The 72,089-nt window shown below is 35.3% G+C and overlaps 1 long non-coding RNA gene across 6 annotated transcripts; it reads right to left on the bottom strand.

The window, feature by feature from the left end:
• Positions 1–21,030: 21,030 nt before the first annotated feature.
• On the bottom strand, positions 21,031–48,446 carry LOC149784209 (uncharacterized). Of its 6 annotated transcripts, none has more exons than XR_016413802.1 (8): positions 47,875–48,446; positions 47,244–47,365; positions 42,235–42,349; positions 25,325–25,450; positions 23,841–24,979; positions 23,183–23,340; positions 22,881–22,987; positions 21,031–22,428 (listed from the first exon to the last, which is right to left on the bottom strand). It is a non-coding gene; the product is annotated as an uncharacterized LOC149784209 (long non-coding RNA). The 6 variants fall into 6 exon arrangements; XR_016413805.1 differs by lacking the exon at positions 21,031–22,428 and having other exon boundaries at positions 22,495–22,987; positions 23,841–24,037; positions 24,890–25,006; positions 47,875–48,441; XR_016413804.1 differs by lacking the exon at positions 21,031–22,428 and having other exon boundaries at positions 22,495–22,987; positions 23,841–24,037; positions 24,890–24,979; positions 47,875–48,440.
• Positions 48,447–72,089: the final 23,643 nt, after the last annotated feature.

Raw genomic sequence — 72,089 nt, 5'->3', positions numbered from 1 at the left:
TATTTGGTAATATATAGTGCATGACAGAAAATAATTAAAGAAATGTAATCACTTGTAATGCTGCGTAGCAACAAAGCCATATGCACATAATAGAAAGCTATGAATGATTTGTTTCTAAAAAAATAGATGTCTAAGTATTTTATGAAGTATGGTGTGTCTATGATAGCAAATCAAAATGCACTTGATTTAAATGTCATTATTTAAGTCACGAGTCAAGTACAGTCATATTATGTGTCTGACGATTAATTGGTCTTCTTTACTTTATTCTTTTTTTTCCTTGGTTATATCACGCAGTATAAACGTAAACCTATTACTTATAACAAGGTGATACTGAGATAGCCGACACTGGCTGGCCTTGACTGTTAGCTTACCAACGACTCTTGAACGAATAGCCTACAAACATAGATCTTGTTCAAGATGATGGAGCTATTTAAGAATGAACATAAACAAGATGTGGCTCCGAGATAGGCCCTTAGACTGCTCTGATCTAATGATTGCGTTTACATTACCAAAATATGTTAAAGGATGCTCCCAACAATAAAATAAACTACTCCATATGTAGCCAACCTGGCTTAGAATAGTTAACTGTTTTAAAATGTATTTCTAGGACTATAGCAAATCGAATAAGAAAATATACTTTAATAGTTTATCCTTTCTCTAATTTTATTCACATGAAAATGGGAGGTAATTGTAAACTCTTAACATTGTACAGGATCCAATTAGCTGAAATTATGTAAAATGCACGAGAGAGATAATTATCTTAACTAAATGATTAATACTGGAATGCTGACTGAGCGTCAAACAGGGAGAGAGCGAAAGAGGGAGAGAAACTTCAAACACTTTGATACTAAAGAGTGATCTTGTTTGGTTAAATGAAAATATAGCGTCAGATACATTTCAGACTACGCATGCCAGCGAGATTACCTTTAGACCATCTCGTCAACAAGTCATAATACGTTTTTGCAATAATAAGGAAAACATATCTTCCTTTTCTTCAACAAGGCAGGGTCCGATGCAGTCTTTTTACATAGCTACACTGAACAAATATTTGGTGACAACAAATCAATCTTTGATCTCAAATTGATCGCTTAGTTTAAATTTGATCTGGGTTATATGTGAGTAAATATATGCATATTCCTAAATGCAGGAGAGTGTGTGTATATAAAAATAGTATACGTGCATGGGTGCATGCATACATACGTACATACATACATACATACATACATATGCCAGTAAGTTTAAACGGACATATATAGAACAATATTATCTAATTTGACAAACAATATATGTTCAAGTTTACATATCTCTGGACACAGAGAACTAAACTTTTGTTATTAGGTGTCACGTTTGCCTGCCCGCGTTTACGTAAGTCAGGAACAAAGGAATGGGTTAGCGCAATTAGTATGTCGACCCTACACTGTTACGGCGATTTTGTTTGTACAAGAACCCTCCGTTAGGTGTTAACTCTAGCATATAGATGTTAAAAGCTTTGTTTTAAGAACAAAGGACCCTCAACGCTATTGTAAATCTCTCCACTTGACAAATGGCCTGAGACTCGTTTGTTAATCTGAACCGACTGGGGGTAGAATTGATATCAAATCAGAACTGAGGAAGGGTGGAGCCATCAATTCGAATCAGAATTTGACAGTCATTTGAACTGATAACGAGTTAGTGATTCGTAAGCCGTCGTACAGGTAAAGCAGACTATACTCATTCCGAGGGAGCCACTCGTGATTTGGCCGGAAAACTCTTAGTACATTCTAAGGACAGAAAGCTTCGTAAAGGTCAGTGAGTTTTTTGCTCGATTGTTGCAGAATGATACGGCATTGTAATTGTAATTAAGTGCAGTATGTATATTCACTTGCTAGAATCGTTAGCACGTATAATTACTCTTGTGTTGTTTAATTTACATGCGTGCTTGAGAAATGAGCTATGATTATGTAGATTGCTCGCTCGTCAGAATTAGTATTGTATTTCACTATTTAGTTACTTCGTAGTAAACTAGTGTATTTATTCATGTGATATTCTAGATTTTGCCATTGTGAATTAAATGGTAGCTTGTAAAATGGTTGCAGTGTGTAAATTTAAATAATATGGATATTTGAATATTTGTGTACACTTGTGGGAGTGTAATGTACAGACATTCGTCGGATGTTTGTGATATTTTTGAGAATAATGAGATTAAGAAAAAATATACATTGATGTGACGCAATTTAGTGATTTCTGTATGATAAGTAGGATACCGCTCTTACTGCAACGTTGTTTCTATAAGAACGTGTGTGTTTTTCGATGTGCATGAATGCGTGACCAAAGATGTAGATAACCTTGATCTGATGATTGATTGATTGTTGATTTAGTGTTAGCGAGATGGCTAACACAAATGCTAACGTCCTTGTGTTTTTCGTAGGAAGCTTTTGGGGACAGAGTAGTGAAGTCCCGAGTCTCAGAGAGACAGGATAGAAATAGGCGGAGAACGCCGGAAGGAGAAATAGAGAATAGAATTAGGCGGGGAACAAGCCTCGTTGAAGGAAAGAGAGAAAGAAAAGGAGGAGGAGAAAGGAAGACAAAAAGGGGAGGAGGACAGGAAGAATCGGAGAACGCTAGAAGTAGGAAAGCAATTGGCGTAGTAAACTCAGATGAGTAGCAACCAAGTACAGGGGAAAGCCATCTGACACTAAAATCACGTGATGAAATAGGTTGTCACATGGTCGAGAGGAAGCAGATTGGTTGAGAACTTAATATCGTTTAATTTGTATTATGTATTAAATTGTTATTATTTTGGATTTCACCCTTGTGTTCTTAATAATGTAATTGACGGTATTGCTGACTGGGGGCTCGGAGCTTTACCTCGCTCTATCACTAATTTCACTTCCTACAAAAACGAGCCAGGGTGGGAATTCCTCAGCAATTCAAATACATATTGGGAGCATCCCACCCCAATGACTAACAGGGAGTCACATACAACTTCACATTAGGTATTTACATTGGTTGACGTTGCGGTATAAATTAATTATATTTACCCAACGTATCTGAATATGAACTTTGATTTTGTAATCGTGTTCTTGAACTATCTTTTATATGCTCTTAATGCATCATCATTATCTGCTTGTGTGTGTGATTATATGCAGCAACTTTGATTTGATCACTTTTTCAATCGTGATGTTCTTTTGATGGTTAACATGTTGCTTTCAGACGGAAACCATCCATCTCTGGCCATGTGATACATTTCCATAATTATAATGACACAACTCATGCGAAACACTATGTTGAATCATCTGCATGCGGTAACATAGATGGCAGCGCGCTGGACCTGCCAACTAATGTTTAATGGATCTTTACCAGCCTGTGAAGCCCAGATTGGCTCCATCAGGAATACGCTGGACAGTTACTTAGTTTACATTGCCTCTGCAATGGTTCGTGAATTTCATGAACAAATTGGAACTTCTTCATACATTACTCAAGTTAGGAATTACATTGGAGAATAAACGATGTCAACGCGGGTTAAAAAAATTGACGGAAAGTGTGACAAATCATTGTATTACATTGTCCAAAAAAATATCGAGTCGCGGAAGTTATCTCCGTCGCAATGAGTGAATACAGCGAAGATATTGAAATTGGCAGTGTTGACACCAGTAACTGCGAAGATAGCGAAGATCACCACAATCATATTTTCAGAAATATTATACAGATGGCAGCTACACATACTAACCAGATGGATGGATGTTATGAATGCCTTTCGGTACCCATATGAACATAGTAGCTAAATAAATAGCTCAGATATAGAAATAGCTCAGATATAGAAATAAAAAAACATTTAGTGGTAATAGATTAAATGCTGCAATCGATAGCATGCGCAACGGAAGAATACCCAATGATAACTCATTTAAGCTCAATTGGGCTGACTTCGACTTAAGAGGTATCTTACATGAGTAAGCGGATGTATTTGTTGCTGTTTTTCAGATTACATGCACGTTTATTTACATGAACTTCACCAAAAAATATTATGATAACCATAAATGAAGATCTAACTCTACGATATAAAATTTACATGGTACTGTGTTCATTCTCAATTAACTATATATAAAAGATTCAGGTCTAAAGTGTATGCCTTGAAAAACGTAAACTCCATGGCATAATAAGTAATTACAATCAGTTTTGAAAGCATTAAGTGATGACCTCAACGCTCGACTGTGGATAAAATGTGGTATCTGATTATCATCGCATAATCAGCTTTGCTGTTCATGCCGATCTGTTCGCGAGTGCTATCGGCTCGCAAATGTAACGAATATATAACATATCATCGTGGGAAAAAATAAAACGCTATATTGACACAGACGTTAGTTAAGTAATAAAAATGATTTAAGTTTCATTATGCCGCTTAACATTGGGAAGTATGTGTTAAAATTACGCCCACGTTGATTCAGAGTGATGCCCGTGTAGTTGTAAATCGTAAATACTTTCAGAATAGCAAACTTTGGAAACATACGCCAACCAACGATCAAGGTTGATTGTGAACATAAATTCAGCAATTCGCATGCGTATTTCCTCGTTTAAAGCCTTTCCGCCAGTGAATTATACTTAAATGTCAGCGTGTATTAGGCAGCGAGCAGTGATCAATAACAAATGCAAGGATAATCGATGCTTTCAATGCGTGATCATGTCCGCTTTGCATACCGAATAGTTTACTTCATGAGACTAAACTTCATGTATTGTATATATTAGATGATGACAATCAATATTGAAGGAGACCCTCATTTACAGCAGGCAAAGGAGGCAAATGATGTTGATTTATTCCTACAGATATTTCCCTTCCATTCTGTGTCATTTTTCCATATTCAAATACGGTTAGGTTCTCTAAATTGTATTGACAGTAATATTGAGATATTTTAAATTAAACGAATGCTTATAAACTATACGTTTCCTTCTATAGTTGGTACATTATATATTCAAGGATAACATACTGTACAATCTGTATTTCATAATAAAATACACGTATTCTTTACTAATATGTAACTCAACATTGTTGCTTCATCAGTGATACTGAAATAAAACGAGAAATAAATCAATATTTATCAAATGAACATGCTATCTAAAAGAATAACAACAATGTAAACACCAATACCTACAATTATGCAGCAACAACATACATAACAACAACAAATAATAATTCTGCTAATAATAATAATACCAATACAATTAAGTAATAATGATGTTTATTGTGGTCATAATAACTTTGCTTACAACTAAACTTTTATATAGCCTTTGCCAGATATTTGTTGTATAACTCTGGTATCATTTCCGTATATATGTTTATGTATGCGTACTTAATTACACACAATAGTGACAAGTTACATCAAACTCTACTTTGAAAGATTGTCAAGCAAAATAAATACAACATTCTTCGGGCTATGTATGTAATATAAGTTCCTTAAAGAATGATCTGTATAATGGGGACCTTTCGTATACGTAGGTATTGTAAGTATTGTGTCTAAAAACGTGTATTAGTCAGCTACGTTTATTAAATAGGTTGTTTCAACGCAATATAGAATTATCGGACTTCTGTGTTTTGATCAATACAACTTGTTCGCGTAACATATTCTGTGTGAGGCTCCAACGCTTGGCCAGCAGTTACTTAAATAAAACATACACTGTAATGGAATTCGTTGACTTAAGACAAATGCAAGATTAGCGGCACAACATAGACTATTTTGGGCTTAGGGGTGAGGAACAATACCAGTTTTTCAACAGAGCACAGACTCAAGGAAATGTCAGTGAATGTTGATGTTGCATCAGTGCAAACTTACGTCATAATTATAGGAAATCACATGGTATAACGAATGTTATTGTGTGATGCAGATTTTTAACGTAGCTTTAATAACTGTACAGTTATTTCGCTGTGATATCTGCAGTGTGGCAGTTTAAAGTGATGTCTAGCACTGGGGCATCATGCAGCAGACATGTAGCATGATGTCCCAATGGGCATAATGCCGCAGACATGTAGCATGATGTCCCAAGGGGCATCATGCCGCATACATGTGTCTTGAAGACCCAGCCAGTCCTAACACTAACCTCTTAATGTTGTGCGCCAAGCGAGGCAGCTGTTAGTACAATGTTTAGAAGTATTTGCTATGACTCGACCGGGGTTAGAACGTACCACCTCCCGCATCCGGAACGGACGCAATCTATATGGAGAGAGAGAGATATTTTCAATTAACATATGATATATATATATATATATATATATATATATATATATATATATATATATATATATATATATATATATATATATATTAGTGAATCAAGATGTGTTATGTTAACTTCTCTTTTATATACACAAATAGCTTTAAATGCAAAATGCCATCAATGATACTGAAGTTAAATTGGTTTCCTTTAAAAGACATCTATACTTAGCGACGGGTTTAAAATCGCGATTGCACTCACGTCACGCCAAACAATAAGGCACTGAGGATGCGGCGCTAAAACATGAATAAATGATTTTATTTCAGTCAATATATAGCATCAATTATCTAATTTGAAGTCATCGTTAATTTATCATCTTGATAATATATCATATGTCAATTGGACGAGGTTGATATCCATGATACAATACCATTTCTAATGCTAAAATATTTTCTTATTCTTTATAAACGTAAATAATCTAATAATTCAATGCATATATAACCTGTCTACCAGTATTTTTAGATATCATGGATGCTTTATACAATACCAAACTTAAACCCTGACACAAATCATGCCAATGTTATCTTGTTCTAGTTTGGTTCTCATTTCTTTTAATGTGACCCCTACATATGGCAAGGTTTCATCATTACAATTGAAATGGCTAGTGATGTGCGGCTATTGACATTAAAATATATCACACAACCTTGGCGCTAATGCTTACCAGTTTATATATATATATATATATATATATATATATATATATATATATATATATATATATATATAATAGTAATAGCCACATAATCATCTTAGAAACAAGAATGTGAGGTATACATATGTATGCCAAGCCGTGTGTAGCTGTGATTGTATAACAATCTAAAATCAAGCACATACCTGTTTTAAAGGTCATTGTTTAAGTCAACAAGCACGGTAGTCTATATAATGTTGCTGCATTGTAATTGGTCATCTTTGTTCTATTTTTTTCATCCTACGCTATGTTATGGCGTGGATATATTAGGTAATCTCCTGTCCCAAGGTCATATTGAAACAGTTAAAAGGGAATGGCCTTGACCAGTGTAAAACAAACCACCTTTTTATTAGGAGGCACTCGAAGAGATAATGGTGTAGAGTTTCTTAAGCATGATCTAACGTGAAAGCGTTGATGTACCTTGAAACACGAACGTTAAATCAAACCTTGAACTCTGCTGAAAGACGTCAATGGCTATTTGTCCTAATATTTATTTCTAATATCGCTATCTGATTGTCCTAGGACTCGAACGATTGAGTTTCAAGATGAAATTAAAGTATCAAAATCGCGATGAGTGAAATTAAAATAAATTTTGAACATAAAGGTACTTAAAGTCTACTTTTAAATTATGATGTGACCGCTCTCACTTATTGTGTTATATGGTAGTTCAGGGTAGTGGGTAAACTGAGCGGATACTTATTTATGTATATGCTGCGTAGATTGGATTAGAGAAAGAAAAAAGCACAGGTAATGATTTCTTACTGCATACATTTTGCTTCAGTAAGCATCGTGTTAAGGTGTAAATAAGGTGAAGGCAATACCTTTATTAAAAGAAGCACAATACACCGACTGCAAATTGCACAGACACAAATCTATCGTTACATAATGTTCCGGTATAACTGAGGTTATGTTGTTTGTTAGGAGTAATATGTATATCAAATACTACAGACCCATACCTGCTGGCGCACTAGGTGGCGGTTGATCGTGGTCTGTGGGAATTGTTGCCGTTCAACATGACTTGACAAGAATATATCGTTAATTTCTTGAGTGACACATACAAACATTTTCCATTTTAACTTATAGCTAGCCCTGCATTAGTGTCACGACTCCGTGATTATCTTCTGTCAAAAGTTTTTCTTAATGATGGTTCAGTTGTTGTATTAGCTACCTTGATACATAATGTTATCATGATGCAGACTCTTTCATATAACGTATGCTATGTTTGCCAAATATGTACACCAGCGTCATTTACCTTAATACATAATGTTATCATGGTAAGACTCTTACATATAACGTATGCTATGTTTGCCAAATATGTACACATACACTTACCTTAATAGACTAACATTTCCTGATAACATTTTGTAGTCTTACTACCAATAATGTAAATAAGTGATATCTACCTTATAACCTATGATTTCGTTATACTGCAAATTAACGCCAATAACTAGTTCATTTCATAACACCTTTATATTTCACAAGCCATCCTTATTACAATACTTACTAATGCGAAAATCGAGCATACACCGTTATTATGAGCTTGCCCTTTAACGAAGTATATATATATATATATATATATATGTGTGTGTGTGTGTGTGTGTGTGTATTTATTTATACTACAGACGTACAAACATGGCTTTTAATGTGTTTGTATTAAGCAAATAGATATACCAATAATATTGGTACATCAAATTGTGACTTGCCCATGGAGCAATAATGCGTACATATAATTCTCATTCTAGAGATCGTCTGCAGCTGGCTCTAGATCCATGATTAATGTCCACACATTATTTATTAGTGATATGTGAAAATAAGGATAACAAGTAGTAATAATCCCCGTTTTCTAAATGAATTTAATATTGTACACATTTTCTTCGCCATCCTTTCTCCATTTAGAGCCTCCTTCCCCTGCATGCATAACGGACAACTATGCAGACATGTGGAGTGAGAGAGAAAATGAATTCGGATTGGATTGAAACGATGATATAAATATTACATCAAATAACCTACATTAAAATGGTTCGTCGTAATGATATGTGTGCACTTTCATTACGATGTATCAACAGTGTTTACCAGTGAGACAAAGCTGCAAAGCATGTCGACATTACTGTTCCGCTTACACATACTGTGATTTAATTAAAGTTTTATTATTGGTTTTGTTTCTTAAGCATGTTTAATTTTCTAAAAATTGTTTATTATTAATTAAATATGAAAATATTCAAAATGCACCTCTCTCTCTCCCTCTCCCTCTCTCTCTGGACCATCATACAAGATAAGGGCTCAAGCCTATCAATTGACGATCGTAGAGTATTTCGTTTGTGTTATTCCATACTATCTCTGGACTTAAGAATGGTGAAAACATTTAAGTCGAACCGACCAAAGGACGAGAGAGAGAGACAGAGGGATTGTTATGGTCAATGGTACTGTTAATCAAGCAGATTAATGACTTAGATCATCTGTAAATATATTAAAATATTTTAATGACCTCTTGTTAGTTCGTCACTTCGCTTAGTTTCTATTCCACACTAATTTCCATGTGCCGGTACATGATGGCTAAGCATTCATATGAATGACGTAGATAATCAAGGATTTGTAATCTCCACTTTCATCATTAAAACCAACTTTAATGCTTAAATCATAAGTATTTATTATATTGATTCAATCAATGTAGAAACTAAAAAAACAAAAAAAAAAAACAATCACCTTATCAATATGCAAAGGTGATTGTGAATAGCCCAAAAAGACATATAATTACATTTCATAGCGGACACACTCGGGGATGTGAGGAGTTCATTTACAATACATAGCTGTAATAAATCTTAACTCTTTTCAAACGGCAAATAAAGTATGTGCACTATATCAACTATATACCACTCGTTTTATAACTTTTACATTAAAAACATGCATTGTTTCATTTTAATGAAATTTTTATACATATCTTTAATGCAGCGTACTCTGTCTGTCTGTCTGTCTGTCTGTCTGTCTCTCTCTCTCTCTCTCTCTCTCTCTCTCTCTCTCTCTCTATATATATATATATATATATATATATATATATATATATATATATATATATATATATATATATTGTGAGAGAGAGATTTGAGAAACAAACCCAAAAAGAACCTGCTAACGTCTTTATATTTTAAAACAACAGCTACGCCAATTACGCAAATCTTTTGCTGTATTCAACAGTTGTATTGCTTCTTCTGTAGCGTACACATTTATTTCTTCTCTATCCTGCAATTATTTAAATTTAAGAAAACAGCTCTCGACACAAATTTGAAGATATATAAGATTTGATTTTTATAAAAATATGAACTAAATATAAAATACATTTAATTTATAATATTACATAATTTCTTCATTTTTTTAAAGTTATAAACGATACACATAAACCAGGTGGCTTGAGCGAAATGAACGTAAGGAGCGGTAAGGTAAAGGACGACCTTAACAAAACTAAAAAAGAATTAGTTTAAAAGTATATATCATCCACGCTTGACGTGGAGTGAACGTTTCTTAACCTTTGATTAGTCGTCCTTAAATGTTACAAGATCTTATCACAGACTGAATGAAATATCCAGGTAAATTACAAGGATTGACATCCGCACTGTATACCCGAGAGCTTCATTGTCGCGACAGGAGAATATTAATCGTTAGCAAACAGAGCGTAACAGGAATCGACTGGGTTTTATTGTAATCTGAGTAAGTTACATCGGATTTTCAAACGAACGAACATAATGTGAGGGTATGCTATATAGGTACATAATAACTCATATGTATTGGGATCTTGTTAGTAGCACAAATATGACCGTATATAATGTCAAATAATCATTTCGGCTCATCTTCATCAGACCTTCATTAAAGTCAAGCTTCATTTGCATACGTGATAGCAAACATTTTAATCCGATTGGCCTCATTTGGTTCGGTTATATTTCTTTAAAAATCCAGTTGGCTTGTCATCTTGCAATGGATGAGTACTACCCAACAAGTATAGTCCCACTGGACACAAGTTAGCTTATTCTTATCTTTTTAAAAGCCAGCTCATTTCAAATTATTTAATGCCTGTAAACTGTTTATCATTAGTTTTAACCATTGTATTGTCTTGTATATTGCGTAAACGCTATTTTACAGTTTGGTTAATCAATCTAGATCACTAAAAGGTTATTAAGTACATCAAACGGTTGTTTTCATGACAATGGGTGACACCGATGTGTGGTTTTTTATAAGAGAAACATGGGATTGAAGTCAATATTGTAACTGTCTATATTTATGCAGGTACAAAACGCATACACAAAACGTAAAGAAGACTGATAACCTAATATACCTAATTAGCTTGTTACCTATCGAATTCATGAACACCACAAGACCCTATATAATCATTGAAAAAATAGGATAATCTAAGAAATGTCATGAAATGATTTAACGGCTTTACTTTTCATAAATAGTCAAATAACTTAGCGTTTCCAATCGTAGTTTCTGTGTAGATTATTGATGTATGGTTAGAAATGGAATATCAGACACTAAGTACAGCTAAAATTAGTACCACATTTTCCTATTGGACCCTACTTCTATGTATTAAAATATGATGCGAATATTCATCAATGTACGAAGAGTAGAAAAGTCATCTTACCTTTTTTCTTTTCTTAGGTATTTATTGACAGCAACTACTCATATTCAAGCCACATTGAAAACACTGAATACAATTGTAAAAATCTGAGCATATGACATCATATCGGTCTTGATTCAACGAAATATTAAACGCAGGCGTTATTTTCCTTGTTTTGCTACGACTATATTGTATTTAACTAAGTAACAAAAAAGAGTGAGAACCATCACCTTTTTGTAAATTTAAAAATATAATGTGTATTTACTTTGATATACAAAAAAAGTTGAGAAGGAACTCCTATCGTGGACTAACACTATCTGAGGACCAAGAACACAACACTTGCATTTATAAAATGAAACCTCAGAACATTGTCAACGGAAATGTAGACGAACTGCCTACCTAGCACTAGATAAATCCGTGTTATAGCATGGTTATAGTATCTGGGATCCCTGCTACGTTATTGATATTGACAGAATCGAGAAGGTTCAACACCAGGCATCAAGATGTATACCTGTTGACTACAAAACCAGATAATCAGGATGAATCACCAAAACGTCAACTGACCTGTGTCTACCAACACTCAGACACACTCATATTAGGAATCGTTTGACTTATCTCTATAAAGTGTTCGAGGGATTATTTTCAGCTCTCTCACCAAATATATTTTATGACCATTAAGACAAAAAAGCCAGATTAAAACCAAATATTTTGCAAACTAGTATCAAATAGTAGCAGAATGATTGGTGGTTGAGCAATATAGAACAGAACAATTTAAAACTTCTTTCTTCGTAAAAACAATTTCGATCTGGTCTCATCTGAGTGACATTGTTGTGTGTGCGCAATCAGTGGAGAGCTTCAAGACAGCTCTTGAAATATACTACTAATTTACTACTAATTTTCTAGTTGGCTCTCTCTTTATGTGCATATTTATGCCGTAACTGCCCCTGCACTGTATACATTCAGATTCAGATACCGACAGGGTGTGTATTGAAAACCTTTGAAGTCCTATTCATTTGCTCACGGATGCAGGTGCTACACCAGGTGTGTATTCAAAACGTTTGAAGTCCTATACTTCGCTCACGGATGCATGTGCCACGTCAGATTCCGAGAAACACTTTCATCACTATAAGGAGCTGAGCATTTGAAACATTTATAACAAAGTCAAAACACTGACACCACAATTGGACTTTTTACCAATATTTTTCAGAATATAAAGAACGATGGGAAAAGAAAATGTATATTTGTTCTTGATCAGTAAAGAAATGTTAAATAAGAAATCGCAAAGGACAATTCTAGTTTAATCGAAAAACAGGGACATGAGAATTTAGTTTATTGTGTGGTTTTCAATTACTGAATCAAAGGAGCATGATCTTTCTGCACAAATATATGATATGTGATTTTGGAATTGTAACATATCTTAAACAACATTTTCCAGAAAAATCGCAACGATCTCTTCAGTATGGTAATTTATCGTAATGACTTTCACTGGGGCATCATGCTGCAGACACATGGCATCATGTCCCACCCAGTCACTTTACCCTCACATCAGGTTGACCAGTGCTAACACTCACCTAATAATACTGAAAGCCAAGCTAGGCAGATGCTAGTTCCATTTGTATAAGTATATGGCATGACTCTACTGGGGCTCAAATTAACGCTATTCCGCGTCTGAGGCGGACGCTTAAACATTTAGGCCATTGGAGGGGTATTCTGAACAATTATCTGGCGTCAGCTTAAAAAAGGGTATCATATTTCGTCTTCTTGATTCAAAATAAAAGTGTGATTCCACATTTCTCATAGCAATGTCGTGCATATGTTTTATAGAACTTGGCAAACGTTCAAGCGCCACACATGATGATGCGGCTATCCTGGAAGTGCTACGAAATGCAATCAGGAGACAAAGAGAAACCCCAATGAGCAAGTTTGTGTAAATAATATAGTCTTCTGTTTCAGCATTTGCTACTTCTGTCGTACTCCGCGGAGAGGAAATAATTCCTTGGTTCTGCTCCAAAGAATATAAAAACTTGCGCTATGTATACCTTTCCTTTCATCTGGTAAATGTTTGTAGAACTTTACCTAATTAAATTAATTTCATCGTACAATAACTTTAGTGTTGGTAGTATATATATGTTGGTAGATACAAATAAAATAATAATTTTAAGTTATAATAATATACACATACATAAATACATGCATACATACATACATACATACATACACCCACACCCACGTGCATACGTACATACTATCATACATGCATACATGCATACGTACGTACGAACAAATTTACATACATACATACATAAATACCACCCACACGTACGTACCTACGTACATACATACATGCATGCATACATACATACATACATACATACATACATACATACTATAAAATAGCATTATCATGGTCACATTCCTTTTTGGACCGAACAATGTATTTTTCTTGTTTACACTTTTCTGGACACGGACACCGCTGTTGCCAATCGCAGGGTGGTAAATGTTCAGACTTTCAATTCCCTATCCTTTCTGAAATTGGAATCGCGACACAAATCATCTAATAATGTTATTGTACACACTTTTTGTCATAATCAAATTTATATCGATTTTGACTCTTGTTAACAACTCGCTATCTAACAGCCACCCACATCCTTGTGTAGGAGCTTGCTATGGACTACAGAGCCTTACTAATGGTATTTAACGTTTCTAAAATTAATATGATATATACATGTAATAAAGTCAAATAAATACGTTATGATTGTTCTTGGTTTTGTAAATAAATATATATATATCTATTGATATATATATTGGTCTATCTATATATCTATCTGTCTATCTAAATATTGATATGTCTAGTGTGTGTGCAATGTATGATTGTAAGTATGGCTTATATAATTTTGTATCGTACTACTTCATTTGAACATGCGGTGAAGAGCTAATTAGAATATATATATATATATATATATATATATATATATATATATATATATATATATATATATATATATACACGTTTTAGGTGCGTTGTGGGCAGTCATCCCGAAAGTGGGTTTACGGGAAGGACATGATATAGTTTACATTTCAAATCAAAATACATATACATAGGTTGTATTTCTTACATAGTAATTATGTATATGTTGAAAATAAGTATATACACTTATGTTATAGTCCTATTCATGTTTTCGGTTCGTGGGCAGATATATACATTTCATGGGCAGTTTTGACCTTTAGGTTGAAGATGACAAAGTAACTGCCCAAAAATACGTTCACGAAGAACAAACATATAGCATTCTGCCCGCGAATACGGCCCCGGGAACAATATATAGCGTACTGCCCACGAATACGTTCACAAGTAACAAATATATAGCATGACTTTCCGGTGTGCGCGCGCAAAATGGTTGTCAAGACACGACGATAAACATTAATCTATTAAAGCATCCTTTGCAATGGCCAGCGTACATATAGCGGACGTGAGGTTCGTTTTTCACAGCTTGTTTGAAATAAATGGATGATTATATATCCAGTGTAACAACTTGTCTTGACAGCTTATGGATGCTAATGTTTGACATTTATTGTGAAGATGATTGTTCACTGCTTGTTGATGAATTCGTAGCTTCTGTTAATCGATGTTATAGCTCAATTTAACTGTCATACACTGATATGTTTAAGTCTGCTTGCACAGTTAACTATGCAGAGTTATGGAAATATAACAAATTGGTTTTAATAACTTTCAGAGTTTGTTTTACTATTAATCAATATTTGTTTCAAGTACTATAAAGGCTGTGATAGGTTGGGTGGCTTAGATTACAAATCAGGCCCTTCTCACTTGGGGGGTGGGGGGTGGGTACTGCCCATTATGAATATTACTGGTCCTAGATGTCCAACCTGATATTTATGACATATAGGTTCAACATCTTACTGCCAGCAGAAATGGTGTTCTGTAGTATTTTTCCCAGTCAATAGTTTATGGATATATTATGTCATGTACTATGCTTGTTTAATTCTCTCATCTCAGTTCTGACGTTACTATTGAATGCTATAATGTTCCCAGACATCCGGTATTCTTGGTTATTAAAATTATATATATACACAGATAACTGAAGGTGAGTTCTCATTATTCCCTAACAATTGTAATTAGTGGGGCTGTAGCAATTGATGGTCTGAGAATTCAAGTTAACTGGTTCAAAACTTGGGTAAACAACAAACTGTTTTCTTCCTTTGACAGGCATCATAAAGTTTTGCATCTTTGTCACTCTGATGACTGTGGTACACAAGTTACAGACTTTGCCTTAGAATGAGCCTGATTTTTGATACTTGTTACTGAATGGGGTGGGGTAGGGAAGTAACAAAATTATTAAAGGTGGAATGTATGCAAACCATGCTGGAAATAGATATGTGCCAGCAACTGCAACATGTAAGCTTCAATCAATTTGGAAACTATAAGCTTTATCCTGTAAATATTAACAGTTCACACCCTGTATAAAAGATGATTTTGTGTTTGATTAACTGGAACTGTTAATTTATTATGTTAAGGAATTTATTGTTTTAACCCTAGTAAATGTAATATAATTAGGTCAAAAGTTCCAGTTTGTTTATTGTTTCCAGAGTTGATTATTGTAACTTGAAGAACCTGTTTCTAAGTGTTAAATGAAATGAAAGAGATATTGTTTACTCAAGTGATATAAAATAAAAGTTTAAAATGAACTGAAAGAAATATTGTTTATTCAAGTGATACAAAATAAATGTAAAAGTGTATATTCATTAAGAAGTGTATTGTCAATTGCAAATAAATGAAGATTTATCTTATTTTGTTCTTTACTTGTGTACAAAATTATACCTGGATTGGGCAATAATTACTTGGACTCCATTTGGAAAAGAAAAATCTATATGTTCTAAATACCTAATGTTCATATCATAATGCTCTTTTAATGGATGATTATGCTTTTCAGCTGACGTTACCATATTGCCAAGTGAACTAATAGTATGGCCTTCGGTGTGGCCCACTAATCACATTTGTAAATGAATTATGCATACAATAGAGAAATAGCTCTTAAAATATCTTAGGAGTTGAACAATGTGTGTACACAAATAAACATAAAGCAAATCTTTGAACTTGTATGCCACACATGCAAGTGAATTGGTGGTTTTCATATGTAACTTGTGTACTCTTATGGCTTTTGTCTATATTACTTTTAGCCATTTCTATTCACACACCAGAACACAACCTTTTTTGTCTGATTCAGGTACTAATGCAAAACTTATTTCAGCTGTAACTGAAGTATACAGAATTTTTCCTGATACTGAGGTCTACTGTGTAGACAGTATAGCTGTAAGTCATCAAATCAAATGGAAGACAACAGTGTGCAGTTGAAGAAAATGATATATACCCAGTACCATTTAGAGTTATCTTAAAGAAAAGTCACAATGCACACTGATACAAGTAGTTTTAGAAAATGCATTTGTTCCACATACATTTTAACTTAACCCAAAAGTTCAGTCTCTTGCCTAAAATTCAATCAGATGTATGCATTTATTCCATAAAACACAAAGATATAATGAACCAAATCATTTTCATTATTGAGTTAGGTAGTAGGCTATGTTAAAGAGTGCAATCACTTTATCGATTTTTTTTTTCCATTACATTTTTATTTATTATAAAATGACATTTCTTAGTGGAGTGCTAGCAACTGTAACTTGAGGAATATTTTGTACATGCTGGCCTAAGTGTCATGAATATACTGTGCTACATTTTGCTTTATTAGGTATAATACTATCATGAGACTTGCTTGATTAAATCCTGAATTTGTCAGTTACACTTACAAGTCCACTGGTAGAATTTAAAATCTGTGACAGTTTGGGAACTTTTTTTGCAGTAACTGCAAATCACTTTGCCTTCACAGTCAATGAATTCAAGCCATTGATAATTGTCAAACCATTGTGACTGAAAATGTGATTGTCTCTTAGTTGTGTCCTATTTGATAATTTTGCTGCCACAGAGTCTGGATTGTGTCTCTGAAGAAATAGTTCATCTAGACTCTGTTGCAGTATTACATTTTATATGTTCAATTTAATGAATTTTCTTTCTTTGAATCATTCTTATGTCATAACTTGCGAAAATAGTTTAGTTAACAATATTTATTCAAACAGAAAAGATAACCTCACTTGACAAATCATCCTACTAAAGTGATCATGGCATACACTTTTATCTTTGAAATTCAAATATTGCCCACTCGTTAATTAACATAACTAATATTGCACATTGAAGGTGATCATATGTATCATCAGTTTTAAAAAAATAAAGACATAATACTATCATTTAATCACTGCATACAGGAAACAGACACTTGTATCTGTAAAATGCCTTTCATTGGATTACTTTGGTTTATTAAAACCAAACAGCGATACACTCAGGATTTTCTAGGGTAGATACAGAGAATATATTATGGTCATTCAGAACGCTATCAATACATCAGACCAGATTGTTTTTATTATTATTTAGGCAAAATAACTTAGTAAGTCAGATGGCAAACATGAGGATGGTGATAGATTATGTGGAATTTGCATTGAATCATCTGATCCCAGAAGATCTGATACAATGTCACTGGTTGTGGTAATCATCAAGTGCAGTTGCACGGCACCATAAGACTTATCAAGATACCATAAGCTAGAAAGATGAAGAAAAAGAAAAACGATGACCCAAAGACAAATCCTGCAAACTGTGTGCAAAAACGATTCCACAGATTATAGATGAAAACTTTACTATATTTAGCTTCAAGATATTAATAAATTCGGATTACTTCCTCCAGTCTGCTACAGTAATTCATGCCCATTGCACTCATAAATTGATTATAGTCCTTGCAGTATTTTGTATGGGCCACAATATTTTAATTGATGCAACTGATGCTCCATTCTTCAGTTCAGTGTTGATTCAAACATAGCAATGTCCCTTTGGGATGTGTGCATAAATAAAGAATGCCTGTTCCTTCATTACCACACTTGTTGAATTTATCGTGTCTCTCTGAAAACTGTACCATGTGAGAAAGAATTTTATAAAGAAACTGGACATAAGTATTGCTAGACATATACTCAGACCTGAGACTTCATAAAAGACTGCTTACTTGTGAGGCATTATTAGTGCTAGGGTTTGAGGTAATAACTTGCTATATGTTTGGTAAGGCAAAATAAGGGGCCTTATGACTTAAATTGAAACTGTGAAAAAACAAAAGGTTCAAATGCAATAAACTTTTGTTTTTCCTCATTTGTTATATTACAGTGCCATGAAAGGTCATTTCTTTTATCTTTTTAATCCCTTGCCAATTTTAAGTCATCATCACTAACCAAGTCTCTAAATCAATTCTTGGCATATTTAGCTAAAATGGTGTCTACTGTTCCATTATATCATTGATTGTTTAGCTTGCTTGTATGGAGCTTAACACCATTTTTCAGGACATCATAGACTTTACATGGCAGCCAACATATTTATTGGAAGAAATCAACACACATAACGCTACTGGCAAACTTTCCCATATACACACATTGGTTGGACTAGAGAGAGTTGATTAGTGATGTGTATGCCTAGACCATTCTATAATCCAGGGCCCCATGATTGAATACAGCTTAAAGAAATTAACCCTAATTCAATTTCCTTGTTGCATTTAAATCATAACACCCACCATGCAAAGTGACACGTCTCAAGATTTTCAAATTTGTATATGTTTTGCAACTTTTAATTCTGAGTTGATGCATGTGGATGTGGAAATTCAGTTACTGAATACTTAGCTACTTATATAAGGAGCTCTCACACTGGTAAAAGCATGCAGTTGGAATTTTATTTGCAAGAGGGCAATTAATTGTTCAAAATACTGTTTTAGCTAACTACATATGCGAAGGGTTGATGTATAAAAAAGAGGATCAAGAAATCCTAGCTAGTAAAGATAATTGTATCCAACTTGATAGAAAGTCAGAAGGCCTTTTAATTTTGTACAGCAGTTTCATTAAGGAACCAACTATAATACCATTAGAAGTTTATGAGCAGCAAAAACCACATTAAGGACCAACTAGACATCAAAACCATATGCACAGTTCCATTTACGGCCAACCAGACATCAAATAGGTCATCTAGTGAAAGCACAATGTCAAAATGACCAGCCATCTAGGAGAAGTAGCAAGGAAGGGGTTTGCCAGATGCCCATTAAAACAGCCATATTGGAGGTTAGATTGGCACTATTTTCATTTACGTCCAACTAGACATAAGAAGTCTTTCACTGATATGACGATTCATTCAGGAGAAGTAGTTATAACAGGACTTTCAGGATGGCCACATTGGTGGCCTTATAGGATGTCTGTACAGCACCATAATTCTCATTCAGGACCTGCTAGACATCAACATAAGTATTTTGTACACATGTTGACACGCTGACACAATTATCCATTCAGAAGTAGCGATAAAAAGTTTCTTAATATGGCTACTGTGGCAACCACATTGTATGTGTGAGTGGCACCATCTTGTTTTTTCTTCCAGATATTTTCACACAAATATCATATTTAAAGATAACATGAATTCATACAAGATCTTGTCGGTTTATTTCATAACAGATTTTTCCCTCATATTAATATAATCTTTTGAAAACATTTATACATTATAGTTCTAGAAATTTTTCATGCTCTCAGAAACTATTAAAATCACAGCAGAAAGTGTTATGTTATATCTTTATTCAGCACTGAAAAATATTTATGAACTCTTAAAGTTTTTTCCCCTATATTAACTTAATTTAATGAAGATGTTCAGACTATAACCTTTCCATTGGATTTATTTTTTCAAACATGGCGTAAAAAGTATGTTATAGTAACCAATTTTTACATTGCCTTCACCATCGCAGAAATCTCTATAATCAATTTCCTAGTAAAGAAAAGCCAAGAAAATAAATGGACAGTTAATATTCACTTCAGGATCACAGACCTGAGGCAAATATGTCATTGTTAAATCAAACATTTTTATTGTGTTTCCTTAGACCTAAATATATATATATATATATACTTGCTGTTACTCTAAACGAAGGCTGGTGATCCAGTTGATAACCTTTTGGGGGTTTTAAGGATGTCTTTAAAATTAAGGCCTTAAAAATGTTGAGATCTTATATTAAAAATGACAATTTGAGCCTTGCAGATTCATGTCCACAGGTGCCCAAATAAAAAAAAAGGGGGGGGGGGGTGCAAGGGGCAAGCTTGTTGGTGTGTTATAAAATAACTGACTTATCATCGGTGTGCTGACAGGTAATGTGTAATTAAATCACTGTTGTAATATTAATAATGAGCGAGTCTGCACAAAGGAATTTCATACAGCTAAACTAACTCAACAACTAGAGGCAATTAAGAAATATATCCACATTCGTGATTCTGTCAAATGGCAGATACAACAGCATCAGGAAGCTCAAGTGGCATTTACAGAAGGTAAAGAGCTGCTATACTTGTTATCTTTTTAGGGATGTGCTTGGATTTTGCCCTCAAGCTGGAGCAGTCATAGGATATATAATAAATCGCCACGGTCGGAATTTATCCCCAAGCTGGGGTAATCGATGGGTAAAGTCTTATCCACAGTCGGGGATTTATTCAAGCTTCAGGTGCAAGTTTTTGTGCATCTCCATGCCCTTGCATAAAACACAGTTACACGTTTTTTTATATAGATATTTTTCAGTTGTAGACAGGGATAATATGTATTTGCGAGTGTTTGAAATGAATGGGTTCATTATGAATTGAGTGGCACTACATTTCAAAAGCAAAATTGGATTGAAATGCAAGAACTGTAGTACGGAATTAGTGTTGGTTCTGGATCGTAGAATGGAATTGTGTGTGTGTGATTGGATTTTTAACGTAGCTTGAATAATTTTTCAGTCATATTGCTACGATGTCTGCAGTGTGGCAGTTTATAGTGATGTATAGCACTGGGGCATCATGCTGCAAACATGTAGTATGATGTTGCACCCAGTCACATTATCCTGACACCAGGCCGATCAGTCCTAACACTAACCTCTTAATGCTGAGCGTCTAGCGAGGTAGCTGTTAATACCATTTTTGTAAGTCTTTGGTATGACTTGGCTGGGGTTTGAACCCATGACCTCCCGCTTCTGAGGCGGACACTCTAACCACTAGGACACTGGAGTGGTCAGAATGGAATTGTAACAATTACAATGGAAGCAATTTGTATTATGCTTGTTGGGGCATTCCTCACTGATGGCTGTCAGTGACATCATCATGGGAATGTGTAACAGCCACATTTTGTAAGAACAAGGTGTAGTTGGTGAACAATACAGACACTTTTCTGCCATTTCCACTGGCATCATCTCATATGATGTTATTTAAAAAAACTTCCTACAACATACTCACAACATATAAAACCTTTATGCAAATCTGATGAAAGCTGCTTGTGTTTCTGAAACACATATTCCATACTGGTAGCAAGAATGTCCAAATCTACATTACAAAAATGAAAACATTACCATCCACCTAGGAGTTGCAAATGTATGAAATCCTCTTGTTGGGTAGTTTTACTAACAGGCTTTACAGCAGGGCCTTCCATTAGATTTAAATGTGGCAGGTAAGTTGACAAAGTAGGGTGGGGGGGTTGGGGGGACCTACCCCAATGGGGATAATTCATTTTTTTTTTAAAGTAGCATGGTGTAAAGTAAAAGTAGATAGGCTGATAAGGAATCCACTGAATTTACAGACTAAAGGTTCAGACATTTGTTTTTAAGAGAAAAATGAAAGAAGGAAACAATACAACAGATATTTTAATATGACTTTAATGTTTATTTTCTAGATTTAATTAAGATTATGAATCAGAATCAGTCTCCAACTCCACTGTAAAGTTTATCTATTACTTCTTCTGCTCAGGCACCTGCAAATTAAAACAAAATTGTAATGCTTAAATAAAGTCATATCATCTCAGCACTAGTTACATATGCAGAAGTCATGTTAATCAGCATTATAAAAATGTATGAAATTTTCTTCACTGCACTTGTGCTTCCCTTACTATCGTTAAGCCATGATACAAGATAACTTTGCACTTACTTATCATTTCTGGCAAGTGGATGGTGCAATCAATTTGCACAAAGATGAATTTATTTCATCCAAATATTTCATGTGAATAAAAATTCCAAATGGAGGCACTTGTCCGATCAGACAAGATATATGCATATTGTAGTTAGCTGGACTCTAGCTTTGATAGTCCTGGGCAATAGGATAAGCTGATTTTGTTATCAGTTTAGAAATGCATCCGCTTTGCAAATACTATGCTTTAAAAGACGAAACTGAATCCAATATTGATGAAATAAGAGTCATTTGGATTACCTTGTTTTTTATCATTCTGCGTTGGTTGGGTGCATATTTGAGGGTCTCTGATATGGTCTCTTCCATTCCATTTGCCTTTGCTTTGCCATTAGTTTTCAAGCAGGCTTCTGCAAGAGTAATACAATGTTTTAAAAAAGTTTCACAACAAAGGATGCATTGCATTTTTCTAAATGCCAGCAATAATCAATGGAATATTTTTAAAACATGTACTTTGAAATGTGGTCTCAAGTTACTTTATCAATTCATTTAAAAATCTCTGGCAAGTCACATGAAAAACACAATTTAAATCAAGCCATACTTACTTATCAAAACCTGACATATCACAAGCTCTTGAAATGCTTTTTTCCCTTTACGTCCCTTTGGACTATACTCTGGCCAGTCTTTTTGTTTTAAGCTTTTTCATCATCCTGCAGACACTATCCCCAATTGTAAACCTGCCAAGGGAGCTCAAGTAGCATATCTGAAAATAATAATAATAATAATATTACTATTTTTTGATTTTGATATTATTATTAGTAGTAGTATTTCATGATCGATGTGACAAAATATGCTTGTATATAGTTATTTTTTGCCATGGTTTTGCAAGCAAATTTAATTTCTCTAACTTGAAAAAAATTTGATAACATTAACTATGCAACACAATGTACTAATAGCAATTATAAACCAAATTAACCACCGTGAATCTATTAACTTCATAAATGACATTCACTCAAGGATTGAATTAAAGTAGCCACATAATATGTAATAGTGTATATGTAGTAAAATACCTGTTACATGTTCATCTCTAAACATGTTTTGGCCTACATCCGTAAGACAAAACAGCCGACCACTACATGTTCACCCCACCCCCAAAAATAATTATACAGGCACTGCAGAACTTGCATAAATTATTTTGAGGTTCACAACAGCAAATAAAGGTTATAACAGTTTTTTTAAATAGAAAATAAAGCCCCAATTTACCATCTTCTTGGAGAGTTTGGGATTCTCCTCCAACCTCTGGCAAAGGCCCTCTAGTTCCTCCACTGAATCACATGGCATTGCAAGAATTTCTTCTCTATATTCTGTGTCTGGGCCTTGTGTATGAACTTGGAGGGCCAGCTGCTCCAACAAATTCTCAATATTTGTGTCCAGTTTCATAAGTACATTGAACTGGAAATCTGTAACAGATTTGTGATGAAATTAGTTTTGAAAGATCAAGATCATTATTATAAACTCCTTAAAAAGATCTGTACAGTGAACATGGGTTTAACAATGAAATATATTTATGGAATGAAATACATGGTTTTTGTACAGTTTATATGAAAACTTTTCCCATAATCCTTTATTTTTTTATTCCCTGGATATGTTGTTTCACTGCTGGTGTCTGTAAAGTCTGCATTCAATGTAGATGGTTTAGGCGTCTGACTTACACAAGACAATGGTATACATCAGAAAGAAAAATAAAAAAAACCAATGGAATGATGAACAGTCGACACATCAATGAAAAACAATTCATTGTTTATTTGCACAAATAAGTCTTGAACAGTATGTTTTATGACCTATAATTTAATTAATTAACATCTCACAATGTTCTGAAATAACAGTATCTAAGCTACAAGAGCTTGTGCTTTCATGTCATAATCTTCCATTTTGCAAACAAATTTTGATGTTGAATCAATGTATATGACCTTAGCATTGAACAATAACATTCAAAATGTCTACAAGATGACAAGACTATTATCAACTGAAGTGACAACAAACCAATGAGTTTTACGTGCATTGAACATAAGCATTTTTAAATGCTATAAAATGTGTTTTTAGTGTATGGCCACAAATTACCCAACATTTTGTCAAACATAAAACAGTTCTACTACCTTAGATGAGAATTAAATTCATAAATACAGTGTATAATTGACCTACTCGTATTTAGAGAGCTGTAAATGAAATAAGAGATTATATAAAAGTCAACACCTGTAGTATTTGTTTCATTATTCTATAATGTACATTTTTTTTCCATCCTCAATACTTACTACTTGCAGAGGAACTGGCAGAGAGAAATCTTTATATTCTCCACTCCAGAGTGGATGGGGATGGTGATGGTGTTGTCCTTCTGGATGCAGCTAAGAGTATAAAGATTATCACTACTCCTTAATTGCAGTAAAAAAGAAACAAAGAAATCAGACTGGATTTTTTGGCATGTAAACAAAATGCATACTGGTTGCAATGACCACTGTATATAAAGCAGTGATACAATATATCACAAAATGCATTCTTTTTTAACAAAACATCTAATCTCATATATACAGCATCATGAGTAAGTAAGTACTCTTAAACACATCTTATTAAACAGACAGAAAAATGATGAAATTTATACATACTTTTGATAAAGAATTTCCAATTGTGGCATGGTATAAAAGCAATTGATAAAAAATAAAAAGAGACCAGATAAACTAAATAGAACATACCAGCAGGATAAGAGGAAATCTTGGAGTCTGCAAAATACTCTCCATTTCAGGAGGTTTTGGATGAGATGGCTGACCAGAAAGGTTTCCACTTGAGATTTTCATCTTTTTTCAGTTCTTCATTTTCATCTGAAATGTCAATGAGAACTTGTAAATACTGTATGAGTCCTTGAATACACTGACTCCTTGTGACATACAGGGTTTGCAGAACAATCGCTAGCAATATTCACCACTTTTAAATCCAGCTGGTGAATTTTCACCATGAAATGCATCCGAATGCAGTGAATAATCCTGGATTAAAGACAAAATAGTGTACAGAAATGTGCAATAAATTAGTCAAGCTCCAGACAAAACAAAGATATGATTTATCTCTGATTCATAATGACTTTTCTTGTGCTACACATTTTACCAATGCAAATTACATTGAATTTTGTAAATTAAACGGTACAATTAAGATATGTATGTCAAAAGATTACTAATCTTCAGCTTTCCAATTAATGCTAAACACAAGTATCAAGTCATGTATTTAGTCTCTCACCACCAATAAATGCATTTTTAAGTAATCATCCTAGAGTGCACCAAAGTCATGTGAACTTGATCCAATTCCAACATTACTGCTGCTTGAGTGCTTAGATCCAGTATTGCCTTCACTAACTGATGTTATTAATACCTCTCTCTCATCAGCATAATTTCCATCATTTTTCAAAACTCCCATTGTAAAACCTCTGCTGAAGAAACTAACACTACACCATAAGGATTTAAAGAACTACTGCCCGGTTTCTAATCTCCAATTCATATAAAAAATCTTACAAAAGGTTGTTCAATCCCAGCTTGCATCTTGTCTGAATTCAAACAGTCTTTTTAGCAATGTACAATCTGCATATCGCCCTTGCCACAGGACACAAATTGTGTCTGCAAATAGATTACTCTCCAGCCCAGTTGATCTATGTTGTGGTGTTGCACAGGGGTCTGTTCTTGGACCTGTTCTCTACACTCTATACACTCAGCTGCTCTCAAGTGTCATAGATCATCATCCAGTGTCTCACCAGTTGTACACTGATGACACCCAAATATACAAATCTAGCCACCCAACTGAAGTTGATGCTACCATCCAAGGTGTAGAGATGTGCATTTCTGATGTGAAATCATGGATGACTTGTAACAAGCTGCAGATGAATGATGATAAAACTGAGGCCATTCTGATTACAACACAAAGACTTTCTCATTCACGTCCTTTACCTCACACAATAAATATCAGCAACACCAACATTAAATTCACACAATCAGTACAAAACCTAGGTGTTACTCTGGACAGTACTCTCACATTGCACCAACATGTCATGAACATATGCAAGGCTGCATATCTTGAGCTGAGACGCATCAGCTCCATTCTCAGATATCTTTCAGTTGATGCCACTAAAACACTTGTGTGTTCATTACTACTTTCAAGACTGGACTATGGTAACTCAATTCTGTCTGGTTCATCTTAATATCTACTGCAGAGACTTCAAAAAGTTCAAAACATAGCTGCTTGGATCATACTCAGAGTACCACAATCAGAGCACACCTCCCCGCTGCTCTGTACCCAACACTGGCTATCCATTCGATCCAGAATCAAACACAACATTAGTTCTCTGTGCTACGTTTCACTGACAGACTCTAGTCCAACATACCTATCCGACCTCACCTATGTGTACACACAAGCAAGATACTTACACTCCTCTTCCGACAATCATATACTCATTATTCTCACTATGAAAACAGAGTCACATGGACAGCATTCTTTTGCATACCAGGGCCCAGCAACATGGAATGAATTGCCCACTGAACTTAGACACAAAGACGCAGTGATCCCATTCAAGAGTGCTCTCAAAACTACTTATTCTGACTGCAAAAACAAACTTAATGACTTAATAATGTTAACTACCTTAAATATTCTCAGCATGTTTTTTATGTTTTCTAATTTCATGGTGTTTGTTTTTGTAATCATATCATTGTGTATGTTTTTATGTTGTCTAATGTTGCAAAGCGCTTAGAGCTTCTAAAGATTAGGCGCTATACAAAGTCCTCATTATTATTATTATTATATTTAGCTTGGATGAATATTTTTTAAATCAGTGGCCATAACTAAAACAATGGGATTTTGTTTTATGATCATAAAAGTATGTTGGACACCATCCATGATGTACAATGCTGTCTGACATTTCTATGCACCTAAGGTTTCCATCTCAAATATTAAAGCAAAATGCATACCAAATTTGACAGATTGACGAAAATAAAAAAAAGCAATGCTTACCATTTGAAAAGAGGCAATTGTCACTAGAATATTCTATTCAAAATGATATTAATTTTGGACACAGGGGATACCACCCCCATGTTTTCCTGACTCGTGATATGTCGGCCTATTCTGTGCACAGCTTTAAAAGATGTAATGTTTATCCATCGAGCTATAGAAATGAAATACATTTACTGTAGACTGTTTCTGTCAGCAGTTAAGTTGAGTAATTAGGTCAGGTTTATAGCTAGTTTACAAAATTCAATGTAGAATGCCAATAAATGACAAGATATATTTTTGCAAACTAAAGTGATCTTGAAAAAAGATTAGTAAAGTTTAACATTTTATAAAAAATAAGCTATTATGTGGAAGAGAAACAACAATGAAATAGGATGCAATGTGTTTGCGTCTTGTTGATGGGGGAAAATTACTAAAGAATTTAGAAACAGACTATACGCTGGGGAATTTTTTGAGAATTTATGTTCTGGCGACAAGTTTACATATTGGGTAGCAGATGATTTTGCATGTGCGGGACAACTTCTTGCAAAATTGGAAACTTGGATTAAAATGCAGTATTGTTTTAAGGTATACATTACCATATTTTATATAATGTATTGTATGATTCTAAAAGATGCATAGTTAATCGGAATTTCTGGGTTACAGATTCAAGAAGGTCATGGAGTGAGTCTACATGTTGACTAATAAATTACTATTTGATCCCCTAGGTGATATTTCAATTCTAAATTAAAACTAATAATACTTAATGTATAACCAAAAATGCGACAACCTGGTGGAGAGGCGAAAATGGATATAAAAAACTTCCATATAGCCTCAGCAAATTTAAACTGAATAAATAGGGAAAAAATAATTAAACTAAAAAACAAGACAAATTATGATATGATTTTCATACAAGAAACACATAATAAGTTGACTAAAGAACTAATAACTTCATATGAGGAAAAATTAAATGGGGTTATAATTGTGAATGATTATAAGGAGATGTAAGGGGAGGGGTAGCTACTTTTATCAAGAATAACATGGGAGTAACTTGGGAGCAAAAAAACAAGGGAAACTTTTTTGCAGGAAGATTGATACATATTGTGATACAGGACACTCATTTTATAAATGTATAAATACCTGCTAATAAAAACAAAAAGCAACAATTCATTGAAAACCTGTTTAAATATGTAGAAACAATTTCAAAGGCCCCCCTCCAATCTGTGTTGATATTGATGGAAATATTGTGGATCTGATGTGCAATCTTACTGCATGCAAATCTTTCCAGAAAGCACCTATGTACTGTTTAGACACCGGTATTTGGTAACAGCCATATCTAGCGCAAAATTCAAAATGGTCATAGGACAGAAGGTTGAGTAGCTACAATGTCATAGCCTCAATGTCTCCACGAAGTAGGGATAGTAATATTTGTGCTAGGGTTGTGCTATTCCATGTCGATTTACAAGTAACCAAACAGGATTTGATTTGGAAATATTTTTCGCAAAAAGATCTCTTCTGCCAATGGTAGCTCAATGGCTGGGAGAAATACTGGCAAGTCAGATGTGTATAAAATGTACAGCAATGTGTGCAGATAAAATTGTCAAAAATGTTTGCAGGTTTTAATGAAAGGGCTATATCAGCCTTGAAAGTGCCAGAAATTATCATTATAGATGTGGCTTGAGTCTACATGTTTTCAGTCAACAAAAACAGAGTATCAAAGCTAGTAACTGGCATCCTTGTTAATTTGACTAATAACTATTTTTAATTAACCATTTCAGATTTATAAATATATACTCAATAGTAGTGAAGTGGGATGATATAGCATCAATGGGACTTACCATTAAAAACCACCCTGGGACGATATAGCGTCAATGGGAAATTTAACATTATGGAAACCCTTGGGACGATATAGCGTCAAGGGGAATTTAACATGGGAATATGGGACTGTTTAGCGTCAAGGGGAATTGAACAGGGTGGGACTGTACAGCGTCAAAGGGAATTTAACATGGGCAAAAAAAAAAAAAAAAAAAAATCTTGGGCCTGTTGAGCATCAAGGGGAAATGGAACAGGGTCAGGACCCTATTTTAATAAGGTCCCGACCTGATGGGTCTATGGAAATGGAACAGGCGAATATTGAAACAGGGAGGGGTCTCTATTTTTTATTTTTTTTAAAACAAAAAAAAAAAGAAAAAAAAAAGGGTAGGCAATGAAAGTCAAGATCTTTTCGAGACCTATGAGTGGCCCTGAAAAGGGCCTTTGGGTTTCTTCTTCTTCTAACTCTTCCACTTCTTCAACCATCTTCTAACTTTTACCAATATTCCTGTCATCTTCTTCTTTATTTCTGACTCAGGCATCCAGTCAGGATGACCTATCACTCGGAATTTCTCCTGTATTCTTATCCAGTTATTGTTGAGTTTCTCAAAGCTTTTTTTTTCTCTTTCTATTTTCTTCTTCTTTTCTTTCCTTAGACCACTTTTCTTTGATGTTCTTTACCTCTTCCGTCAACACTTTCCTCATTACTTCTTCCATTTTTGTCAACTGGTCGAACCCCCATTTTACGTATCACCACTCCATCCAATACAATACTTTTTCCAGGAAGCACCCGACTTGGATGACATGGTCCAGTGCTTCCTTCAAACTTCCCACTCTGACATAAGGTGGGTCAGTAAATCCGCTTGACTTGTTGACTTCTTCTTCTATCATCCCTGCGATGAGATCTCCGGCCACCTTTAGTCCTTTGACTTGAATAGTTAACAAGTCTTGCCTATTTCCATCACTCCATTCCTTTTCTATTCTTCCTACAACATATTCAACATCCATTATCCAAAAATAGATATCTCTTAATAGATTGAATAATTTTGTCACCTCCATCTTCTTTGTTTATTCCGTGGAATGGTCTGAACGATTGTTGTTGTTGTTGAGTTGAATTATAGTGGCGTGCGCTTCGCATTGAGCATGTACCACTGGTTTATGATGCCACAGGCACCTAACTGATTACTCCTTGGAGGAAGGAATGGAGCCACTTCCTCCAGGCATATCTGTGTTCACAGAACACTAATTGATTGGGCCGTCAGGTCAAGGTACTTTTGTGTACACATCGATCTGATTGTAAGGCCTATGTTTTGTTTGAGTGGGATTGGACCCAGCACACACTCTGTCATTCATTTGCATTGATTAGCGACTAGTGGGATTGGACCCGATCTAGTCCGTATTTTTAATTTATGATGCGTGCACTGCACGTATGTGTTTTGATGTCTGTCCGTCGCAAAGGGCGAAAGTGGTCAGGCTCGGGCGGAGTTGTCTTGCCACAGGTTAGCAGGGTTTTTCCGATCCAGGGTATTTTTGTTCTAAATTTCCGTCTTTGGAATTTTGAATCATAAAAACTCTGTGCTGTTTTTTAAGAGAGATAGAGTCTATTGAGGTCGATGTTAGCTTTTAGGTGACAGTATTTGTCGATTGGTTTTGCAGCCTTGTGCTGCTGGCCCTGGATGGAGTTGGTGTTTTTTCCATCTTACTGAGTAATTGTTTTTGGGTCCTAATTATCTAGTTGTAAATTTTGGTTGCAGCCTTGTGCTGCTGGCCCTATAGTCACTGGTTTTTTTTGACTACCTTATACAAGTAATTTTTGGGGTGGTATTCTATATATTTGTTATATTTGCAGCATTGTGCCGCCGGGCCCGATAGTCGTTGGGTTTTTTTGACTACCTTATATGTGTAAGTTTAGGGTCTTAATACGGGGGATCCCTGATGGTCTATTCTTGCGACCACCTTTTACGTTCTATTTTGGGACTATATGGTTATACCTAGTTTTTGTCTTAGCTGTCACCTATGTAGAAGATAGACTTTTGGAGCTGTTAGTTAGGGTGTTAGGTGAGTATTAAGTTAGGAGAAGTGGAGAAGGTTTGTTTTGTTTTTCCCACCACCCACCCCCTGTATATTTCTTCCTGGTATTTGAACTAGGTGTTTTTTAATTTAATGATATTTGTTTGTAGAGTTTTATCAGTCAGTGGGCTAGTTTTGATAAAATGAGTTTTTCTATTGTTCAGAATTTGGTACTTGTTTTGTGAGTGTATTTATTTTGTAATACTTTTGGCTAGATTCGGATTAGATTCCCTCGTCGATCACACTCGCCTCTCATAAATGGAGAGTTCGGGGAGACCGAATCCTTGTCTTCGCCATTGGTCCAAATTTGATATATATATATTTTATGTAAGTATTTATTAGTGTAATTTAGATAATTTCATTGCTTAGCCGGTTTGGGATTAGATTCTCTCGTCGATCACACGGTCTGAATGACGAATACTGTAGGTTCTTATAGTTAAAGCGCAGACCTGAAGGAAAACATCCCCCTAAGACTAAAATCTTATATTACCAAGATCATCACTTAAAACGTACAATTCACAATCTTCTCCTAGAGCAAAAGTAATCCACATAGTAAGTAATTTCAGACCACTGCCATTCAGGGTAACGTTCAAGAATCTCATTGAACACTTTTGATGTAAACGGTCTAAAGCGATATAATAGTATGAATGCACCCTTGACCCAGAGAAATCTAACACACTGGTTGACTTTTTTCACTTATCTCTTGTGAATTTCTCGGAATAAAAGTTCTACAGTTATCCATTGAGATTTCACTCTGGCAAGCCCCTGCCAAACTTCCTTGTAAATCTTCTCTTGCAGTTCTTTAGGTAATGATTCAATATCATTTTTGAAATGAAGTTTAAATACTGGTCTCGATGATGTCCAACATTTGACTCCTAACCAATCTGGTTTCTTCTTTAACGACATGGTAAGTTACTTCAATTTCTCGGTCCCACTAAGGGTAAGTAATGACAATTCGGTGACCAACGAGCATGTTCTAGATAGGCCGAATCTTGTGGTTCCCAGTGGTGAAGTGACACACCGCAACTGAAGCACTTGACTTTATCCCCTTCGTGCAAGTAGAAAAATCTGGCTCTGGCTAATTCTTTGGGGATCGGTCCTCCCAGATACTTAGGCCATTTTCCTTTGAATGATTGAAGACGATTTTCAAAGTCGCAGTATTCCGACAAACACACAGGGAACGAATATTCGTCTTTCACAGGTTCGTTTCGATGAGGGCTGGGTGACATGGACAGGAGTTTGCTCAAGTCTGGATGACATCCGTAGGGGGGTAGACGTGAAGGTGAACATCCACATTTAAAATGAAACCCAGTAAAGTGTCCAAGAGGACGAGCAGCATCGCTTTCGCATCCCTCAGGTTTGACACGCACAGCATCACTTTCCATGAGAGGGGTGGTGAGAACAAAGTTCTCATGATGCTTTACGGCATCGCTAAGGTCACAGCGTACAGCATCGTTCCCATCGCAAGGCTCACAATCACATTCCACTTCAGAAGCCCCAAACTTGAATTGTGCCTTTCTGAACTTGTTTTGTGTTTCTCTGAAAGGATTCATCTTGTTCGCTTGGTCTTGGTAGTCACAATGAACTATCGATCTTGACCATAGCCCCTTTTTATACTAGTCACAATGCAGTCTCAAGCTTGTACATCGTTCCTTTTTTATATCTAGTTTTTGAAGGTACTGTCTCTAAGGTACCGTCATAATTGTACCGTAGTGTAATGGGTGGAAAGGCCATAGAAAGGTAAGGGCAGTGCAAAGACCATCGAGTGTGTTCCAGAATAGCTGAACCTTTATAGATACATAGATCCATTAGTAACTTCAGTCCACAAGCGAAACACTGTACTTCGTATCCCAATCGTGACTCAGGTCCCAAGTAGACAAATCCTGTTCTAGCTAAAACATGCGAAGAAGGTAATCCTTCCCTATCCGTAAACTATTTCTGAAATGTGTCCAATCGACGGGCACAATCACAATAGTCAGGTAAGAAGACTGGAAAATGGTAGGGTTTGAACTTGGAGTTCTCATCAGGTTTCTCACTTGATTCTTGCTGTGGCGTAGTCATGCTTCTGGTGAGTGGCTATCCACTTACAACCAATGTTTTATACCGACATGTCCATATGGCAATATATAGTGATTGGGAAGCCGCACTCGCTTCTGATACACGATTTGACAGACTTTTTCCAAGGGTCGACTGACGATGTGGTGAGTGGGTAAACGTACAATCTTGTTCGGTTGATAGGTGGTCACTTTAAAGTGTTCATCTTCTCTAGACTGCAAAGCTTCTTTCAATACGCCAAAGTTCACCACTCGACTGGTACGATAATTCAGAGTCAATCCTTTCACTTTACACTTCGTGTGCACTTCTCCTTGTTTGTCCCAGTATTCGTAGCCGTAATTTTTAAGACCGCCACTGGCGAAACTTAGAATCTTGTCGTCAGAATGCTCGTCTGTCCAGGCTCCTAAACGGTCTCCTTCGATGTTAGAGTGCTGTTGACTCGGGTGATCGATGTAGATGCAACTATCCGTGTCAAAGTACAGGACGCGTTCCCCTAACAGTTCTAAAGCTTCGTACAGTTTTAAGCGAGCATGAGCTGTCACGTAAGCTGCAATGATGACATTTCCAAAAGGATCGGCTTCTACAAAGTCCAGATCTTCTTCGTAATTGACTAAGATCAAATCTTCGCGAACGACGTCCACGTGTTTGATGAATTTAGTTTTGTTGTGAATCATCTGGAAGTAGCAGGAAGGTTCTGTCAAATATTCTTGGGTAAACACGGTCGTTGTGCCATTTTACCCCACAAGCAATTTAACATCACTTTGGCAAACGATCGCCTGCCTTTGTTTTTCTCGATGTGATCTAAAGTAATGCCTTCTTGTGCCCAGTATTTCTCTTTGAATGTCTTTTGGTCTTCGGGAGTGTGATACCAGGACGGATAACCACTGGCTTCTTGCTTTAGTTTCAAAAAGGCATCCACGTAGTCTGCCAAAATGCCTTTCTGAGTGGGGTCACCCTTGTTGTATTGTTCTGTCTTGGGAAAGTGACAAATTTCATACACTTCTAACAGTTGGTATCCCATGTCCAGAGCTTTGAACAATTCTACGCTGACCCACGTCCCCGTCAAGGCCCGTTCTTCCTGGGTGTGCTGACAAGGCTGGTCTTGGTTGCACGTTTCAGCACAAGTACGGCACAAAGGAAACATCAGTTTGTCTTGACAATGGTGAGGTAGAACGGGATGGTACAAGTCAGTGGGAGCCAAAACTTTACATCTGATCAAGCCTTCATATTGTCGAATGTTTTTCAAATCGATGTGTTCCGTCAACAATTGTGGGTGCCCTGCAGGAAAGCGACAATATTTGCACACGTAGGGATACAGTGAACACACGTCCAAGTATTTGATTTCTTCTCCTTTCTCTTCGCCGGCTTGGTACAGCAAACTGGTGGCATTGGTCCTTCCTCCGTACAAACTATCCCTCGTGTTCAGGGGGTCCATGAACTGGTAACTTTCCACGAGGTGTTTAAACTCTGGATCGGTTTTCAAACGGTGATGGTACTCGTGTTCCCACATTTCCACCACTTAGTATCCTTCCTGTTCTAACTTTAGGCGTTGCTGACATGTGGCCTGGTACAAGTCTTCCATGGTTCATTGTAAAAACTGATTTTTAGTGCCACGGTCAGGGTAACAGACGGGGCATCCGTGAAATAAGCAACCTTTAAACTCGTACACAATCTTGGGGTTTTCTAAGTCCCAACCATCGACCGAATGCATTCTGATGGTCTTTTCACCCCCTCCGTTGCGGGCATGCTGAATCCATTTGTCTTCCTTGTCACACAAGTAATGTAACCAGCGTTGGGCTTTGACCGAGTATTGACGTTTGACATAGTTGGTCATTTGAGGACTGATGACAGCCACGGTGTTTTCAGGCATGAATCATTGCCGGTACACTAAGGAACATGCTTTGGCAATGGTGCAAGCTTCTTTGAAAGGATCGACCCCTCCGTGTTCCATGAACAGTTCTCGAAATTCTCCACAGCAACACCGTAAAATGTCCACGTCGGAACGACAATACTTTAGCATTTCTTCCTGAAAGTCGAAAGGGTCAGAGGCGTGAGCCTGGTACCAAGCGTAGAAAGCTTCTCGTTGTTCGGTACGCATGTTGTCAGGGTCGTAATAGTGAGCCTCAGGCAAATGGGGTAGAACGGTGTGTTGATTGGCTTCCGTATTGAAAAAGTGTGGAAAGCACCCTTTAGCCATTTCTGTCATTCCAAACGTTTTAGGCATTCGACTCAAAGGCATGGCTAAGTAACTCATCGAATCTTTAAACTGTACTTGTCCCACTTGCATGAAAATGATTTTGGCTCCATTCAAAGTGACTTTAGGACGTTCGATGCCATGTTCTGTATAGTATCTGTGAAGAAACTGTCCATCGTATCCGGAGAAATTGTGAGCCATCACTGTGGCATGACGATGACAATCTCCGTAACGTTCGATGTCCTCTTGGATCCACGTCTTGTCGATGGGGTGTAAGACCCATCGAGCGAAATCAGCTAGCGTGTTCGGTCCTCGAAAGATTTTTTCACGTCCTCCAGAAATCTTGCTGCAGTGAAGGCAATGACTGAAAATAGGTTCTTGAATGCACTTCTCGCACGCTCGATGAGCCACGCAGAAATTAGGAATGTGAATACCAGTCTCTTGCATGCATTCAAAATCGAAAAAGATGAAATTGCCTTTCTTCTTGTGACCGATCTCTTTCTCTGGTTGGGGTTGGTATTTTTGCACATAGCATTCGTGTTCCAAGTCCACGATGTGGCAGCAAATGTGACATTTTTTCTTTCCTCGACACAGGTGTGCCTTGGCATTATTGGTAAGTATGCCTTGTCCACAGGTAGGGCACAATCTCAGCAGCTGACAAGCACATTTCTTCTGTGAACCTTGCATCTTCAAATGTTGTTGGTAACAGGCAGGGCTGACAAACGTGCGCAGACCAGTTGAACAATGCACTCGTTCTTGTCCTTCGCTCAGACAGGGTGGAGAGGCCAAACATGCTGAGCATTTCAATCCACATCTCGGTGATGAACCCTTCTGCTTTCTCTAACAGTACTTCGGACTTGAAATCTTTAAACTTCACCGTGTATTTGTAAGCTGTAGTTCTAAATTTTCTAGAGGGATGCTCTTCCGTCTCTTGAATGGAATAGTACTTTTCACGGTTGACTAAGGGTGGTGAACTTTGTTTAGAGGGTTTGGATTCTGGTTCACTCATGTCCTCTTCAAAATCACTGGCATGAATTTGTGCCAAGACTTCAGCCCTGGTACGAGGCGATAAAGCACGTTTCTGCCTCTTACTTTCTTCTTCCTTCTTCTCAAATGAATTGGATCGTTTCATCTTGATAGCAAAAAGTCAAATGACTAAAGTTTAAACACCATGGACTAATTTATAGTCATAGCAGACCAGCGTATATAAAAGGGTATGTGTCTTGTCCTTTCACTATTCATTTCACTCTCAAACCGAGCACAACGATGGAAGAGACTACCCAGATCGAACGTTTCATCAGAGCTTTGCGAGGGGTCATCCAAAAATTCTCTTCAGACCAGCCGAGGGACTACTCTCCTTCCTTTCAAGATAAAAGTCAAGATACTTGCTATATCTGTCAGAAGAAAGGGCATTGGTCTTCAGAGTGTCCAGACCGTCAAAAAAGAAAAAAAAGGGCTAGAAAAGACAAAAGTCAAGATACCTGTTATTATTGTCAAGAAAAAGGACACTGGTCTCCAGATTGCCCAAAAAAGAAACAAGGAGTCAGAAGAAGAGAGGGATTCTTCAGAGGAAGAAGAGGAAGAAAACAGGTGAAGAAAAAGAAACAGGAGAAGAAAAGAAGAAGAGAAGAAAGTGAGGAGGAATAGGAGGAAAAGACTGTGGTGGTGAAGAAATTCAAAAAACTCAGAGAGTGAACAATGAGACAGAAGAAGTTTATGAACTTTTTAAAGTGCTCTGTTGTGAATTGTGAATTGGATTGTAAATATTTATAAAAGAATAAATTAGGTATTAAAAGGTAAGTGTCTTTGGGTTTTGATTTTAAAATAAGAACCTACACTCACACACTCATACACACGTACTACAGAGGTAAAATGTTTTTTTTTTTATAGTTTGAATGGATGTTGGCAATTGAAAGTCTATCTCTTTTCGACAGACGTGGGTGGCCCTGAAAAGGGCCTTTTTTGGTGTAGGGGTGAGTTTAAGCAATCAACTTTAACTGCCTTAAGCCTTTGCCACGGCCAAGGCCTACTTCTGGACTGCGTAGTGTTGATGATGATGATTTGGTTGAAATCACTAAGGGTGGCACGGGAGGCTTAGTCACAGGGTTGGAGTGTTTAGCTCGGGAAGGTTGTATTCTCTTTGGTCGTAATAAAGAAGTCTGATAACATTTGTTTCAGACTTCTTAACTCCGCTAAAATGTCTAACAGTACCGTGACCATTTGATTTTCACACCCTTGTTTCTTTGCTGCTGCTTCTTCTTCTTCTTGTTTTTTTCTTACCTCTTCTTTTTGCTGCTGTTGCTGTAGGAGAAAAGCTTGTTCCGCTTCCTTTTGCTGTTGTATAAATTTCTCCAATTCTTCTTTCTGTCTCTGTCTAAATTTCTCCACGTGTGGTAATGAAGGAGAAGGTGACGAAGGTTCCGGAACAAATTCTTGCGAGGTAAGAAAATCCACAAAATCCCAATTCACCTCTTCTGAAAGTAAGTCCGGTTTCCCTTGGGTAGTCTCCACAGCTGGTGCACCCCAATTTATCGTTTTCTGAGTTTCCGTCATGTTGAAAAACTGTCGCATGAATTGACTGCACACAGGTGCTAGCAAATCTATATAGACCACATGACGTCACAGACTGCTCTCTTCGGATTGGATGTGGGCGTGTTTGGATTGGTCAGTGAACTCCGTTTCAATCCTTCCTCTCCCTATAAATAAGTGTAGTTCACTGCATTCCTTCACCTGTTCTCGGCGCCTCAACATGTGGACCAACGTTCAATCTTCTATGCTTGTGTCTTCGATGATGTTCAGGACAGACATACCGATGTACGTCTGATCCAAGTGGACAGTTGTCCATAGGACAGATACCAGCCTATGGATACGTAGGATCTATGTGGAGAGGCAAGGATGTCTCAAAAGAGTTTTAGTCTATGGTCCTGCAGTCAGGCGAAGCCTAAGGGCAAGAAGAAGTCACAGATGCCCTTTATGTTAAGGGCATATTAACATAAACCCAAAGGCCCTTTTCAGGGCCACTCATAGGTCTCGAAAAGATCTTGACTTTCACTGCCTACCCTTTTTTTATTTTTTTTTTGTTTTAAAAAAAATAAAAAATAGAGACCCCTCCCTGTTTCAATTTTCGCCTGTTCCATTTCCATAGACCCATCAGGTCGGGACCTTATTAAAATAGGGTCCCGACCCTGCTCCATTTCCCCTTGACGCTCAACAGGCCCAAGATTTTTTTTTTTTTTTGCCCATGTTAAATTCCCCTTGACGCTATACAGTCCCACCCTGTTCAATTCCCCTTGACGCTAAACAGTCCCATATTCCCATGTTAAATTCCCCTTGATGCTATATCATCCCAGGGGTTTCCACAATGTTAAATTTCCCATTGACGCTATATCGTCCCAGGGTGGTTTTTAATGGTAAGTCCCATTGACGCTATATCGTCCCACTTCACCACTCTCAATGTGTTTATACCAATATTAAGTTTCTGTATGTCACTGTGTTTAAGTTTTGATTTTCTCTGTTTTATTTCACTTGATACAAACACATGCTGACTAATCTTGTCATGTGGTGTATCTCGATCATACTGTAAAAGTGCATAGCTTAACACAGGTTTCGAACTCTTGCTATGAGCAGCAGCAGTAAACATGGCATGTACCACTAGAAATCAACTTTTTTTCTTCTTGGCTATAAAATCATTAGGTACTAATGTGTAAACTATTAAGTTGGTAATTTTTTAAATATAATTATTGTGCAGATTTACTAAATGTACTTTTGCGATACTAAGTCCCATGTTTGTTTAAAGGTTCTAACAAGCTGGGGTTTTTATGCAATATGTCATAAGTATATAAGGTGTTGTGGGCTGCATGTATGAAGACAGCTCAGCAGCTTTCTAACTAATATTGCAATTACTATGAGCTTTTTTAAAAGTTATTTATTTTTTTTAAGTTGTTTCTTACTGTTCTGTATATAGTTTAGAAACTTTAAGCAATATTTTGGACTAGTCCGATAACATAAGACACATCACCCAATATATTTGTTGGGGGGCTGATGGGTCTTACTGCCTAACGAAGGGTGCTGTGTGGAGCGTTTTGATGTCGACTAACAGTGTAATGAAAGTCAAATTTTCTGAAATATCACACACAACTGGTAACCAATAACAATGCATTTCTACAAACTAAAGTTATAATGTTTTTGTCAGACTTCACTTATCCTGATGTCTTTTCTCTAATAAATTCAAATTCTCACAAAAGAACCGGACCTGTTTTCAAGTTTTGTTGGCCCACATTTCAGTTGGCTGGAAAGCGATGAAAGTCAGGAATGCCAAAATCGGGTTAAGCTGAAACATTATTCTTTAAGGAAACAAATAAAAATATGTTTTGCCTATTGGAACTGTAAGCAATGTTTTGTTTCATTCAAGAAACATATTCCCCACATGAACCTACTTAAACAAACTTTGGCGTACCTCGACTACCATTGCATTGCAACAAATTCAAATGTATGTCAATGGAACATGAAAATGTGTCCATTTGCTAGTGTCATATTTTCACTCCACCAGGATAAAGACAGCACTGCAAGTATATTAATTACACATAAATTAGTGGAAGAGTGTCGATATAGGCTGCCAAGTGTGTGAGCTATTCCTGAAACTTGGACTACTCATTCCGATGACAATTGACATTGGAACACATATACATGGCCGTTATTTGGGTAGTAAGACATAGCACTAAAACAAAATATTTTGGACTTGTACATTTTTGTTTAAGATTTTATTTAAGCACAAAATATTTATTGATGGAATTTAATGTGCTTTTCTCTATTCTAAATTATATAATTAATATTCATTCCTAACTTATTTTACAAGCAAACTACATATAGTTATATCATTTGTTATAAGAACTTGGCTATATTGTCAAGTGAGTGTTATCTTCACATACCAACACGTGTATGTACTGATTTTCTGTATTTAAGACTCTAATTCCATGCCTGAGAAATTTTTCTTATGCTGCAATACATGATTCAATTTCTTATACAGTATAGGTCCAAAAATGTTCTTAGGGATATAGAATACCCAAGTCATTGTGAGTGTTATCCTTGCTGATTTGATCTTTGCAATACAATTTAATCATTACTTAATCTATGATATGATTGAGGTTTTTTTAAACTAGTAATTTTTTAAATTACATTACATTTTTTTGTAATGTAACAAATCCAAATCACACACACACACTTAATCTAGCACTTCACACACATAATTCCAATGTCTTCACAAAAAGCTCAAAATGTCAAAGTCACTGTGAGTGTTATCTTCACTGACATAATATTCTAACTTCAAGTCAACAATAACTTATTAATCTAGCAATCCAGAAAAGCATAATTTAATGACATTTTTCTTTCATAATTTACTAGTTGTCTAAGTCTGAGGTGGGCAAACTATTTTTCAATGTAGCCACAGGTGTGGCGAATGAGAAGTGAAAAACATCATACGATGCCACAACTGAGCCAAACTTACATGGCCAATTTGCCACTTGTGGCAATTGGTCACAAGGTTGCCCACCCTGGGTCTAAGTCAGTGTGACCATTGTCATTACCAGCCTGAAACCCAATTTAATGCCATTTGTATAAATTCATCTCAAATAAATATTATGATATAGTTGAAGTGTAAAGTCAAGCGAGTATTCTGTTTGCAGATTTTACATTTTAGATATTACAGTAAAGTCATATTTTCTCTTGTGTAGTGAACTTTATTGCAACTGGTTCCAAAATAGTAAAACTTATTCAGTTTTCATTCACCAGAATAGGTATTAATACAATCCTGAACTAACTGTATGGTACTAAAATATACCCTGATCTTGTGTGAGATTGTAATATACAGAACTATACCTCAAGACAACAATAATATATTGAATTTATATTATATCAAGACTGTCATGGTTATGAACTCCAACTTTATTCAGGTTTTTTCATAATAATTGATCATCTTGTGTTATGGCTGAAAAGAAATCAGAGTTCATTTTAACTCCATTCTCTCCACATTTGTCAGTTGTTATGAGGCATACTCATCATCAGTGTTATAGTAAAATGTAATCTTATCTGGATCAATCTTGCTGGTGTAATATATGAATGGAGAAAGAATATTATCATCCAGATTAAAATATTTTTTATTCAGACTCTACTGAAAATTTTAGCTGGATATGTGATACGGAGCCTGATGTGTACGAACAAAGCAATGTGTACCATGACCTTTTTAATTTAACATTTTAAACTCCTGCAGAAGAAAGAGATTTTTAGATCCATTAAATTGTATTAACAAAAACATTTCTTCAGTATGATTTTCCTTTACTTAGTAGTGACACAACTCATATTTTAAAGTTGTTGTTTTGTGTTTGGTTTGGCTTTTTATGGTAAAGCAACACAAGTAAGTTATTTAGTGCCAAGGCACTTTAAGTATAGTGCCTTGCCCAAGGACGCACCATGGTAGCTAACCCAGGTTGGTCCGATGGTAGAATTTGAACCTACCTTATTTCACAGGTCCAGAAAGCTAACCACTGAGCAACTACAGCTCCCCATCTTATAGTGGAATGCTGGTATACTTTATGATCAAGAAGGATGGGTTGGGGTATGCATGTTGCATCTGAAAAAAGTGATGGAATTTTTGTTTACATAATATTTTAGTCATACAATATGAATCATTTTCTATAGATTTAAGATGTATCAGATCAAGTTAAGAAAAATTATATATTCTGTTTCCTGGGAATGTACTAAAATTCACTGTTAATGTTTGATTTTTTTGGTAGTAAGCTTACTTGGTATTTTTTTCTTTTTAACTTGAATACCTAATTTGTTAACATCCTGTCCTAAATCTTCATGGTTCTGTCTATAAAGTGACAACTGTTGATACATGTAGGGAAGTTTTTGTTTATATCTTTTGATTTTTGTGGTTCTGGAAGTTGCAGTATTTGTTGTATTATTAACCATTTCAGTAATTTAATGAATGCAGAGTATACTGCTCTATAAATGAAATTTATGGGAAGATAATGTAAAAGTATGTTTCACTGCAAATATAAATTGTTTAAAATAATAATATATCATTTATCATATGACTATTCAATTGTGGTAACTAGTATTCCATCCAATATCTATATATTAAAATATGTCTTTTCATACAGCTGGTGATCATTTAGATACAAGTCCAATTGAACATAATCAAATTATCAGTGCAGGTGTTTTTATTAGTAGTAGTATTGCAAGTATAAGTGTTAGTATTAAGATTTCATATACAGGTATGATAAGTGTATCATAATGTTTAAATGATGCTCCTTGTTACAACATAAAATATGTTCATTGAAACAAATGGTTCACTGGTAAATTGGCAGTAAAGGTCTTCACTGAATTATGTTGCATAAACTATTTTACAATAAAACATATATGATGCATCTCAATTATGATGATATGGAGGAGGAGGATTAATAATAATGCAGTTTAAGTTATCTTCATCACATAAGTTCTAGCAGATGTGTCATTTTTATGTGGCTCATTATCAGTTTGAAACTGGTCTATGATTCCTGGATCTGGACATATCTGGCCCCCTGCTGTTGTGCTGCTATGGTCTTTACAGTTCATTAGGATATCAGTTACACTTGGTTTACATTTAGAACCCCATGGGATGGAATGCCCAGTTTGAAACTGAGAGAATGGTTAATTATCCATAATATAACTCCTGCAGTTATTATTAGGTTTGATATCAAGGTCTTTCATTAAAAGCTTTTCAACTCATGTTCTGTTCTACCATACAGATAAATAAAGTCAAATTCAAGGCTTTCAGAATTGTCCAGTTTGTTTCATGTGTTGTCAGTTTAATGGGCAGGTAACTAAATGTGCAGCAGACGGACTGTATATTGCCACTGTACCACATAAATATCAGTGCTTAGTCTGCTCTCAGTGGCTGTGGTTTGATTAGTTACAAGTATCATCACATGTGACTAATTATTAACCAATGTAATGAAACTTATATAATTAGAAGGCTGTATTTAAAAACTCTAAAGATCTTAAATGTGTGCTAGAGGGTAGGGTTAGCAGTTATAATCCCAATTATGTTGTGACGAGCAAAAAGCACTGCACACATTTGAGCTTTTAGTTTGGTTCTGGTAGGGTCAAAACATGCAGGTACATTTTGATCTTTAAAAATTAACATAATTCCCATGTAATACTTTCCAAACCTAAGTATGCAATTGATCTGATAAAAGTTTTGAGATTACTGTTTAGGCTCTGTTCTTACAATACTAGATATACCTGACTACTCCACAGTGAAATGGCCAACTGTTAAGTTATATAAGCCAGATGAGTAATGTTAGCCATTTGTTTAAGTGTTTTCTCATTAATTTCATTTGTGTCACAGAGTTGCATGCAATATTTCTTTCTAGAATAAATTTATTTTATTTTCTAATTGTGTATTTTATGGTCTCACTGGACAGTTTATCTGGTGAATTTTCATCCGACAATGACCAATTACAGAAAAATGAGAATAATTTTACACTGAAGATACTAACAAAAACAAACTAATGATTTTTGTAGAAAGCATACATGTGAGATTTTGACTGCAGTAATCAGGTTAATTCCTGATGCAGCTATTGATTTCTATACTGAACCATCACTGCCACCATCTCCTAAATTTTACATTCATTTTTGACAAGAAATAGCTATTTTCAATATTTTTCTGTGACAAGGCAGCTAAAAGAATCAGTATGTGGCTTATGCATGAATAAAGTTCACTAGTACTATAACAAATTAGCATACTTTTTTCATCAACCCTCAACCATCTAGATTTTTTTATATTTGCCTCTGTAGCAGACACACATCAAGGTCAGCAGCTCATTTGCAGATCAAGCATTTGATCTCCAATGCTCATCTAACTGTGACAGGCAGTCACTAACAAGCCAACCTATTTCCATGCCTAACTCAAAGTAAATCTAAACCACATTATAGATTTAGCTTATGTGTGAATTTAGAAATGCTAGGCTTGTGATAATTAGGTTCATGCCTTCTACCTTAAAAATTAGGTGTATGTCAAAATACAAAATTATCCAGTGAGACCTATGATGTTAATTTTAATCCCTATGGGATTTGTGACATAAAAAACCCAAATGCTTTATGTATTAAAAGGTAACTAATGGGGGCAGGATCTGCAGTGAATCAATGGTATGTATGATAGACTCCTGATAAAAATGTTTGTGTTACAATCCTGTTATCAAGTCAACCAGGTTACCTACTACAATGTACCCTTGCCTTACTCCAATTCCCTCAGTACTCAGTAAACAACTAGTGTTGCTGTACATAACAAAACCAGTCCATATTGATTTTACCTATTTTACTAAATCCTGACAAAAATAATTCTCTAAATAAAGCATGATTAATATGTGAAGGTCTCGCATGTAATCAAACTCTTCCAAGCTTTTAATGATATGAACCGATTTATCAATGTTTATCAAATTTACATGAAAAACTATTTCTTATTTGTTATCAAATATGTTAGATGTTTTGATCATATAAGCATTTCTGCTACATTAGATCAAAATAATCTTTTTGTCAGAAATAGAGCCCTTATAGTATTTGCAAGGTCAACCAATCAGATGCAGAATTTGAGTTTAATATGAATGAATATTTTTTTTACAAAATTGCTCCTTTGCTATATCTTGATGAGATAAATCTATTTACCAAGTCTGATAAAATTAATGAGAAATAGTTTTAAGAGCAGTAGCAAGAATGGCGAGTGAGATGTAGAACCACCTCATTATTTGCATAGAATTTGCTTACAGCCTCAGACATACAAGCAAATAATTAAACAAGTCAGATCTAAATTTGACCATAAACACTGTTGTGCAAGTCGTAAGAAACTCTGCCAATCAGATGCAAGGTCACTTCATTAACATACCTTTATCACACTCATAATAAGCATCATTGTGAAGCTTGACTATAGAAGCCCAATGGCCAAGTATGATCAAACTTGAATCAGCAGTAGTGGTTATAACCTCGTGTATTTGTATGCATCTTCACTTCTTCAATCTAGATCTCATTTATATAAGCATGTATTCTAAATTTAGTAAAAACTGCACTATATGCATAAATACTGCATGCGGTGGTAACATGCTCAGTCAGGTGAAAGATCACTTTATTATTATTAATGGTTAACACTCATCAAACTTCGAGGACAACTTAATGATTTTAGTCTATATTGTGGAAGTATGGCTTTTAGGTTGGTTAAAAGAACTCAACTAATCTTATACATGATCACCTCGTGTATATACTTGGATTTTGCTGAATTCCTAAAGCATGGAAAGATGCCATAAAAAACCACCTAGTACATAATAATTTTGATAAGCAGGATGATAAAATAACGAACTTGCGAAAACAAGATTCACTCAAGTTTATTTACAAAGATCTTTGACAGGAAGCTAAAAGGCAACACAATGCGAAGCAAGAAACTTGGATGCAAGTATTAAATAAAAATATAAGTAGTGAGGAGTGGTCTGATATATATAGCCGGGCAAAATGCTGTACCAAGGATACCAAGTTGATCTCTTTTAACTTTAAATTAATCCATAGAATAATCGCTACTAATGATATTCTTAAAAGAATTAACATATTTGATGACAACAAATGTACTTTCTGTAAGAGTGAAACTGAAAGTATTGAGCATCTCTTTTATGACTGCAGTATTACTTCACAGTTTTGGTACCGTTTTAATGAAGTTTTTGCACCTTTTTGCCCAAATATTGTACATCTGTCCAAAAAAGAAACATTTTTAGGAAGTGAACAACTGGACAGTTTGGATAATTTTCTGCTTATTTTGGCAAAATATTATATTTATACTTGCAGATTCAATATGAAAAATCCTTCTATTTTTGCTTTTAAGCAAATAGTTGCAATGCATAAGAACATTGAAAATTACACTGCCAAGGTAAATAAAAAAGAGGACCAATTTCTTCAAAAATGGACCTCAACAATGAACATTTAACTTGTCTCTGACTTGAGGGTAAACAGGAACAAAATACTGTAATATCACAAAAGCCATGTCACCTAGATTTTGGCCATATGCATGTGTATATGCGTGTGTGTGTGTGTGTGTTTTTCTTTTTTACTTTCTCTGTAGATTATATTTATTATCCCTAGATTATCTGATAACCAGAAATGTTTGATTGTAAGGTGATCCTGGGATGGTTCCCCGACCCAGTGGTCAACCTATTACGGGGTTAATAAAAAAAAAAAAAAAAAAAAAACTTGGATTTTGCTCATTATTAGATTTATCCAAGATGTTGATTTAAGCCCAAAACCAAGTTTTATATAAACAAATTGATCAGAACTATGGACTCCAAAGTAGCTAATTTCTTACTGTTGAAAGACAGAAGGGATGTGAAATAAATAACACACTCTGGACCATTACATAAACCCACTTAGCCTTTTGACCAGTTGAGATAAAATAGCAACAATAATGTTAATTCAGATTGATAAATTATGTTTTCTCACATTACCTCTAGCCCTTTTCAACATGGATGGTATTTTTCTTCCACATATGTCAGCTCTTAATTAGTGGCCCTTTTCCATCATGAATGTTGTAGGTGAAACTCTCAGAATTAGGCTTTTTAATTTGTATCTGAAAAAGAAAAAAATTATTGGTCTGCATATATCAATGTCACCTTTTCTGTATTAAATTAAAATACCATATGTGTGTGTGTGTGTGTGTGTGTGTGTTCATTTTAGAATTTAAGCATACTTGTCTCCATGTGTTTATTTTACAATTGATGATGATAACACATAACTGGTTCAATTGATAAAATGTTATTTCTGACTTCTTACAACTGCTCATTATATCTGAATTTACATTCAATGTTTGTTTCAATTAACATATTTTGGATAATGGGCAAATTATTTATTTTGTAGTTTATCATTATATCATTTATCAGTAATTTATCATTCAAATATTTAAAATATAGTACCATTATACTGACTTCATATTCTATATGATATCCCAGCAATACATGTTAAGCAGATAAGTGCAAATAAAAATGTTTAGAATGTAAAAGCTACTCCAAGCTCAAAGAAGATCTGCAAAAGATGATCTCCAACATATTACCAAACAAAAAGCGAAGTTAACGCAGTTACCTTTTTTATGATGTCTCAAACACCAACGGTACTGTACAGCTACGTCTTCTGAGTTTTACCGTCATCTTGTCTTTCAAACCAGAATTAATTTCTTGAGCTCTTACAAAATGAAGAAAATTTTAAATACTATAATTTAAGCAGCTTCTTTACATGACATAAGATAAATTATGGCACAGTGTTATGTCTTTCAGCACGACGCAACTTCACATTTGGACGGCGTGCTGTGTGGGCATCCCTGACACAGCAACTGACATGAATCCTTTATTAGCAGACAATAATTCGGAATAAATCCTCCGCAAATCTAACATTCTCGATTTTTCATAGTTCCACTTTTTCACTGTTGCATTTGTTTGATTGTGCTCATGAAGTTCAATGAATCAAGTTCATCTGCTGTCTGAAATCCCGGTTCAGTTGGTATTTTCTTCCGCGCATGATGCCGTGTAAATACAAGTTACGGTCGACATTCAAAGTGGTTTAGGTTAATTTATTATTTTCCTTTATTAAGGTCATTTGCAGAAAGTGTTTCGCTAGGATGAGATAATTTTAAAAAAAATATATCAAAAATAAAACTTTCTTTTCCAACGCTAATACTGGATATATTTAAATTTGTGATTGATACTATAAATAAATATTTAAAAAAACATTTTAGCCCGTGGCTTCGGCGCGCCACTCGTTTTTGTGGGTTTTTTAAAATGTTGTTGGTGTTGTTTTGGTTTTTGTGTGTGTGTATCACACTAAGAAACATACCAGGTATTAGGCCTAACGTAGGAAAAGAAATTATCCTCTATTTGTTACTATTCTTACTGTAAAATGACGCAAAAGTGATCAAATTGCTATTAAGATTTTGTTTTATATAACACTTACCGCTCGTTTTCCTCGAGATAAAGCAGCCACTTCAAAATGATTATAAAATCTGTGACAGATGAGGAATGTGGTTTAAATAATTCGTAATCGCCTGCCTTAAATACTGTAGGGATTTGCTAATGTATTTCATGGCCCTCGTTTGAATAGATAACAACGATCATGTATATCGACCAAAATTTGTATATTCCTGCCCACGATCATGTATTTTGTATTAAACCGTATATTACACGAGCGCTCTGTGGCGAACTCGGCGGGGGGGGGGCCTCTATTATACCCGCTATATCAGTTGAGAAATATATTGAACTGATCAGGCCCCAATACTCTCGCTCTGACAAACATTAAAATAATTATATGCAGAATATCGGTATGTCTCCCTCTTGCCGAAAATGTCAGCACCATATATATTTTGCAAGTAATGTAATGGGTATAGTAACACACACACGCACACACAAACACACTTTTTTGGGGGGGGGGCGCCGGAAATATGCCCCCCCCATTTCCATAAAATTAAAATGTATTTTATGTTTGTGTCTTTCCCCCTCAGATGTGTTGTATGTTTTATTTAAAACAAAATTTTATATAAAAAAATTTAGTTTGTAGGTATTTTGATGGGGTATTTATGTTTCCATAGTGTTATCTAAAGGGTTGTTCGTCCGAGTCTGGTTTCCCTCACCTTGCTCGAAGTTCCTTCCCTTGAAATATTTTGTGACCTTTGCTATATGTCGCCTAGGTCTCAGTGTTTGCTATATGTAATGGTGCTATATTGTATGTATGCTATATTTTCTTTATGTTTGAGACAGCAAGTATAGATCAACTATCTTTCCCAGTTGTATTTCTTCCTTTATGATGTTATATTGTATCTTTTAATTTGTTTTATGGTTTTCTAATTTTGACGATGGAATGGTGTACTATTTAGATTTTGTTTAAAAAAAAAATAATTTCTCATTTTATTATTCGAGTGATAATATGATCGTTCCTCATAATAGGTTTTAAAGATGTTGATAGGTAGGTTACGCTCGATCCAAGGTTCACGCTTCTTTATTCTTTATGTGTTTCTCCTGGGTCGCATTAGGCTTCCTTCATTTAGTTTATCTGATTATGCTTTATTGAAAGATCCAAACGTATGTATGAGACCACATTATTGTGCAGTGGTCAACCATGCAGTGCGGGAGCTGTATGGATTTTAAGATATAGAAGTTAGTAGGGTTTTAAACTAAGTGTTATACAGTATGTATTTGTGTCTCTGTTTTGTCTGTTTATGTTCTACATGGCGTGTTTTCAAAGACTTTTGATGGGCCTGTCCACTTCGCTTAGCGCCATGTGACTTAGCCCCATGATGTCATCGCTATTTACTTCCCCCTTATATTTTCCCTGTATCCCTTACTATATATGTCTTTAGAATTTTTTTTTCATAGAAAGAAAAAAAAAATAAATTACAAAATTCTTTTATTGTTTTCTTTCTTCCTTTCTTCCCTTTTCTCTTTTAAAAAAAAAGTTATATGGGTTTCTTTGAAATATTTGAAATATAATTTGAAATTTTCTTTAAAATATGGCTGTTGTGGGGTGCGAGGAGGGGGTATGGGTATGGCATCAGCTCGCAATTGCGCTACGCGACCCTTCGGTCTGTCATACCTATTCCTCTCTCCCCCAATTCCAACATAAATTGCGTTATATCAGCCTGACGGTAAGTATCTGTTCGTCGTAAGACGTACTGAGTTCGTATTGTGGTTAATATTCTTATTTTTACGGCGTATCCTATTTAAAAATCTTTATCACCTGTTCACAGGATATCATCGTAGTTACTATATAGTCTATACATTTTTAGAACGATTTTGTTTTCGTAGTCTACATCTATGAATAAAATGTTATTTTTGTTATACTTATATTTTTTTTGCAAATTTCCATTATTAACTTTATCCTATTATGTTTAGTTTTTTTACATTGGGCAATCGTATGTAGTTTGGTGAAGTTCGCTGTTTTACATAAAGGGCATTTCGGCATTATCCTGAGCATACGACGTTTGATTGCTTCTTCGTCTGTTAGCCAGGTGTTGTGCAGGTATTTAAAAAATTATACTTTGTGTTTGACAGATCTTATTTTCACCAATTTTTCCAAGTGTTTGTCCAATTTACCCCCCAGTTGTCCTGCTCTAATCTACATTTTATATTTTTGGTTACCTCCTCTCTAATCCAAGCGTCACTTTTACTTATTTCTATTTTCCATAAATCTGTTTTGTCTCTATATTTTAAAATTAGTTCTCTTATATATTTAAATTTGCGTGGCACTTCAATTTTTTATATTAATTTGTTATTTTTGTATATCTCTGGTCGGTTTCTCAAGGTGAAGCCGAACCAGTAGATGTACAGTGCTTCCCACGCTGTAGCCGGGTCTGATTGCAATTTTTTAATCTATTGATTATGTTAGTTAATTATAGTAGTAGGGGGCTCGGCAACCCCAAGCCCCCTTTACTTTTGGCCCTATATAATGTCTCTTTTTTTACATAATGCATTTTATGATTCCATATATAATCTATTATTTCCTTGTCTGTTTTGTTTAAAATAGTATTATCCGTATATATGGATTTAATTATGTAGTTAATATTTGAGTATAAATAAGTCTTGGCCACTTGGGCCCGCTCCATGATACGTAATGGCGCCATGGCCAGATTTTCATATTTTCTCTTATTTTGTTGATAATATGTTCATAGTTTTCTACAGCTTCTTTTCTTTTTTACCAAAGTAAACCCTTAGAGCCTTTACCGTGTCTCTCAGTAGGTGTGTGTGTGTGTGTTGGGGGGGGGGCAATCCAGGGTGGTTGCCCCTCCAGTTAACTATTTTTAAGATTTCGTGCTTGTTGTGGTTTATTTTGGAACCCGACGCTTTACCAAATTTTTCAAATTCTTCTACTAGATGCATATAGCATTTCCCCTCTCTTATAAAGTTGGTGCAATCATATGCATGTTAGAGCATTTTTTATTCTTTTTTAGGTTTGGTATTTGTATGCCTTGCATTCAGGGGCGGATTAAGGCTCACTGGTGCCCTAAGCACTGACAAATCTTGGTGACCCCCTCCTTTCAACGTACACCTGGGAAGATAACCCTAGGGTGTACCATGATCAAGAAACAGAACATTATGATCAATTGGCACTAGTTTTATCAATTTGTTTTTACAAATCTTCATTCGCTTTTTTTTTTCTTTTCACCCTTTTCTCAACTTTGTGGTGCCTCCTTTGGCCCTGGTGCCCTAAGCAAGTGCTTAGTCTGCCTAATGGTTAATACGCCCCTGCTTGTATTTCTGGGTTGTTTCTTATCGTGTGACTTAGGATTTCTATTGCCATTACGTATTGTAGCATTGATAGTGGACATCCTTGTCTCACTGATCGTTTTATTTCAAATTATTTCGTGCATTTCCCGTTTAATTGTACACATGAAATTATCCCAGTTTGTAGGATTTTGGTCCATTTCAGAAACTGGGTCTGAAACCAAATTTTTTAAAAACATTCTTTATATAGTTTTGTTCAAATCGGTCGAAAGCTTTCTCCTGGTCGAAGAGTACCATAACACTCATCATACATGTTTCATTTATGTAGTTAATTATAGTTTTAATGTTTAAAATTTTGTTTTGTATATCCCTCCCCCACAAGTTTGATTTACAATAATTATTTTGTTTATCCTACCCGTTACTCTATTTGTTAAAATACTACTTAAAATCTTATAGTCCGTGTTTAAAAGTGATATGGGCCTCCAGTTTTTAATCTCGTCTCTATCCCCTTTCCCTTTGTATATAAGTGTGATAACTCCCTCCCTCATAGATTTAGTCATTTTATTTTTACTTAAAAATATATTGTTATACAAAGCGTTTAAGATCGGGGTCAGTTCACCGTGGAACTTTTGATAGAATTCCACGGTGAGTCCATCGTTCCCTGGCGATTGTTGTGAGTGTAGATATACTTTTTGTGATTTCTTGATCTGAGATGACGTCATCACATTGGTCTCTATGTTCTGTTGATGTCATCTCACAGTCGACATTTTTTAAGTAGCTGTCGATTGTGCTGAAGTATATGTTCTGTGTGGTGTATAGTTCTTTATAATATTGGGAAATATTATTTAGGATATCTTCTTTTACAGTATGGGTTACAGTGTTTATTTTGATTTTGTTTAAAATTGTATCACACCCTTTTCTAAATTCTTCTCGTTTATATAAGTTTTTTGCCTTGTTGTAGATCTCTATAAATTTTCCCGCCCTTATTATTCCCCCCCTGATTTTCGTCTTCTTCAACGATTATAATTTTGTCTGTCAATCGTTTTTTTTCTCCATCGTCGTTTGTTGTTTTGCTTAGTTCAAATTTGAGTTCGTGTTTGTCTTTTTTCTGTTTTTCCGCCCTCTATTTGAGTACTGAATATATATTCTTTTCATTATGTTTTTCAAAAACATCCCAATCAATTATTATATTAATATTTTCTTCATTTTTGAAGGTTTCAATTTCTTTTTTTATTTTATTATTTGGCCCATATTTTTCTATTATTTTTTTTTTTTATTTTTAGGTCAATAGTGAACATGAAATGGTCTGATAGTTTTTGGTTGGTTATTGCAGCATTAATATATATTAATGGATCATAAAAATTCCCGTAAAATTTATAAAACCTGCTAGACTGGTTTTATTTATAGTTAAAGGTAAATTCTCTTCTTAAAATGTTCAGTTTTCTATGAATGTCATGTAAATTGTGTTTATTTAATAAATTTACCATTTCAGTTCGGTATATTTTGTTACTTGTTAGGTCAGCCGTTCTGTCAATTTCGTCCCCTACCCAGTTGAAATCTTCCCCTATGATTAGATTTTCCATCGAATATTGTTGTAGGTAGGTATGTAAGTTTTCTTTAAAATTAGTTTCTTATTTTTATTAGCTGGCATGTACACATTTATAATATGGCAATTCAACATTTTAACATGTAGCAACCGTCCCTTAAAAAAATTCCCCCACCTCAAACCTTTACTAGCTTACTGCCTGTTTTATTAAAAAATATTATTGTTGCAACCCACTCTAATATCATTGTTTGTAAAATTGTTGCATATCTTTATTGCGTTAAGTTTGTCTTCTACTAAAATTTTGAATTCTGGCTTAATTCCATAGTGTGTTTCTTGTATCATTATTATCTCAAAGTTTGTTTCTTTGGCTATTTTGTCTGCTTTCGCTTTGTATATCCCCTTGCTGTTGATAGTAGCGATCCGGAAGTTTGTTTCTTCCATTTTTGCTTTACTCCCAGGTGCCGCATCACTTTTAAATATAATTTAATTGTATATATTTCAGTTAAAGTTATTATATTTACACACACACCAGCACGCTCGACAAAGAGCGCTTGAGTAATATACAGTTTGATACATCCTACATGGTAGTGGGCAGGAATATATATATAGGTCGCTATCCTTCTGGACCGAAGTAGTAATATTGTTCCAATGTTACCACTCGACGTCCTCGATTTGTGCTTCATCGTATTTGCAGTCTATACACTTAAAGTTACAATGGAAAAGTGTACATGAACATATTTATACCATAGACAGAGCCTTGAAGTACTACTTATTTCGGTTTAGAAATGTAAATTAAAAAAAAAAAAAAAAAAAAAAAATTATAAAAATAAAATAAAAACCCGGCTTGTGATAGTTCATTTCGATACATTTGCACAAGAGCATTTGACGTTCATTTTGATGTCAATATTATTTATATCGACTAAGTGCGATTTGTTTTCAAAGTTACTTTATTGCTGGTAGTGCTTCTGTTTTCAAGTTCGATATATAATAAAACCATGGAGCAGTAGTAATAAAACAAATCATGAACAGCAACCATCATCATCATCATCGGGATTATTATTATCGTATATGTTGGTCACAGCTATGATCATTAATAAAAAGCGGTTGAAATATGAACAAGATTCCATCTCTTTAAATAGCAAATACCCTAGTAAAGTGTGTGTGTGTGTAATTTTTTACGTAGCTTTAAAAAAATGCAATCATATCGCTACCATGTCTGCATTGTGACAGTTTATAATGATGTGTAGCAATGTGGCATCATGCCACAAACATACAGCATTTTGTCCCACCCAATCCCATTATCCTGACACCTGTCCGACCAATCCGAACACTAACCTCTTAATGATGGGCGCCAAAAGAGGCAGCTGCTAGTGCCATTTTTACAAGTCTTTAGTATGATTCGGCCGGGGTTTAAATCCGCGACCTCTCGCATCCAAGGCGGACGCTCTGTAGAGACACTGCACCACCGGAGCGATCGCTTAACAAAGAATGTACGATATTGGTTCCTGTTGTTCTTGACAACTCGACCTGGAGACCTACCTGAGGGAAAATGAAGGCGCATTATAAGGTTATAATATACGAATCCAGAATTTTTTTGATAATTATAATTTTCAAGAAAGTTAGTGCCTGTTAGAATTTGACAAAGTGTGCTTGCAGTAGCGTACTAAGGGGAGGGGGAGTTTACAACATACTTCGATGCTGACACTACTGATTTCAAGCATAAAATTAAAGCTAAACAACAGCATAACATGTTAATATATTTTATTAAGTACGTCTTCATTTGTCTTACCGTGCGCCAAATGCCTTCCTACACGAACATGTTCCACATAGGTAAATAAGTTGTACCAATCGTAAACGACCACCGATTTCGACATATTTGATATCAATTTATAGGTTTCTCATCAGTTTAAATCGATCTATGCCACACACACACACACACACACACACAATAAAAAAATATGGCGAAAATGAATAATAAAAAGTTGCTATTTGTGACTCATTGTCGCTTGCGACTTTACCGATCTTCGTATCCTTGATGCTTCCATCCTTGCCGTTTAGGATGGTAGCACATAATTGGATGCTAATACTATAGATTTGAAGCATATAATTAAAGCTGTATAACAGTAAATAATATGTGTATGTATCTTATTAAGTAAGTCTTCATATATATGTTCGTGCGCCCAATGCCTTCCTATACGAACGGTTTCGATATAAACGAATAAGTTATACCAATAGTAAACAAACACCAATTTTGACAAATTTCATATTATTATATAGGTTTCTCATCAGTCTAACTCTATCTGTGCCAATAGACATGTGTTAACATGCAAAATACAAAAAAGTGTACTTTTTACTGAATATTGGGTTCGACTTTACTGATCTTCATATCCTTGCTACGTTCATACAGCGTTCCCGTTCTGCGATGGTCGCACATACTTCCATGCTAATACTATAGATCTGAAGCATAGAATTAAAGCTGTACATAATTATAAAATATGTGTATGTATCTTATTAAGCACGTCTTTATCTGCCTTTCCGTGTGCCTACATCTGACCTATACGAACGTTTTCCATATGGGCGAATAAGTCATACCAATCGCAAACAAAGAACGATTTTAATACGTTTGATATCAGTTGACAAGTTTTTCATGAGTCTAAATAGATCTGTGCCAATATAAATGGGTGAAAATGCAAAATAGAAAAGTTAATATTTTTCACTCAGTATCGCTTGCAACGTTACCGATCATCGATTCCTTGCTACGTCCATCTGCCATTCCCGTTTTGCGATCGTATCACATTTTTTCGATGCTAATTCTATAAATATGAAACATATAATAAAAGCTGCACAACGGTAAATAATATGTGTGTATGCATCTTATGAAGTACGTCTTGATTTGTACGTCCTTGCGTTTAGTGCCTTCCTAACCAAATAGTTTCCATATAGGTGAATAAGTCATACCAATCGCAAACAACCAGCGATGTTGACAAGTTTGATATCAATTGATAGGTTTCTCATGAGACTAAGTCGATCTGCCAATAGACATGTGTGAAAATGCAAAATCAATCGTTTTGTTCTTTTTACTGAATATTGGATGCGACATTACCGATCTTCATATCCTTGGTACGTGAATCTACCATTGCCGTTTTGCGATCGTACCACATATTTCGTTGCTAACACTATATATTTGAAGCATGTAATTACAGCTGTACAACAGTAAATAATATGTGCATGTATCTTATTAAGTACGTCTTCATTTGTCTGTCCTTTCGCCCTCTCTTCCTATACGATCGTTTTCCATATAGGTGAATAAGTCATAACAATAGTAAATAAACCCGGATTTAGACAAATCTGATATCAGTTGATATTTTCTCATCAGTCTAAATCGATTTGTGCCAACATAAATGTGCGAAAATGCAAAATAAAAAAGTTTATATTTTTGGCTCGGTATCGGTTGCGACTTTAACCATCTTCATATCCTTGATACGTCCATCAACCATTGCCGTTTGCCACGGTACCACCTACTTCAATGTTAATAGTATAGATTTGAAGCATATAGGGAAAGCTATACAACAGTATATAATATGTGTATGCATCTTATAAAGTACATCTTTATGTGTCTGTATGTCAGCTCAATGTCTTTCTCAATGTGCGTTGTCCATATAAGCAAATAAGTTACAACATTAGTAATTTTTTTAAAAACGCGATTTAGACGAATTTGATATCAATTGATAAGTTTCTCATCAATCTAAATTGATCTGTGAAATATATAAATGTGTGAAAATGCAAGTAAAAAAGTTGATATTTTTTACTCGGTGTCGCTTGCGATATTACGGATCATCAACGGATCATCATATTCTACCTTCGTGCCTCTACCCTTGCCGCTTTGAGATGGTACCATATAGTTCGATGATAATCATTTGAATGTTAGTGCTCCTAGATCTTTACAACACGAACGTTTATCTTAGAGTCGAATAAGTCATACCAATCGTAAGCACACAAAGATTTTGACAAATCTGGTATTATTTGATAGGTTTCTCATCAGTCTAAATTGATATATGCCTACAGAAATGTGTGAAAATGCAACCTAGAAAAGTTAATATATTTTACCCATTATCCTTTGCGACTTTACTATTACCAATCTTATATTCTTGTTACGTGCCTCTACCATTGATGTTTTGCGATGGTATCACATACCTCGATGCTGATACTAATGATATGAAGCATATACTTAAGCAATAAAACAGTAAAAGTTATGTGTATGTATCTTAAGTACATCTTCATTTCTCTGTCCGTGCGCCTATATCCTTGCAACATGATCGTTTTCTATAAGGCTAAATATGTCATGTTAATCGTAAAAAAACCCCAAAGATTTGGACATATTTGATATCCATTTATTGGTTTCTCATTAGTCTAAAACGACCCGTGTCAATATAAATGTGTGAAAATGCTACCTTGAAAGTTGCCTTTTTTGTCTCGGTATTGCTTGAGACTTACCGATCTTCATATCTTTGCCACTCGCTTCTACCCTTGCCGTTTTTTGATGGTTTGTATATAATCAAATAAGTCATGCCAATTGTAAAGAACCACCGATGTTAACACATTTGATATCAATTTATAGGTTTCTCATCCTCCAAATCTTTCTGTTTTTAAGAAACGTTTTTCTAATTCAACTAACGGGTCATCACGCTAAAATTATGCTACTGACAAATGTCATCTTAATATCCTACATACTAAACTTAGATAAGCAGGTAGTCTCCTGAATTCCGACCTTTACATGGTGAATTTAGTTAACTCTTTCACGTGTGCATGTGCTTATGATAATGAAGAAGTTGAGCACTTTGTCTATTGCCCCTTACCTAATGCCAAAGATCCCAGCTCTTTCGCTCTACCTTTCAACACACTTCTTGGTTAAGTCTAGATTTATCATTGAAAAGTGACGTGACTACCCAGCTACAATAAGGTGTCTTTCTGCTTGTGTGATGATCCGTTAGTTAAATTAGAGAAACGTTTCTTAAAAATAGAAAGATTTGGAGGATTTCGGATAGCATCAGGGAGAGAGTTCTAAAGACGAATCGTATATGGTAAAAGGTCGTGTGAAAATATAAAGTTTGGTAGAGATTGGTGTGATACTTTGAGAGTAACGTAGACGATAATTAGATGCCTCATATCTCCCTTGTGGAAGAAGTTCGCTTAAATAGTTAGGTACTTGAGTATTTATAATCGAATACATAATGCATAATCTCTTCCTTTTCCTTCGTTGTGCAAACCAAAGAGTTTCCGCATAAAGAGACTATCTAGAAGAATTAATGGGTATAGATCTGGAACGATCCGTGCATCTTCCATCTGATTTTCCCCCCTTTATTCTGATCTTTCCGAATCTTCAATAGAGCAATTATCCCAGACTCCAGAAGTATATTCTAAGGTTGGACTTATGAATAGTGTATATAATTTAGCCGAAGTCAACAATTAGTCTGTATTTAGACGGTAGTGTTTTATCTCCTTTCTTATACATCGGTATGTCATACGCTAGCTTGCACTATGTTAGGAACACGCTGGCTGGGAGTGATTTATTTAAAAGTATTTGCAATGGAACATACATTTCTTCAACTATACTTGTACAAGTTTATTACTTATTGGATTGGTTCCAGCGGTTTTGTTTAGGTCAAGACTAGTTATTACATCAATAATTTCTTGTTTATATATAATGATGGCAGAAATAAAAGTTTGATTTCTAACTTCAAAATGCGGTAACTGTTTATCATAATTTTTTAAACGTGTAACATATCAAACTTGCGAGTTCAACAGATCGCACTTCTCCTGATCACTTTTTGCAAATTTAGATGATCATTTCGTACGTTTCAGTGGAAGTAATAGGTTCCATGTCTTTGTAGAATGTACTTGTTATCTCATTATTTTCCAATAAGGTCGAGGATTTGATCCGATGGCAGGGGTTGAACCTGCATCCTTTCGGTCGCAGGTCTGAGACGCTAACCACTGAGCCAATGTGGCTCCTCTTAAGATTAATATACCCATATGATATTTTCCAGTATCATACGTAACTATATGATACGTTTAATAACACCCAATAACTCAGCAAATGCCGGCATGACGACATATGAATTGAAGGTGTAATGACGAATGTAATTTAAAGTCAATTATGTAACCTATTTTTATGCTTTTTATTGAATATCATTTCTGTCATGTGATACACATAACATAATCTTACATTTAAGATTATTTAAAATGAAATTTATGAAATTCATTAAATAGTTTCAATCTTTTGCGACTCTCGTAAAAGATCCTTCATTGTTGTTCATGTAATTTTACATGTCATTATATTCCTTTATTGATTTGCACTTTGGTTATACAAAAGAGACAACTTTGTTACAAAAGAGACAACTTTGTTACAAAAGAGACAACTTTTGCAATTTAAAACTTATTTCATCTATACTACACTAGTATAGCTCATGAAATGAAGGCAGTTTACTTGGCCTCTAATTCATCTATAGGGAATGATACCTGCGGGAGACTGCTCTATCTGATCAGTGTATAACTATGGAAACGGTAATTTAGTGACCTCTTCTCCAGCATCGAGCTTTAGGTTAAGACTGAAATTCGTTGTCTTATGTAATGTTCTGTCTCTGCAGTTTAAAGCTGGGAGAATTATACAAAGAGAAAAGCAAGTAAACCCTTCTGTAAACGGAGCAAACTCGCACTTTTACATTGTAAAACTAATTTCTCTTACAATCATTTATGAATAATTAAAAATTACTGAGTAGTAACTAAGAATATATAAATTCTTTAGATGGAGACCCAAATTTCATTTTTTAAATTATCGTATTTTTTTATGTTTACTTTCCAGATACATTTTAAAAAAATTTCTCAAGAAAATATGAAATCTAACAAAAGATGAACGAAAGTCTTATTATTTTGATTTTTTGTAAAGAGCAAAGAAAGAAAACTATTGATGACATAACCTTTCATCATGACATATACACACTAGCCTCCACAGAAGTACTTTTATGACAGTACGGTTAAAATAGAAATAAATATGCATATCCAGTTGTAAACTTTCCCGATTTATGACTAAACATTTATACTGTGATAGGGTATTCTTAGTAAGTAAAATGTGTATTATACAATAAATGAATAGGAGGTATTCGATGAATGGACTGCATGCATTTCAGGTGCAGTGGCTACTCAAGATTATTTACTGATGCACAAACTAGTTAGAGTTGTCATACTGGTTGTCATTCCAGGGATACTGACAGTCAGTGATTTCCACCTTGTAAAATCTTTCCTCTAGGGCGGACAATAATAATAGTTTCTGAAGCTGATTTTATTAGCAATGGTTTGCAAAACAACAACAAATATCCTTGTGTTTTATCAACTCATTATGGTTCCGCTGCTTTGATAGAACAAAAAGGAATGCTCTTTATTGTTTTATGAATGTTATGCCCTGTGACAATGGCCAACATTATGCAGGTCACGATCACTTTGGCATAAACTTATTTTATGCATGGCAGTTGGAAACTACGAAAATCTTCTTAGAGGCGAGCTGTATAATCGGCAATTACATTGTTATTCTGAAAGAGTTCTGATAACTAAATAAAAAAGTAGATAAATAAAAACACCAACTTTTATCATTAAAAGTTGCCAAGTGTTGTTTATACATTGTACGTGGCGTAATTCGTAAGTTTACTCGGCATCTTTTCAACTCAGTAACGCCTGGTAACGGTCATAATTTTACCTAAATATGTGGGTCCTTTGAGAGCATCGTAAATGTATGGAGGAAAAGAAATTGTCTTTTATGCTCATCTCAAAAGATTTGTTTGTATTTCTGCGAAATAGTCATGCCTAACCAAAGAATAGCAAAGAAAATCCCCCCCCCCCATTGTAACTACAAAACCTTGAACAAGTGCGAAGTTACCAGTTAATTTTATTGTTTGTTTCTATTTTTCAAGTTGTCTTCGTGTGTGTAAATTGAAAGCTTGTTATTACTAGTCAATATCGTCAATCATATTTGCTCCATTATTCCATGCAGATAAGAAAGGAACTAATTTTGTGTTGAATTTGTGCCCCCACCCCCCACCCCACCCCGGCACGGTACAATAAACAAACACAAAAAAATAAAATAAAAGAAACTAACCTTGCATTGTTATAATGTATTCCTTCTTTTTTCATCATGCGAAATTTAGAGAACAAAATATATCAACGAACTCCGTAAATGTAGCGGATGCCGGCATGCGTATGCATCCTTACTGTGTGTGTATCGCTAATGTCAAATAAAAAAAAAATATCGCAAAAGAAACGAAAATATCACCAGATTGCTTGAAGGCGCCTGCCATTCACGCATGATAAGTTACAAGGTGCAAACGGACCAAGATTGTATTGTATCCAGGTTAACTATACGACGATATCTCGCAAATAAAAAAAAAATCATTATTTTAAAGAACATACAATGTGACTGCAAATGATAATCTTTCGCTAGTATGGGTTACGAAAGTATTATTATTTATTTATTTATTTTTTTTGGGGGGGACGCACCAGACAGATGCACCCCCCACCACAAAAAATAAAGTGTTTTCATGTACTCTTGTATACCCCAAGATGTGTGTGCTTGTTTAAAGTTTTAAAAAAGGAATTTTGATCAAACGTTTAGTTTATAATTAGTCCCAGTGTTTTCTAAAGGGTAGTAGTCTGAAACATGGGTCTTATTCCCATTTTCAGATTTCATATCCTTGATTTTTAGTGATCTTTGCCAAGGATTTCCTATGTTCCGTGTATGCTATGTGTATCAATGCTATGGTGTGTGTATGCTACATAGTCTGTGTATAGGGACAGCAATACTATGTCAAATTTGTCCCTGTTGTCTTAATATATATTTTTCTATGGACTTTTCAAATTTATTTGTTTGTCCTGGTATAAATTTAGTTGCTTTTGAATTAATTTCAATTTAGAATTCCGGCGAGATGAACGGTATACTACCAGTTGAAATTAAAATAAAACCTATTGTTTTATGTGAGTGACTATGGTGTGGCGTTTCTCACATTAAAGTCTATTTTCAAAATGAGGCAGGTTGTATTCGAGTCAGGGTCCGCACTTTCTTTAATTATTTGTGTTTCTCCCAATTCGAGTTAGGCCTCCTCTCTAGTATTTCATTTATAATGTAAAAGAAGTAAATATCCAACCCAAAACCCCTTAGGAAGCTTTATACATTTACGGGTTTGGTTTTAGCATGAAAAACGTAAGTGACATCTACAAAAATAATAAACTGGTAAAAAGACTAGAAAAACCAAGGACCTTTAGAAGTATAAAGGAACTTTTATGTAAATATAGGGAAAATGAGGAACTTTGGGGAATTGAAACTAAGGAAACATATAATTGGATAAGGGAAAACTTAACCTCTAAAATTAAAAATAAAGTAGAGGAGGAAATATCTCGGTTAATTGGGACAGACCTTGGAGGTACTGGACCAACATCGGCTCTCCAAAAATACAAAGCTTGATATTCAAATATCTACACGACATATGGCTGACTGGTAAAGTGGCACTCCGAAGGAGAATGATACGCATACATGTAAAATATCTCATGTGCAAATGTGCGAACTCCACAAAATATCATGCGATAGCACAGTGCGAGTTTAGGAAACAAGACAGGATACAATTATTATGGAGATATCCAAGAAATAAGAATACAGAAGAAACCAAATTTTATATCAAGATGGCAACTTTAACAAAAATTTAATAGGAAAAATAACAGATTACATAACTAAAACCATGATGGCATGTGACCAAGTCATAAACATAAAAAAATGAATAGGCCAATTTTTTTGTAATCCTTTCAAATTAATTAGAAAAAAGACCTTCTAGGAAGATTTGTGAATGGGAGGGACGGGGCTGCAAAGGGTGAAAAGAAGGGGAGGGAGATGAGGCAATGGATAGTCTCCCCTTAAAGGGGACCACCACAAAGTGAACCCTTGCCCCCATACCCCCACCCCGGATTGGAATCTGCTGTAGCCGCCACCCTTTTAATTTCTTATAAATTTTCCTAAAAAGCTTCAGTTTCTTTTTATTATCCATTAAAATTAAAATTAAATAATTAAATAGACTTTAATTATATTACGCAACCTATCACAAATCTTAATTATCGGGACAGAGAAACTATATGGGAAAAGTACGAGATAATGACGTCATGGGCTATGAAAGAGTCGGGGAAAACACCCCATATAGGAAACTTTACATACAAACACGAAAACAAAGGATCTAATAAGTCTCTCTTCTAATTCTATTCGCTCTAAATGTGCAGCTCTCGCACTGCACGGTAAATCCCCACTGTGTGTGGGGGGGGGGGGAAGAACAACCATTTTTAGAGATTTTGGCAGAAATCCAATGAATAATTTGAGACGGCCTAACTCTAGGTGGGAGAAATACAAGCAAATAAAAACGTGTATGGACTCCAACTCGAGTACAGCGGATTTCAATTTACAAATTCAATATGTGAATAATGACACAATATATTTGCACACAGAACACATTAAGGTTTTTTTTTCTTAATTAAATTATAATACACCGTTACTTCGCCAAAATTCCAAAATATATTAAATAAATAAAAATAAACATTTTCTTGATCCGATTATAAGGTCCTAAGATTACTGGGGAGATTTGGGAAAAAAAAAATATAGGATATCCCAACATGGAAGCAAAATATAGCATACACAAACTATAGCATATATACATATAGCACACACGGGATATAGGCGACCTCTAGCCAAGGTCAACCAAGAGTATAGGGAAGGGATTTCAAGTCAGGTGATGGAAAGATGGAAACCTACTCGGAAAAACAACCCTATAGATAAAACTAAGTTTAAAAAAAAAATACCCCGTTAAAAATTAGAATTAAATGTTTTTTACCTAAATTCTTTTGCATAATATAAAACATACAACACATGGGGGGGGGGGGAATAAATACACATAAAACACCATAATTTTTTGGAAAAGTGGGGGGGGATCTGTCTGGTGCCCCTCACCCCCCACCCACCCCAGTACTTCGTCTTGTGGGGATAAATGTACGCCATTTCCTGCTGGCGTCCTCTATAGGTGGAAAATCGTAGCTAAGTAACAGTGATGTATACTTTTATTTCGAGAAATTAAATTATTTTTTCTGTACACTTGATAGTTTTTTTTTTTTTGGTTCTTTTTGTTCAAGTATAACTACTTTTAATCATGTTATGCAAATCTGATGCAAAAAGAAAAATGTTGGTGCATGGCCGGTAACTTTTATTCGTCATGGCAACGGAAATTAAATTCCGCGCATGCGCATTTTGTGTGGGAGCACAAAAAACCCCACACAAAAACAAGCAAGTGAATGCAAACATCTACTAAAACAAGCCATTATGTGAGAACTTGGCCTGAAAAGAGCAAATATAGGTACTATAAAATGTTGTCTAGTCTCGGATTTGACAATCCTTATTTTTTTATGCTGATGAAACATTTTTCAGTAGAATTTTTTATCCTACAGTTTAAATGCCTATATTTACTGTTTATAATCATACCTGTTCAAATGTACTGGTCACATATAATAATATCGTCGAAATATTAACTAATACCATGCTGGATTTAAATAGAATGTCTAAATGATCATAAAACTAAAGGTGTAATTGATTATAACCAATATATATTTTTTGCAATAACAAGATAATGAGATCCGAACATTGACCAAACAGTACTTAGAGAAATTCAATATCGATTAGTTCATCCTCAACCTCCAACTGATATACTTTATTGCAAGGGGTAAATGGTACCCTATTGAAATGGAACCGTATTGAAAGACGTGTTAGGATAAAAGATACCATTGTTAAAGAATATTCTGACCGACTGAGATCTCAACATCGTACATCATAGCTGAAAACAGTGCAAGCCAGTATACATATTTGCATTATGCTCACGCAAGAAATATTGTATCAACCAAAGGGGTTTCTTGACCGAGCGATGTCAAGCCCTTGCGCGAATCCCGCTACGAGTCATAAGTTTCCCCTGATTCAAAGGAATCCTGTACAACTACTTCTGCAAACTGGAAAGTCCAACGCGTCCATTCTATCAATAATGTTACTCTAATTAATACATGACCACAAATCCCAATTTCCCAATTGAATGTCAAGGTCACAACTGCAAAGCTTCTCTTCGTTAACTTTCCGTAACTTACCACCAGTATTTCACGCCGTGAAACTATACAACTCAACAACCTAATACAGGGAACCGTTTTTACTACGCCACCTTAGGCCATTTAAATCATGATTTTTTTGCTTAATTACGCCTGTAACTTTGTAATATATTTACCACCATAGCAACAATAAATGGCGCCTGCCGACGGCGGAACAGTCCTTTCCTGTTGATTCCATTGTATAATTTACCAATCTCCAGTCATAAATACTGCACCTGGAGTCACACGATCAATTCACGCAACTAGATTTGAATAGGGACTACTGAGTGACAGGGACACTCATGCGGCTCTGACCTGAATTCACCAAAAGTAAACCATGTCATCTTGAAACTCACTTACACTTCACTCCGTAACGTTTGCCCCTAGTAACTGGCTAATTATTTCGGTCTAAAGACTATAATCCCAGCACCGACTTCCCATATTCAAGCAAGTATATAATGAATCCTTAAAATGGAGAGCTGTAAACAAATGCGCATACTCCAAAATATATTACAATATTATACATACTTTGGAATTTTATTAACTATTTTTGTTTATATATTTTCATTGTACTCGTGAATGGGCAATGTGATTTTGCGTTCTGCCTTGCTTATAAAATGTATTGTCTTTGGTCAACAAAAGTTGATTTAGAGTGGATAAGAAAAGAAGTCTTGTTAAACGATGATGGAATTAAATAAACACTGGGGACAATATCGTACGTTGCATCAAAATGATAACACATAAATCGCAGAGATTAACTGAGATTTTGCTTAACGGTCAATCAGTCCGCACTCGCAGTAGGGAAATAAGTGAATAATGCAAAAGCCGACCATTGTCTGATAATCGACGTACATCTGCCACTGCCATATATTGTAAAAATCCCATTACTACAGGGAAAAAAGAATTAACTACAACTGCTTCTTTGGGGCGTCATGTGTGACCAGTGTATATTAGTATTGTGTTAGAAAAATATTGCGACAAACCAAAGTAAAGAAAACAGTCACTTTTATCAATCAGTCCATATCGTTTTACAAATTATACTGAATAATTGACTTCAGTAGAACTCAGAAGAATGTATTCCTGTAAGCACATCACGATTGCGGTGTTTGTACATTTATATAAAGTGGGATCATTTTACAAGCAAAGTATACATTTAAAAATTAATACTACAAATGAGACAACACATAAGTACATACGGATTATAATCGTGAGATGGCAAAGAATGGTTCATATGTTGAGAGGTAACCAATACACCAACAAAATAAGAGTTCGTAAGAACATCTTATTTCCTTCTAAGATATACTTAGCCATAATGCAAATTGTTTCATAATATGAAACATTTAAACATATTCCGACCATGCTGGAAACAAAAATAGTAAATTTAATTTAGTTTAGAGTAAACTGTAAGTTAGTTCTTTCCTTTTGGCATGGTGTCTGAATAAAAAAGTATATTTCTCAAATTTGCTAACCACTACACTGTCATTATGTAATTAGATACCTAATTGTTGTACCATGGTTGTATACATATATCTATAAATATATATAGTTTTGTGGACATGTACGGTTGAATAATACCATCCCGTGTTTGTGTAGGACAATGCGTACATCACAATCGCACTCATAAATTTGAATCAATACCATCTCATGAATGGTTAGGGGCCGTCCATTTAGTATGTACGCATAGAGGGGGGAGGGGGGTAACCCAAATGCATAGGCTTGCGTATGGAGGTATGCTGATAATAAATGTACGCATTTAAGGGGGGGGGGGGCGCTGAAACGTCGAAAATAAGTTGTATAATACGTATCCTGTTCGACTTGGTTCAGTAGGCTTTTGCATTTTAGCGGACACAAGACAAACTTGTCCCACCCAGTCACACTATCCTGACAACAGGCCGGCTAATCCGAACACTAACCTCTTAATGATCGGCACCAAAAGTGGCAGCTGCTAGTACCATTTTTTATGTCTTTAGTATGATTCGGCCGGGGTTTGAATACGCGACCACTCGCATCCGAGGCGGACGCTCTATAGACACATTGCACCATCGGAGAAGTCGCTTAGAAAAGAATGTACGATACTGGTTCCTGTTTTTCATGACAACTCGACCTGGAGACCTACCTGATGGAAAATGAAGGCGCATTATAAGGTTATAATATACGAGTCCACAAAATTATTAAAATTATAATTTTCCAGCAAGTTAGTGTCTCTTAGCATTTGACAAAGTCTGCTTGCAGTAGCGTACTAAGGGGAGGGGGGTTACAACATACTTCGATGCTAATACTACTGATTTCAAGCATAAAATTTGGACATGAGGATGTTGATGACAAAAATGAGAATGTTGTATTTGAAGGTGTAGTTAGACGTAGAACAAGGCGCTTTTATGTGGGTGGCATTGGCGTCAAATCTACTGCTGAAGGCCTCGGTAAATTCTTGAAAGAATACGATACAGATCCGTTATCCATAAAGTTTATCCACAGTAGACGTAATTGTCTATCGGCCAAGCTGACTGTATATAATTCAGACTGCGACACTGTTGAAAATGATGTAACATGGCCAAAAGGTGTTTATGTAAGAAGGTGGTATGGGAATCAATCTTGGCGAGACAGGTTTAGCAATCGCGATCAGGAGGCAAATGAAGGTGCAGGATGCGATATTCTGTGACTAGGGTGACAGTTAATTGTTCATAAATTTGCCATTATGTTCTGTCGTAAGTTAATGTGTTTTGTCATCTTTGTCATTTTAGTCCTGCTTTCACGATGCATAAGTATTAATATGCCTATATTGCAAGTTAATATGAATCTTAATATACTGACCTGGAATGTTAGAGGAATTATGTCCTCTGCTCTTAGCTTTAGTGCAATGCTGGATAAATATAATGTTGACGTAGCTTGCGTAACTGAACATAAACTATTACAGCACATACTTCCATTTTGCGATACTATTCGTTCTGATTATAAATGCACTGCTAAGGCAGAGGATATTTCCTCTAATTGTATGTTAATAAAATGTGGTAAAGGAGGAGTTGCAATCTTCTGCAAAACTTCTCTCATGAGATATGCTAACTTTATAGATGAAGTTAATAGTGACAGAGTTGTTGGCATAGAATTCAAATTTCCTGATATGCAAAATGTATATATTTTTTGTGTATATATGCCGACCCTATTATATGGCATAGATTGTTACAAAGCGCAAATTGAGTTGATTCAAAATCTCTATGATCAGTACTCACAGCTGGGGGACGTGTATTTTACTGGTGATTTCAATGCAGTAGCTGAACCAGCCACTTTCAGAGATTACAAAGATAGAGTATTTCATGAGTTCTTGCGATATAATAATCTAGTGAGTGCTGGACATTTAATAATATGCACTGGTTCCCGCTATACGTTCACCCCAGCAAGAACGATGATTGATCATTTTGTACTGTCGGATCAATGCATAGGTAGATTACGAAGTGTGCACATTGTTTCAGATCACGAAGAGCACGCGATATCTGACCACCTCCCTATCCTTACTTCCCTTCGTACAGTGACCTGTGGGAGAGACTTCAGACAGTCTATGAAGAGAAACAACATAGCCTGGAATAAATTAAACGCTGATATCTTGAAAAACTATCAATCTGAGCTGGACCTTCCCCTGAAAACTTTAGATATAGATACTATTTCGGACAATGTTGATAGCTTTTACCAGCACATTGTTAATGCAATACAGCAGTCAAGCGACATCGCGCTTCCAAAGTCTAAATTCAATTATCATGCCAAACCATATTGGTCAAATGAACTCAAAGAAGCACATAAACTTCAAAGACAAGCTAGGTATACTTGGATAAATGAGGGAAGACCGAGGGGTAGTCAATTTAATTCTTACAGAGAATATAAAGATAAGAAGAGAGACTTTAGAAACGTTCAAAAACTGGCTGTGGAAAAATATATGGGGGAGGTGTATGAAGAAATTGAAAAAGCACATGAATGCGATGTAAGACACTTTTGGAAAATGATCAACATTAAGAGAGGGAACAATACAAATTTTTGTCAGGAACTATCAACTGATGGAGTTTGTGTCCGTGATGATGATTCCATCGCAAATGGCTTTGCTAGATACTATGAGGACATTCACACGCCGAATTTAAACCATAGTTTTGACGGAAACTTTTATGAATTTATAGAGAGAGAATTAAATCGGGGTCTACAGGACGAAGTAAGCCATATCGAGGCCTTACAGACCAGTATCAGTTTAAATGAAGTAAGAGAAATCATTAAAGGTCTAAAGAAATCAAAAGCATCGGGCCATGATCAAATTTACAATGAACATTTGATCTATGGCAGCGACTACCTCATCGAGTGTATGACAATTTTATTTACTCGGATGATTGATCAATCTTACATACCTGTAGATTGCAAAAAAGGGTTAGTAATACCACTGTACAAAGGTAACAGAAAATCAAAGAACTCCCTCGAAAGTTACAGGCCTGTTACTTTACTGCCTGTTATCTACAAAACCTTTGAGAAAATTATTCATGAACGTTTGGTAACTTGGCTCAAAGATACTAATTCTAGTATACCCAGTTCACAACAACATGGTTACCAAAAAGGTTTAGGCTGCACAACAGCGAGTTTTGTGCTGTTGCAATCAGTACAATATAATGTAAACATGGGTTCACGGGTTTTTGCTGCTTTTCTTGATACAAAAAAGGCATTTGATACCGTGTGGCACGAAGGACTGCTTTTTAAATTATTCACGTTGGGAATTACGGGTAAATCCCTTTTGATATTTTTTAACATGTATACAAATTTACAGAGTAAAGTTCTTGTAAATGGGCAATTTTCAGATTGGTTCTCAATTGGCCAAGGAGTGAGACAAGGGGGTGTTTTGTCAACCTTGATGTACACAATATTTATAAATGACTTGCTGCTACAGTTAGAAAATAGCGGATTTGGAGCAAAGATTGGATCCTTAGCTGTGGGAAATCCAACCCTAGCTGATGATATTTCACTTTTGGCTATATATCCTAGCAATCTACAAAAGCTGTTAGATATAGCATACGACTACAGTAATAAGTGGCGATTCGAGCTTAGTGTTACAAAGTCATACATTATCATTTTCGGACCCCAATACAAGAATTTTATCAATATGAAATGGTATCTTGGCCCGTCATGTTTGCCGGTCACCGATTCGGCAACACACCTGGGTCACCGGATTAACTCAAAGCTGACGTCGCATGACGCAATACTCGATGCATGCAAGAAAGGGAAAAAATCTTTTCACGGTCTGTTTGGTATTGGCATTAAACCGAATGGTTTAAATCCTTTGGTTGCTGCAAATGTAATTAAAAAGGTAATTTTCCCTTCAATGTTTTATGGAAGTGAATTATGGTGTAACATTTCAAAAAGTGACCTCGCTTTATTGGATAAAACTCTGAGGTATTTTGCCAAACATTTACAAGGTTTTCCAATACATACAAGATCAGACATTGCCCTGGGAATGCTAGGATGGACATCAGCGCAGTCCGAAATTGATAGAAGAAAATTGATGTTTTTACACAGATTGTGTTTGATGCCTAACAATGTATATACTAAACGTGTGTTTAACGTTGCGTTATTTCACTTCATTCTGAGCGGATGCATGTCAAGCTGCGGGTTAATTTCAAATTTATATTATACCTCAAAGAAGTTTGACTTGCTCGGGTATCTAACTGATTATTTACATTATTCTGAAATTCCAGATAAACATAATTGGAAAGAAATTGTAAGGTCAAAAATTGTTGGTCTTGAAAATAGCCTCTGGAGAGTTCGTATGTCTAATCAAGCAGATTTTGATAGATTCTCTTCGATACACGAATACTTACGACCTGCCTCAGTGTGGCAGTCGGCTAAAACTAGACAACACACTAAGGTATTTACATATGTAGCTAAACTATGGGCTGCTGTTCCACAAACACAGCTTGATATGTGTATTAGATGTGGGAATGTTTATACAGACTTGATACTTCATTGTTGTGTTAGTTGTCCTTATATGTCGAACTTTCGAAATTCTTTCTGGGATTTCCTTACTGATAAATTTCCCCTGAGCCTGCACATTACGTTATTTAATGCAGAAGATGAGCTGCAACTACAATATCTTTTAGGTAAAAGGTTACCATCAGGAGTAATCGACAAAGAAAACTCCAAGCTATTCGTCCTGTATGCAGCATACTTTGTCATGCAGTGTGCAGCTATCTTCTGTAAATAAGGTACTGAAACTTGCAACTTATGAGTTGACGAACACTTTGTTGATTGATATTGTGTAAGAATTTGTATTCCAATATAGAATATTTTTTTTTTTTTTTTTTTTTTTTTTTTTTTTTTTTATA

The sequence above is a fragment of the Sinohyriopsis cumingii genome, chromosome 14, assembly GCF_028554795.1.
Source record: "Sinohyriopsis cumingii isolate HCF-2022 chromosome 14, ASM2855479v2, whole genome shotgun sequence".
Lineage (NCBI taxonomy): Eukaryota > Metazoa > Mollusca > Bivalvia > Unionida > Unionidae > Sinohyriopsis > Sinohyriopsis cumingii.
Note: the sequence above shows the minus strand (reverse complement) of the source record. Positions and strands in the feature narration are given on the sequence as shown.